The sequence below is a fragment of the Cryptomeria japonica genome, chromosome 3 (genome assembly GCF_030272615.1).
Source record: "Cryptomeria japonica chromosome 3, Sugi_1.0, whole genome shotgun sequence".
NCBI classification, from domain to species: Eukaryota; Viridiplantae; Streptophyta; class Pinopsida; order Cupressales; family Cupressaceae; genus Cryptomeria; species Cryptomeria japonica.
The window spans coordinates 457,048,858-457,120,946 of record NC_081407.1 but is presented as its reverse complement, the minus strand read 5'-3'; positions in this window follow the sequence as shown (position 1 = coordinate 457,120,946).

Below are 72,089 nucleotides of genomic sequence, written 5' to 3'. Positions count from 1 at the left end.
GTATATCCTCTTTACAACAGTGAAATGACTCTATTTTGGATCAACTTGATATCTAGAAACCATGCATACAACATGCATAATGTTTGGTCTAGTCTAAGTAAGATATATAAGTCCACCAACCATAGATCTATACAAACTCTGATTAGCTTTCAAAGATTCATCATTCTTAGAAAATTTGTAGCTAGTCACCATAGGAGTTCCAACCGGTTTGGACTCATCTAACCCAAACTTCTTTAGCAATTCCTTCAGATATTTAGTTTCAAACATAAAAATACAAAGCTCTAGGAGCTTATTTCAATCCATAAAGAGCTTTCTTCAATTTACATACCATATCTCCATCATCTGATAAAGAAAACCCATGGGGTTGCTCAATGTAGACTTCTTCCTCAAGATCACCATTTAGAAAAGTTGACTTGACATCCATTTGATACACCTTGAAATATTTATAAGCAATATATAAAAGCAACAATCTAATAGTTTCAAGTCTAGCTATCGAAGAAAAAGTCTCCTCATAATCAATCCCTTCTTTATGTGAATATCCTTTGCATACCAGTCTTGCTTTATTTCTGACAACTTAATCGACTTCATTCAATTTATTCCTGAATACCCATTTAGTACCTATCACATTCTTATCTTTAGGTCTAGGCACAAGCTCCCATGCATTATTCTTTTCAATATGATCTAATTCTTCTTTCATAGCCTTTATCCAGTTTTCATCTTTGCAAGCCTCAATAACATCTTTAGGTTCAACTTTAGAAATCAAACATACCTCTTCAGCAACTAGCCTTCTTCTAGTCATCACACGTTTATTCTTATCTCCAATAATCTAATTTTTAGAATGATTCAATCTTACATACCTCAAATTCTTCTGATTATTTTGATTTTCAAGTTCCTGCACCTCTCTAGTGACAGCGACAACATCTGAATTAATAGTCTCTAAAGGATCATTCTACTTTGATTCTTTAGTCTGAATAGGATTTAGAACAATGTGTTGACCATCATCATATCCACAAGCTCTGATTTATTTTCCAAGGTTCTCATCCACCTTCACATTTACATTTCCCACTATCTTTCTCAGTCTCTTATTCTAGCACCAACAGACTTTTCTCTTTGTTGAATATCCCAAGAAAATTCATTCATCACTTCTTGCATCAAACTTTTGTATTTCATCATCTCTCTTGATATAGCATTTGCTACCAAATATTCTGAAATATCTCACAGTAGGAACATGACCAAACCATAGCTCATAAGGATTCTTATTGGTATCACCTTTAATATGAACTCAATTGAATGTGTAAATGGTGTAGGGAACCTCTTGGTTTTGGATTTTGTTTGTTGTTTATGTGTTGGTAGATGGTCCTACACCCTAGAATGGTGTTTTGAATCAGTGTGGATCTTTGGAACCTATGAATGTAATAAAGAACCTCTTGTAAAGTCAGTTGGCTCTAGGTCATTTATAAACATAGTGACCAACTCTGACCATGGGTTCATCTAGGGTAGGAGGTATGTTGTTAAGTTTTCCCCTAAGTTGTTTAGGCTTAGGATTGGTCTACAAGTCCATTAGGGACTTTGGAATGTCAAATTTGAAAAGTTGGCAAAAGATGTAAAAAGTTGCTAAGCAACATTTACCCTCTGATTGGCAAAGAAGTTCCAACAGTCATAACTAGTTGGAAATAAGTTGTAGCCATTGGGGGAAGGCCTATTTGTGCCTCTGAGATAATCTATGAGGTGTCGGATGATGAATGTATGAAGTTGGTGGTAACAAAAAAAATTAGATTTTGCCCATTCTTCATTATTTTCCGTAGTGTACGATCTGACAGGGCATTGCTTGGCATAAAATTTTGAATTGGTTGGACTGTGGTGTGAGTGCAGGTTCAAATTCAAGTGATCTGACTCAAATTGGTGGAGTCTAGAGTAAGTTGTAGGCAGTTTATTAGAAACTGTCACTCAAGGACCCAATACATAGGGTTTCACCAAAAACATGACCCTAACCTGCAAATCCTATTGAGGAAATCATCAGACCTTTGGGAAATGTAGGTTGAGGGTGTTTATATTGTGATTCCAAAGGGGTGGAATCTAGGAGTAAGTTTTGGTGTGGTTTCCACTGTTAGATACTTGACCAGTCCCAAAGGAACTAAGAGGGGGGGCTGAATCAGTGTCTAACCGGTAGATGAAAGATTTAAACTTGTTTGCAACTTTATAACCCAAATTAATATACTGGTAAGAAAATAATAATGCTGTAAAGAGAAACAAAAGTATAACCATCAATACACACCATAACACAAATATTTTTGGCGAGGAAACTCGTTAAGGGAAAAACCTCGGTGGGATTTGTGACCCACCATATTTACTCACTCGCCAATATGAATAAATATTACTTGTACAATAGGGGCCTGCACATGCAGGAAGGCCAATAGCCTAGAGCTCACTGCTCAACAAAAAAATGGAGTCCCACTGACTACAAATGGATGGTTAGATCCAATAATAATGTACTACTTCAAAATAGCATCTGCAATGCTGGATTCAGTACTGCTTTAGGCTCTGTCTGATACCTCTACCATAAACCTTGCTTCGCTCTACTATGCTCTTATTCGCTCTTAGGATAATTACATCAAAATGCATATATAGTTCATTCGCTATCATAAACTATCACATCTCATATATCGCTTCCTTACATTACTTAATTACATTTCATAATGACCTACAAGATCTCATACATATATGATTCTTTACAATACATCATGTTGGCTATACAAATATAATTACAATACAAAATAATATTATTTAGAGTTGGCTTAGAGTGTCGGTATGAATTGCTATCGGTGTAGACTGGATGCCGATGAGAATAAACTTGTAGTGTCTGTCAGTGCTGGTAGATGATGTCCATTGCCGGTGTAGCCTATGAACCATGTTATCAGTTGGTTGCCATCAATGACAACATAAACTATTCTCATATGAGTGTATAATGCCAACAATCTCCCGCTTTGACATTGATGACAACACTCATGAGAAAAATCCTAAAACTGATAGTGCTCGCCTTGAGAAAATGATCTCCTTCTGTACATTTTTCTCATACACTACTCCCCCTTTGACATCAATGACAAAGGATGTCAAAAGAATAAAAAAAAAATCAAATATTTACCTAGAAACCTGTAACTGGTTATGTACAATCTGGAAAATGTCTACCAAAACTAAGTTAAGACCTTGCAAAAACTTAGTACTATCAGAAATTATAGTCTTTGTCTGTCGGATCATACCAGTGAGATAATGCATTTGTTACTCCGGTGATCTTTCTCCTTGAATAGATTCCTTAGACAACTCATTCCGATATAAAAATAAGTTGTCCAATCTAGGACCAAGCTTGTTCTTCAACTCCCGGGTTTTCATTCTTAGCCTTTCTTTTTCCCTTTCCAATTTCTCAATCTTCTCTTCATAGATTTCCATTTCTTGATCCAAAACTAAAGTAAGTTCCAAAGAACCAATCATATTATCAGCTATATCTTCAATTTCCTTTTGTTTTTTCCTTATTTCCTCATCAATATCCTTGGTTAGATGGCGAGGCTTACATACTTCCTTGTACAACTCTTTGTATTCCAAAATGGTGGAATTTAGTGCTGGTAACAAAGAATCAATTTGTTTTGTACAATCTTTAATTGTCCTATAAAAGAATTCATCTTTCTCCTTATTCACTCTTTCCTTAACGGTCTCTTCATTTATTTTATCCACAGTTTGAATGTTAGAAGCAATGAATTTGGAAAATCTGTCCAATTTACCTAAAGATCCATCAATATGATCAAATTTACATGTCGGTGCAATCATTTGCAAAATTGGTAAAGAATCATCAATGGCCTTAAATGCTAAGGCATTACATTCTGTAATCCTTTTTATTGAATCTAAAAGTACATCTGTAACATGTTTTGGTCTATAATCCATAGTAGAAGTGCTAGGCAGAGTGCTTGGTTCTGTAATTGTTTTCTTTTCTTCTCTGGATGTCTGCACAGTTACGTTAACCACTTCTGCTTCCTTGCTTCCATCCTTAACCTCTTCTTTATCCACTTTTTCTTCCTTATTCTCATTCTTGTTTTCATTCTTATTTTCAACCTTACTTTCTATCTTACTATCTTTCGGTTTAGATATATTTTGTTCATGCCCTATTTTTGTTCCAGTTTCTGCTTCTACTTCTGTCAGTATTTCAGTGTTAAGCTGAGTATCATCAGGGATGAATTTAGATTTCTTAACTTTAGCTGTTTCCTTGTCCATTACAATATTAAAATCATGAGTGTCAACATTCATTGTGAATAGAATGTCTGACTCAGGATCAACATTATCTTCTTTTACTTCCTCTGACTTATCTTCTCTAGTCTGACTATTCGTTTGTGTCGGTGCCTCTGAAATTATTGGTGGGGTTTCCTATGTCGATGGCGGTAGATTATCCTTAACAATGATATTAGGTATACTGCCAATTTTGCCTTTACCTTTATCTACCTTCTAATATACCTTAGTAAATGACTTGTCCACCTTTTGTCTATCTTTCTCTTCTTTCTTCTCTTTCTCAACAAAAAATATGTCCCACTTATCAGCCGTTTCATCTGCAATTTCTTCAACTCTGTCGGCCATAAGACTAACTTGTCGGTGACCACTCACAAAAACATTTCTATTGGCTTCAGATATAAGGTCATCAATTTCCTTCTTGGAATTAATAGGATGCACAACTAATAGAGGTTCTACCTTTAATTTCTTATCGAGTTCCATAACATGCATTCTCTTTGCTTCAAGTCTTAAGTATAAATCATTTGGTAGAACATCTATTACCTCAATAAGGACCTTCTTGTAGATATATAGATATAAAATAATACTTTCCTTTATAGTTTCTTTATCCGAATCTTTAAAAGAATGATAAAATTTATTTACATTGCTGAGGTTACCGTCTTGGGTGATTTCATTGACTAACTCTTCCGGTGAAAGAGTATTTGGTTCCTTTGGTTCAGATTTCTTCTTTGGAGTAACTTTCTTCTTAGTGTTGGCATGCTACACTCTTATGAGAATAGTTGATGTTGTCATTGATGACAACCAATTGGCAATCATCTGTCAACCCACCGATAGTTACCGGTACCGACAATAGAGTTGTACATACTCTGACAAGTACTTCACTGGCAACGACAATAATGCATACCAACACTCAAGCCGACATGGAATAAAATTTTGCTTATTGTTTTATAATGTAATTATCTCTTGTAAAGACCAACATGGTATATTGTAAAAGACTCATATATGTATGAGATCTTATAGGCCATTTTGATATGTATGAGAGAGAGGTTAGATGATATTTTTGTATAAGGTGATATAATTGACAATGAAGGTTTTGGTTATAGACTAAGATTAAAATGGTACTGAACCTGACATAGCTGATACTGATTTGAAGCAGTACATTGTGTTGGATTTTGTTAATCCATTTTGTAAGTTAGTGAGACTTCCATTTTGTAGTTGAGCAGTGAGCTCTAGGTTGCTAGCCTTCCCGGATGTGCAGGCCCCTCATTGTAAGTAATATTTATTCATTGGACAGTGACTGAATATTGTGGGTCACAAATCACACCGAGGTTTTTCCTACACCGGGTTTCCTCGTTAATATATTATGTTATGGTGTGTTCTCTATGCTATCTCTATTATTCTTATTTGCTGCATTAATTCCTATTTACCAGTACACTGTTTTGGGATACAAAGTGCTTAACAAGTTTAAATATTCTCCTAACCGATTAGACACTGATTCAACCCCCCCTCTCAGTGTCTTTGGAACTGTCATTGATTCTAACAATTGGTATCAGAGCTTGGTCCTCTATTTTCAAAAGCCTAACAGCTTGAGGAAGATTCTGACACCAATACAGATGGAGAACTTAAGAAAATAATTGGAAGGAGCTCTTGTAGATTATGATGCACAAAAATTGAAGAATATCAAACTAGAAGATGATGTAAGGACTGCATAGGAATTCATTAAAGGACTTTAGGAGAACTTTGCTATAGCACAAAATAAAAGAAAAGAACTTCATGAGAAGATGTAGAAAGATGATGATGAAAAATAAACTCTTAGAGAACTTGAAAACAAGTTGAGACAAGAAAATAGTAATATGAAGAATGAAATGCAAGATATGACTATGAGGTTATGTAAAGACATTGAAGACACGAAGAAGAATGAAGAAGACTTGACTAGGAGACTCAATAATACTGGAAATGAAAATCTAAGACTTAGTCATGAAAATGATATGTTGAAGACAGATCTGATTCACATGCAACATGATAAAACTAAGCTTATGAGATAAAAAGAAATTCTAGAAAATGAGTTGGCTACTGCAAATAAACACAAAGAAAAATTCAAGAAAACTTCAGAGGAGCTTGATGACATGCTGAAAAGTCAGAAACCTAATGGAGATACTACAGGACTTGGATTTGAAGTTGGAGAAAGTTCCGGTACTACAAACAATCTAGATCAAAACACATCAGTAAGACAACCTAATGCTTATAAGTTTAATGAAAAATGTTTCAATTGCAACAAACATGGTCATAGAGAAAATCAGTGTAGATTTAGAAATAATCAGAATATCAATGCACCCACCGCTCAATGTTTCAAATGCAACAAAGTTGGTCATAATTCAGAAAATTGTAGAATGAATGCGAAATACTATGTTTGTGGAAGATATGGACATTTATCTAATCAATGCAGAACACAAATTGGCATAGGATATGGAAAGGCTATTTAGAAGAATAATGTGAGTTGTTATGCTTGTAACAAAATTGGACATATTGCAAAATTTTATAGAAGAAAGACTTCACCGACAAACAATAAAGGATCCAGTTTGAAAGGCAAAGAAAAGGCAGATGAGGTAAAGAAAGAATTCTCAAAACAATGGATTAAAAGGAGAGATCAACAAGTTGATGAAACTGTCTCTATACTGGTGGAACAGAGTAATCCTCCACCGACAGGAGATTCTTCATCCAACTAAGAAGTAACCTTTTGGGGGTATTGCAGTGAGTTGAAAATCATGCAGATTACCCTCGGTTGATGGTGAGAAGATAGATTTCTTCCTTATCGGAAGATGTGTTAAGTTTTCACTTAACCGACGAGCATTTAATGCAGTTGTTGGAAGAAATGTCATTATAAATCAGCTAATTTCCCTCATTTTCGACTCACTGAACATTCAAGTTATCAGAGAGGGCGAAAATTGAGTGAAGGCATTCAAGGCGAAGGTGCATGGTGATTTCTTCAGGAATTCAGAATATTTTCAAGTAGTAAAAGGTATTTTTCAATGGCTTCTTCTTCTACTCCCGAGTTTATTCCGAACCCTACCATTGTGGAAAATGTGAAATGCCCTAGGCCCATGTTTAAGATAATTCCCAAAATTGCTAAGCAAGATGACTCTGTAAGGGCATTTTCAAAAATTCCTAAAGGTGTAGTATTTGCACAAGACCCTAGGATTTATATACATTGCAATATAGAAGAACTAGGTTCTGAAGAATTGATGAAAATGTTTACTAAGGTAATTTGTGATGAACATGGTGTTGTGAAACGTGAACACAAGATTGTAGAAACTCTACGTTTTATGGAGATACTGAATATCCCTCAATTTCTAGAGGAAGTAGTAAGGATTTTATTGAGTAGAGCACATGGAGAATTCTTATGGTTGGATTCTGTCTACAAAATAACCCGACAAGCAATTAGGGCAGTAACTGGTTTACCCTCAATTGGAAGAAGACTTGATAAAACAAAGAAGATTCCCAACAACAAAGTGATAAGCCTAACTGGAGCAACATCTGACAATAGATCATTGAGAGTGAATGATATTAAGGACATCAATGTGAGATTTGTAAGTATGGTGCTAGGTTACAAGGCCACACATACCAACAGACTCAACTCTATTCCTAGTCTCTATATACACAGTGCTTATAAGAATGCAGTGATAGATGTGCGTGAATGGCTAAAAGATGAACTCATTGACAATTTGAAAAAGATCAAAGGAGATAAGAAACGAACATTCCTCTCTGGAAATCTTTTGGTATGCTTGATGTTGTATTTCACTAAGGAGATCCTTGGTACTGGACCTAAAGACTTTGGTTATGATATACCGATAGGAAAACAATTATAGGAAGCTTTTACCAGCATGGGAACTGTTAACATTATTTCGGGATTGGTCTGCGGGCGGCATTTTGCTATTTTTGGTGGCCCCACCTCTTTTTGTTCCTCCCACTCGCATGCATCAGGTGAGACAGTTGTTAGCTCAGCGGGGGTTCTGTGTGCTTGCTTTTCCCTTTTTGTTTTTGCAGTAGCGTTGAGCTGCCACGTGGCATGGGTTTTTCACATAGCGGCATCTTTTTTGGTCCCTCTACCTACTATTTTTTGATCGCGACTCTTTTGTCGTGCGCCTGCAGAGGAGCATCGTGGGACTAACAACTTTAGGGGAGGTTTGTTTGGTAAATCAGATAGGCGGATCATGACGTGTGAAAAGAAAGGGCGGTGGAGTCTGAGTTTGTTAGGAGCCGAGGCTCTATTTAGTTTAGTTTTTTCCTTGTTGAGGGGGTTCAGAACTTTGCAAGGACAATTAAGTTTCTTAGTAGTATTTTCAGCCTTAAAAACTATTTTATTATTTTCTGGAGAAGTTCAATCAAACTGTGCCTATGGCCTTTGTGAGAATTTACTCTCAATATGCATTAATGGTCTTTTATGTGCTTTTCTATTAGAATTTTAAAGACTTAAGGAATATATATATCTAAGATTTTGCAGATTGAACTATGTGTTGCACTTGTTATCTGGTAAATGCATGATAGATATTTCTTTATGTTATAGAGAGATTTGATTGAACCTTGGTTGTGTTTCTGATCCGGACTTGTAGATTGTTGAATGGGCTCAGAAAAATCATATGTAGTTGGTTTTTATGTACTCATATCTTCTTAAAATATGCTCTGGCGCATCGCCTCAGTAGCTTGGTTTTTACTATTTTAAAGTGTTTCTTTCTTCCCCTTTCCTCGAAACACCAAGGAAGAGCCAACTTCTCAATCCTGGAGGTTATTCAGTGAACCTTGCCCAATCGGTCCCCATCACTGAATTTTCCATAAGGTTGTTTGTTTCCAAAGTAAAATTTAGAGTCAACAGTTCTTTTTCTGGCATGCCCAGTGGGACTTTACTTCTCAAGATTCAGGCCATTATATGAGTTGCAAACCTGTTACTAGGAGCCAAACAGCTTTGAATCCCAGTTTTCTCCTTCCACCCATGGTTAGTGTTTATCAATCTGCTGCCTCTTCATCCCAGAGCCTCCCTAGCACTTCTGCAGTTACTCCTATTGCAGTAATGGCTCAAATCCCACCTAGAAATTTTGTAACATGGGATAATAGAAGTCCTCTTATTCCTCCAGTTTTACCCACCACATGGGCCCACGTACCCTCTGCTACGTTGAAAGCGGTTCCTAAGTTTACCGGGGAATGTTCTAAGACTCCTGGAGAACACTTGCAAGACATAGCCAACGTCTGCATAGTCCATAGTATAATCAAGCATAACACAGCTTTGAGACTGCTAGTGGTGTTGTTCAAAGGAAGAGCTTTGGATTGGTTTAGATCCCTCGCTCTGAATTCTATTGGCAGCTAGGACCAGCTAGGCGACCATTTTTTTCTAAAGATTCTCCGACAAAGCAGATAGGTTGCCATTGATGCATCAGTTGATTATAATAAAGAGAGCCCCACAAGAAGCTTTAATAGAGTTCAATCTGCACTTTCAGAGGACTTGGGAGTGAATACCTTTAACCACTCGTCCTCCCGCTGATATGACGTTTGTTTTCTATCTAAAGGCTTTCAACTCCGATATATCGGTGATGATTCAATCTTTAGGCAGTAACACTCTCCCTCAAGTTTTTGACTTAGCCATCTCCGCAAAAAATAACCTAATTGATGCAGGGAAACTATCATTGCGACCGCTTTCCAGATCTATCCAATCAGCCAAATGGCCTAAATATCCCAGAAATGGATGTTGCCAGTTCATCCTCTACCCAATCTATGTACGCTTACCTCGGACCCCAACAAGCAAATCCTCCCTCGTCTTTAGTTGCAGAGGTTAGTGACATGAAAAATTAACTAAGGTCTTTTTCTAATGAAATAGTCAATCTAAAGAGATCTCAAATACCACAAACCAGACCCCCTTTCTAGCAAAACTACCAATCTAATAGGCCTTCTTATCAACAAAACCAGTACTCGAATAATTGGGTTTCTCTGAATCAATCAGCTGGTCAGATACTTCTTGTGCCCAATCCGTTGCAAACGGTCTACCCTAGCACTGGTAAAGAGTTGATAGCGGGACAAAATAATTTGGCAAATGATACCAACTCTTGGTGTTTTCCATGTAACAACACACACACTCCGATAAATTGTTCGAGAGGCAATCTAAAACAAAAGCTTGTAGAGTAGCATTGCCAAGGCATGGTGACTAATGACTCGACCTACATGTGAGGCCCTACCCTGACCCATCCTAGCTTCTCAGTAATTTTCATGTTGGAACTATTATGGATGCTTTATTTTTATGCATTATGGATATGGAACCATATATGATCCCATGAATTTGATAACATTGATATATTGAGGCTTCATTTCTATGCTTTGTGGATAAAGAATTTTATATGATCCTAGAATAGGGTAACATTGAGATGATGTATGTCATTATTTGATTTGCAGGACTTTATTATGATGCTAGAAATATGTTGCATATCTTATGAATGGATTAAATTATGAGGGTTGTGATGAATTGCTTTGATATGTGGCAAATTGTATTGTATAATGTCAATTCTATGCAGAGTGACTGAATTGTATTCTTAATTATGTGTTTTATATTATATGAGGCTATTGGAAAGTACTAATGTTTAAGTTGAGATGCACAAGAAATTATCCATGTGACCATGGAAATATTATGGAGAATCAAGCCTAGGCCTATGTACGTTCGTAAAACCAGGGGTTGTCTATTTGGAGAGACAACACCCCGAATGTATTGTTTTTTATTCGTAAACGTAAAATGTTTGCATGAGTGTAAATTGTATTTTTTAAATTGTTTAAATCATTCAAGGGACAATTGCCATGTGTGTATTTGTGATGTGGAATTATTTTGTAGTGTCACTTGACACCTATGTTGTATGTGGTGTTGGCAATTGTCATGTCACTTTTTTGGAGAGATTTATTTTTGTTTAATTGTTATATTACCTTATTATCCTTGAAGGAACCAAGAAATCTAGGATAGTGAGCCACAAGGAGGGTCAACTCAGAGTTGACACGTAGGCTAACTTTAGGTGGACTTTCTAAGGGTTAAATCAACTCCTAGAGTCAGTTTTAGAGCATTTTTATTAGGCCTCATGGGGTACCTATGGGTGAAGGCCAAATTTAGCCATGTGTCCTTCCCCTAGGGCTTGTTTAACCACCCAAAAAAGTGGTTTTCCCAAGATGGATGAATTCCATCTATAGGAGTTCCATCCTTGGTTAGATAACCTTTTTGATAGGTGTAATTCCTTTTCCCCATTTCATTCCTCTTCTTGAGGTGCCTTGGTTAGGGAGTGTGTAAGACCTAGGGAAGACCAACCAATGGGGGTCCCTCACTCTATCCAAGAGGTTGGAAGGAGTGAGAGAAGCCTTCTTAGGCTAGAGATTGAAGCTTAGTGAGCTAATCACCCACTCTCCATCTTTGGAGATTCTGGACAATTTTTGAAGGAAAACCAGTTTGAGAATAGGAAGATTTAGCTAAGTGTTACAGAAAAGTCTTGTGGATTGGGCTGCTCTTCTCCAAGCTTTCCCGCTTTCCCTAGAATACCCTTGACAGATTCAAGGTTGGTGTTTTCTTACTTGTTTATTTGAAAATCTGTATGTAGGATGCTTGAATGTATATGTTGTATCCTTCCTTGCATTGTATTTGTGAAAGCTTTATGTGATTCTTTTCCTATTTCTGTTTATACATTTTGTTGTGTTTGGGAGTATCCAAGACTATCTTACCCTTGGGAGGGCAAAATGGTCTTGGGGGTGGAAGGAGTTTGACAGCCTTAGAGTGAGAGGCTCTCATCATGAGAGTGATCTCAAGGGTTTGTCCATGTGACCCTTGCTGCATAGTTCTGTTTATGCATTTGGGGGTCATAAGGGGAGCAAATATGGCATGTTTGCCTTTGGGGGTCATAAGGATATGGGGGTTACGATGAGTTTTGTTGTATTTCTTGGATGCCATGAGTTGGATGTGAGTTACTCTCTAGCAGATCTCCTCTAGGGTACTTGGTCCACTTCCACCCTAGTAAAACATCACATTATGTGATGAAGTTTCAACTTGGGAAGGGAATGTGTTTGTTGTGTTTTGTTTTCCCCTTACTTGTTTGAGTTTGCTTGAGTGTAACCCATCTAGGACTTGGTTCTCCAAGCTCGGGGGTGGCTTCTAGTAAGCCTAGGCTGGGAGGTGAGCACCCCATGGTCACAACCTTATGATTGTATGCAGGTTGCTTGGAAAGAGGAAAGAGAGCTAGGAGTTGCAGATTCTGCTTAGTTGCAGATTCTATTTAGTTGCAGAAAAGGAATAGGAAATGTAATATTATGTTTTAGTTGCAGAAATGTAAATAAGGAGCTCTATGTTGTTTTTATTTATGTATAAAGAAATGTATTATTTTATTTAAGTCCTCATCTATTAGGGATGAGAGACTAATTGGGTATTTTTCCCCATTTGTAAAAGTTGACAACTTTAGTCACACATTTTTATCAGAAAAGCATCTTATTTAAATTCTGTAATATAAAATGTTGTTGTTAATCTTATTTAATTATGTCTTAAAATGGAATCTGTTGTTATTTATCTTTGTAATTTTTGTAAAGAAATGAAAGATGCAGAAAAAGAAATGCAGTGTGTATTTATGTATTTTCTTGCAATATTTACATGCTAATTTGCTTACTGTCATTTTATTTTACTTAGAACAAAAAAAAAGAGGGGAAAACATAAAGATTTTAGAACCATGTAAATCTACTCTTCCTATAAAATATCTAACTGAGGTTAAAAATGCCCTTATAGTCCTATTTTATTTCTGACATTTTTACTTTTGTTATACATAGCAGAAAATTAACCTATAAACAAAAGAAATAAAAATAAAGCCTATTTATAATCTTTAGCTTGTTGTTAGTATAACTATCAATATATATATATATATATATATATTGTTGTTTAAAAAAAAAAAAGAAGAACTGCATGCTAATGTATAAATTTATTAAAAAATTAATAATAAAGATTTCTAACCCTATGAGTTTGGATATGCATCCATATATATATATATATATATATATACTTAAAAAAAATGCACATAGATGTAACAAAGATTTATGCTTGAATCTGTTTATATATATATATATATATATATATATATATATATATATATATATTTGTTCACATTTTAAACCTTAAAAAAAAAAGAAATAAACAAAAGTTGGGGGGAGGTGGGGGGGGTATCAGGGCGAACCACTATGTGTTAACACAGTGAACGGCTCACGAGCCGAGCCACTGTGTTTACACATAGTGGTCAGTGCGGGAGGTGCCGCCAGTGTGTGTAAACACAGTGGACGGCCCGCGGCTGCCACTATGCTTACACACAATGGACGACACTGACCGCCACTGTGGGTGTGCATAGTGGACGACACTGCCCGCCACTGTGTTTAAGTGCGACCGGGGGGATCCCGCACTCTGAAGGCTAACCTTCCTTCGGCCTCTGCCTTTCCATGGTCATCGCTTGCCCTAGTTCGGCCCTGCATAACACACAACCTACACACACACACACACACAAAGATAAACCCTAACCCAGTTTCGGGTTAGGGTAAAGGCAACACAAAAAAAAGGGGTTAAGGTTTTTAGTTGGATTAAATATGCAACCCTAATCCAAATCCGGATTAGGGTTCGCATTCAAATAAAGGGACAAAATAATTGGGGTTAACTTATAATATAAAAAATAAAAGAGAGGAATTATTAAGTTGATTTTAAATAGAATATGGGAGAAGAAAATTACTCAACCCTAGTTAGGGTTTGAGATTTAAATAAATTAAAATAAGAAGAGGGGGAAATACTTTCCAAATTTTGAAAATAATTCCCCCCACATAATCTTGGCCATATGTGTTAATAATTTAAAACTCCTTATCCGATTTGGGAGAAGATAAATTTTAATATAGTTATTTTTATATAATTTAAAATGGAGAATGATACATTAATCGCATAGTTGATTTAATTTATTCAACTAGGGAAACTATATAGTTATTTGATATATTCGATTAAATATGGACGTTAAGTTATATTTTAAATTGGGAAAAAAATTTATAATTGGAAAATTATTAATTATTTTTACGAATTTTAGCCTATGAGGCCAGTGTTGGCCAGATTAATTATATCGTCAAATTTGAAGGTTTAGGGGAAAATTAAAATTGACTATAGCATAAAATTGGATTTATTTGACAAATGACATTATGGAATTTGAACCCTTATCGGTTAGATTTAAATAATGAATTTGTGTGCGCTTGATTAATTAAAATTAAAATTTAAGATATCCTCATCATCATTCAATTATCCTGGCATAATTTTAAATGCATTTGAGATATCTGAATATCCCTCGACTTTAATTAGCAGCAACTTAATTAAGATAATTAAATTAACTAGCTAAATTGCGACAACCCTCTTGGGATTAATTAATCTCCAATAATTAATGTCGCTTATTTGAGTTGGTTAATTAATCCAACTTTAGAAAATAGTTCTATTTACATCCTAGTTAAGACAAGACTTATTTGATTCCACTTTAAAAGTAGTTTGTTTTGAGAGTTTAGGTGTTTAAAAAAAAAATGTTCCGTTTTTAGCCCAAAAGTTTGGGCACGACACTACGCGGCCCCCGGTATGGATAATGCTTCCTTCATTGCACAAATGCAGGGCATGTCAATGGAGTAGGAAGCAAAAATAGCCCCAGATCATGCACTTTTCTCTTTGATGGAAGGAGAAGATATTGTGATGACTAATGATGCAACATCGTCGAGCTCAGGGGCTCCTCAAGTGTAGTCAGATTACAATCTTAGATCGAAGAGGCATTTAATGGGAGAAAATGTAAACGTGTCAGGGATGTCCTCCGTCAACAACACTCCCGAACAACCCACAACTGCTGTTACTTATCCAAGGAAAGATTTCATTCCTTATAAGCCCAAAGAGACAAAGGCGTTGCTGCCATCAGTATTGGACTTAGTGGAGCAGTTAAGGAAAGCCCTGACTAACATATCTTTATGGGATCTTCTCGCCATCCCAGAGAAAAGGATTCGTTTGAAGGACGCCTTTTCAAAGGAGGTTACCCCCCAGTAGGAAGGTTGCTACTTCTCTGTCGACGAGCGGGCAAGCTTCTCAGCATCCCGCAGACAGATCATATTCAGTAGCGGCGTTGACAAATCAAGATGTCTCGCCGAAATCTCAATCAGAATGTAAGCCTAAGCCCGAACCTTTTTATTTGACCCTCATAGTAGGGGATAAGCTGCTACATAACTCTATGATAGACTCTGGTGCCAGCACTATCGTCATGCCTAAGAAAATCACTGAGGTTTTGAATATTAAGTATGAGCCATTAAATCATGGTGTCATGCAGTTAGATGAGAAGAAGGTACAAACTGTGGGCCTCATTAAAAGCATCCAGCTAATGTTGTTCGCATGTCCTAGCGTCACAGTGTCTCAAGAAGTAGTGGTTATTGATATTCCCCCTATTTTTGGTCTTTGCCTCTCTAGAGATTTTATTGCCAAGATAGGAGGTTACCTGTCCTTGGATTGGTCCCACCTTATCCTCCGTACCAAGCGAGGTGCCAAGCTCAAAATCCTCTCAGAACCCCTTCATACTGAGCATGTTGCAGATCAAGCTATGCTCAACTTCGAGCCAACCCACACCTGAATCTCCGATGAAGAAAGAAGGATGGTAGAATTCATCGAGGATGAAGAAATAACTGGTGATACTTCTCCAAATCGGGAGGTTTTTCTTGAGGAATTCATTGACTCTGACCCCTATTCAAATTATCATGCCATAGGTCTTGGTACTTACTGCATTTTTGATGAAGGTCTGGTTGTCCCAAAACTAGTTAAAGAACCCTTTACCCAAGGAGATTTATCTTCTTTACTCTGGACCCTACATTTTGATGGTGCAAGATGCAAAGTAGGTTCAGGGGTTGGGATTTATTTTACTTCACCTTCAAGTGAGTAGATTCTAAAGTTTTTTCACTTACAGTTTGCATGTTCCAACAATGAAGCGGAGTACGAGGGACTAATTCAGGGCCTGATGTTGGCGGAAAAGATGGGTATAAAGAAATTGAAAGTTTTAGGGGACTTCGAACTTGTTGTCAATTAGATTCAGGGAATCTCCAGTGCAAAACATGTCCGTATGAGGTCTTACCACCACAGAGCTTGGGATTTGATCGAAAGCTTCAATGCTTTCAACATCCAAAGAATCCCCCGCAAGGCAAATGCATCCACTGACCGGATGGCCACTATTGGGTCAAATTTTGACCCCACTGTGGATTTGCTAGTCAACCCCCAAGCAATTGGCGTCATCGTTCAACCAACTATCCCAGATAATCACACCCACTGGCAAGTTTTTGAGAATGACGAACAAATTGCTCTGTTCATTCAAAATTTGGGAGAGTTTGCAGATCAGTTACAACCCAAGGTTAAGGAGGCGTACGAGGATCAAATCATACAATTGAATTCAAATAAGCTCCCTAATGGGGTAATCACCTTAGAGAACCTTTTCGACCAGGATGACACCAAAAGTGATAAGCGGAAGCTCACAGCTGATAAAGGAGACTATACCGAAATGTCGGTAGGTTATGGTAAAATCCTCAAAGTCAGGAAGGAGATTTCACTCCAAGACCGAGAGAAATTGGATTGATATTGCGATCAATACGTTGGTGTGCTAGCATGGTCCTATGAGGATTTGAAAGGATACAACCCCAATATCATTCAACATACTATCAAACTTCCTGATGGAGCCAAACCAGACCGACAGAAGCAGAGACCTGTTAATCTGAAAGTTGAGTTACTCATGGCCCAGGAGCTAAGAAAGATGGTAGAGTCAAAAATCATCTATCCCATCAAACATAGCACATGGGTGTCCAATTTGGTGCTCGTGAGGAAAAATAATGGAGATATCCGGCTATGTGTGGATTTTAGGGACTTAAACCAAGCATCCCTAGAAGACCACTACCCTCTACCATCAATGGAATAGTTGTTAAGCACAGTGGCAGGATCATAAATGTTCTCAATGCTGGATGGTTTCTCAGGTTACAATCAGGTTCTGGTGAAAGGAGAAAACCAGCATAAGATGACCTTCACAACTAAATGGGGAACATTCGCCTATCAAAAAATGTCATTCGGGTTGTCAAATGCCAGCGCAACTTTCCAGAGGGCTATGGATCTAGCTTTCAAAGAGCTTATTAACAAAATCATTCTGATTTATCTGGATGATCTCACTTTGTTTTTGAAAAACAAGGAGGATCATTTTGATCATTTGGAGTTGGTTTTCCAAAAAAGTCTAGAATTTGGAATCTCTTTGAACCCGAAGAAGTGCATTTTCGGCATCCCACAAGGAAAATTGCTTGGGCATGTTGTATCTAAGGAAGGAGTCTCCATCGACCCTGATTGAGTCAAAGTGATAAGAAAGCTCCCCCTTCCTGTAAATAAGAAAGAAGTACAATCCTTCCTAGGCAAGGTTAACTTTGTTAGCCGCTTTATTGCAGATTTTGCAGGGATGGTGAGGCCCATCACCCTGATGCTTAAAAATGAAATGCATTTTAAATGGACTTCTGATGGGAAGGACGCTTTCAACAAAATCAAAGAAGCTATTTGTTCATCTCCTATGCTATCCAATCCCCATATGGCCAAAGATTTCATTATGTATGTTTTCTCCGGCCCTTATAGCATTGTCGTGGTCTTAACCCAGAAGGAGGCAGAAACAAATGGAGAGCACCCCATAGATTTCCACTCCAAGACTCTTAAGGAATATGAGGCAAAGTACAACTTCATCGAAAAACAAGCTTTGGCAGTAGTCAAGGGCCTCAAGAAGTTTAGGCATTTCATCGCCTGCAACAAGATCACAGTGCATGTCGCTCACCCTTTAGTCAGAGAATATATCATGGAGGGCGACATCACTGAGAAGAGAGCTAATTGGATCACCAAAATCTTGGAGTATGACGTTGATGTCAGACCCACCAAGACAGTCCATGATAGAGGTTTGTGTGAATAATTAGCACAGGATCTCGCACCTCAAGACCTTGAGGTAGCCGCAAATGAATCTGTCATGGCCATTTCAGAGCTAGCGGAGGCATGCTGGGTGGAAGAGCTCAAATGTTTTACGAAGACAAGAATTTTTCCTGAGGGTCTTCCCCCGAGAAAGAGGAGGTTCTATAGGTTATAGAATAGCGGTTTGCGATAGATAGCTGATGTCATTTTCAAAAGAAATTTTGACAGAGTCCTGCTCCGCTGTGTGGATTGAACCCAAGCTGACAAGATTCTTCATGAATTTCATCACGGTTCATCTAGAGGTCACTTCTTGGCACCAACCACTATTATCAAAATCACACGTGCTGAATATTTTTGGCCATCCATGTTTAAGGAGGCACACACCATGGTGAGAGCATGCAAGGAATGCTAGTATTATACTAGCAAGTGCAGGAAAGAAACAATGCCACTTCAACCCATAGTGGTGGAGGAACCTTTTGCACAATGGGGGCTCGAATTCATAGGGATGATCAATCCCTTGAGCTCGGCTGGGCACAAATGGATCTTGACTGCTACAAATTATTTCACCTGATGATCTGAGGCCATCCCTTTGAAAAATTCATCCGAGTCTAAAATCTTGGCTTTCTTGGAAGATCTAGTATGCCGTTATGGTCCCCCGAAGACCATAATTTCAGATAACGCGCGTGCATTTGTGGGCTCATGACTCACCTAGTTTTCCCTCAGCAAAGGTATTTACATAAAGACCTCAAACTACTATCCACAAGGAAACGGGCTCGCAGAGTCTACCAATAAGAATCTCATCAGGCTCATCAAGCGGATTGGCTCAGAGCACAAAAAGGATTGGCATCACCATCTGAGGAGCGCACTGTGGGCAGACCTGATAATGCCAAAGCAAGTTTTGAAGACCTCCCCATATAAAATAGTTTACAGGAAGGATGCATGGTTCCTCGTATCCCTAGAGAGCCCAGCTCTGCAATTGCTTAAGTCTTTTGGGATAGCGAAGAACGGCCCTATGGACGTGAGGTTGGCTGAAATTATGGAACTAGAGGAAGCAAGAGAAGTGGTGTTCGCCTCCCTCTAGACATGTTAACAAACCTTTAAAAGGTGGTTTGACAACAAGAAAAGTTCTCCCCCATAATTCCTGCAGGACAACCTAGTCCTAAAATTCAATGAAAGGGTTGCCAAACCCGACCAGCATGCAAAATTTGATGGGCTATGGGAGGGCCCTTTCCGTATAACAAGTTGCAAAGGTCACACTGCTTTCGATCTAAAAGATATGCAGGGAGATCTTCTTACGATCCCGGTTAACGGTTTCCACTTAAAACCTTTTCATTAACTTAGCGCCTCTAATTGTACATAATGTAATTAGTGCTTTTATGTGTGCCTTTATTTTATTTATTGCTTTCTCTTTGGGTAATGTTGCCAACTCAAAATGCCATTATAATTGAAGAAAGAGACACTCAAATATGCCATTACTAAAGAAAAATAAGATTATCATATTCCGAGTATGTATATGAAGATTTACAAATATTGAGAAAGGCCTTCGACCGCATTTGTCAAAAAGCAAAACAAAGAGAAGACAAGGCTATCTCTAAGCAAGAAGCAAAACAAGAAGAGTGGGGGCTATGTTGCAGTAGAATCATCTTCATCTTCCTGCTCCTCCATGAGGGAATTAGAGTCTTCAGTATCATCTTTTGTGTCCTCCTCTCCCGACTACTCCTGATCAGATGCAATTCCAGAAGCTTCAGCCGTGATGATGAGGACCAAGTCAAGGAGAACGTCTAGAGTCAGGACTCGCAGAAATATATGGTCCCTAAAGCTAGTATTCCAGTTGGTACTAGCTGGGATGGGGATGATCAGATAAATATGAAGAAGGAATTCAACAACAAGCTCTATCTGAAAGCGATGAGCAAATAGCATCATGGTCCGCAGTCCGCCGACGAGCGGATACCAAGGCACTTCTTCCCTAGATGTAATGAACCGTTGTAGGTATGTCACCAGAGGTAAACCTTGAAAAGGAATGTAGTAGGCTACAACCTCCTCCAAACCTCTAAGATAGTCTCTTGAGAAGAGAGCTCTCGTAATCTCTGAGGCCTCATACCCACCAGTCCCAACATCGAGCAGAGAAGCCACGAAGCGCGAGAAAATGTCCGAGTTGACTCGGTAGTGGTCAGCATTATCTATGAAATCCTCTCCGAGCACCCATTTGATGGCAGTGATGATCAAAGGATTCTTCCTCTTCCTCATCCTCCGTAGCCTCTAATTAGAAATGTTGCCAATGAAAGCAACATGTGCCTTACTGCTGACGAGCAGGACAAGAGTATCCATCTTTCAAAAAACCCCATCGTTAAAGCTAGTGATATAAGAAGGAATGTCCAAAAAGGCATATTTATAAGATTTCTCAGCTCCAGGTGACAAATGATGACAATGCCAGTACTCCCGATCTCCAATGCACCAACCTTTCTGCATAAATTGGCACAAGGGAAATGATACCTACTGACAGGTTTTCATAATTGGCAAGCTACTAGGCTAGTACCTCGATTGGAGTGGACATGTACTTGAGTGCCACACATTTTGTTAAAGGTACATCGCTTTTAAAGAAAAATCCCCATAGGACTCCTTCACCTCGTGCCACCACGGTGGGTGCAAAATTTTCTTAATTAAGGGGGAAAGTCCTTTGTAGAAGCAAATTGTCGCAAGTGGCTCGACTAATGGCGGGCAGGGCCAGCGCCCTCTTGGTAATTGCAAATGGTGGCGCCAATCCTCCTCATAGGTTTTCTCAACCCTAAAAAATGAGCTGGCATACATGCGGAATGGGTGCCCATTCCTAAGTACTTTTCTTTCATGGCGATCTAGGCATGCCATGCATTAAAGAGAAGGATCTGCCAGATTTTCTTTCATTCTATCAACTCATCCTTTAGTCAGAGCTGAGTAGAGAATTGAGAAACCAATTTTTCACAAGTAAGAGATGGAAGCTGAAGCTACCTCTTCGGCCCCTTCTCAGGGAGCATTGTGGGTCGATGTCCTTGCCCAACTCTCATACACCTCTCATGCTTTTCCACCCAAGTTGAAATATCCAAGGACCAAAGACAAATCAAAGATAATTACCTGAAATACTGCAGCAGTGATAGACCCATTCAAAGATGTCATGGAACCAGAGCTCTACAAGTAGCCGAAGAACCTAAGGGAGGTTGCATACAACAGGATGATTCATCATAGAGCGAACCCATTTTCCATAGCAACCCATTTCTGTCTCCTCAATTTATAGTCCCAATGGTCCTGCACTGTCTAGAGCTTATGGCGGTGATTGCTAACGTTTTTGACCCCAATTCTTGCTCTACCAATGGTCTTTCTTTAAGGGTGATTATATCACTAGATGCCATAAGAGACATGATGTGTTGCCCTTTCTTTGAAGAAACGGAGGTCTTCTCAGATGCTACCATGGAGGAATACTAGAAATCAAGAAGAGATGTGGTCCCTTTTTGTAAAAACATCCTGAACCGGAGCTAGTCAGCAGGCCCCCCAAAGCTACCCTTGTCTTATAGTGACCTAAAGCATGAGGACCTTAAAGATATTTCATACATTCTCGCCTAGTTGTGCAGTCATGAAAATGATCAGGAGCTTACAGCTGCAATGATGGGTTTCTGATAGGTAGGTAGGGCAAGGGGGTTGCCCAATTAGGCTTGTATTTTTACTAAGTGATAGGTCCTTTGCTAGTTTCAAGGTGTAGTCACCAAAATCAGAGTGCAAAAAGCTTATAGGCAACCTAGCAACTCTCCTTGGTCCACCTCCCTAAGTCAAACACTCCCAGGTTGCTCAAGGGCTTCAACTCCATCGTTTTAGGCTTTGTAGTCTAACACCTTACTCCCTCAATTGGAATTCACTTCCTCTATCCCTGACCTAGTCTCTGACTGCACAAGGTCTCCTCTTGATGAATTACAAGTTTGTGTCAAGTTCTACCCCCATGGGTGTCTTTGGTCTTCTATGGTTTGAAGTGTAGTAATCCTTCACAAGTGCTACAAACTGACTTATGGAGTCTATCCCACCAAATGTGTTAAATGCATGCAAGATTAACTTATTTCAACTTGATTTGATGGGTTTTATGCTTTACAACCTTCCTTTGTGTACCCGATTTGACAAAAAACCATATTTTAGGCCTAAAACGGGCTACAAGGAATTAGCCCTCCTTTTGGGATTTTGTGCTCATCCTGCTCCAATGATGGACTTCCAGACAAAAAGAACCTTATATTCTGATACCCTTTTGGAATTTCTTGGGGTTTTCTAAGTCTTAGGGTCCATTAGGCCTCCTCCATGACTGTCCCAAAAATAGGTGCAAAAAGAAGGGTTTGCTAGGGTATTGATGGCAAGAAACAACTTACAAGCTAGAAAACTTCAATGTGAATCATGCAAACTTAGTTCTACCATGCCACATACTAATTAGGCCAAAATAAAGTAGTTTTACACCTTCAAAGGTTAGAGAACAAGATTTTACAAAAGATGCTCATAAGGAGTGTGCAACATTTACAACTTTTCCCTTTCTTGCTTTCCACAAACACATCATTGCATGAGTACCAATTACTTTCAAAAAATGTAAACATGTCCAACATTAGTGACAAAGGAGAACCACATTAGCCCTGCACAAAAAGGCATTAGGCAATTACAATCCAATGAATCATTCACTGTCAAAACTTGTTATCACTCCACTTTGCCTCTTTCACTGCATTTTCACTTCAACCTGCATTTACCACTATCAAAACTCTTTTTCAAAGGTTTTTCTGATGCCTTTGATCAATTCTCTATCTTTGAATTTTTGTTGACCTTCATACCTGCTATTTAGAAGAGGAAGATTGCATAAACAACTCACTAAAATTTAAAAATCAGTCACAATTGACTGTTATAGCCAGTTGGGCGTTACAACTTTGCCTAAAAGACCATTAACTGATCTTGGCAAACTCAAAACCCATGGGCAGGGTCAAAGACCACTCCTTGTTCTTGTTTGCAAACAAATAAAAGGAGATACAAGGTTTTACAAGCACCAATATATGGTGGAGAGTAAACAAATAAGTGGAAACCAACACCAAAATAGTGACTCACTATTTTTTTACACAATTTTCACAAACTGAAAAGTGCAACCATCTTTATCATGGCTTATAAAGCCTCTTTGCTTTCACATATAACTTGAACATCAAGACAGGTCTGTCCACCTGATGAATGCATTTGCTATAGAAGAGCAAAGCATCAAACTTCTTCAAAGACTCTAGCCAAATGACACACTTGCCTAGGGCTCCATGGCCACAAAACTTCTTGCACCTGCATTTTTGAAATAAAAACATGTATTTACATATCTTACAAGTTGACCAACTGGTTCTTGGGAAGCCATGAACATTTAGGGCTTCAAGAAGCCAAGTTGGTCAAGCATCCTTGCCAAATTCCTAGACAAGGCAGTGAAACTGTCAAAACCAATTAATTTTGCCTAGAATTCAAAACTTAATGAAATTTGATTCCACCAAAGGGAAAAGTTTCAGGAAACATAAGAGAACTTGAAAATGTAAGAACAGTACGGCCAACTACAGTAGGTGTACGGACTGCTGCTCACATGGAGTTAAAACTTAAAGAAAAACAAGATAAAAACTAGTGCAAACTTTCAAAATGCTTCATATCTCCACAAAATCAACCCTTACAATGGCTAGAGCAGGAGAATAAATACCTCTACAAGTCAGTTATCCTCCTGTATGGAGAGGTACATGTCCAAGAACACTCAAATTTGACATTTTCATGACTAAAATGACAACTTTTAATGCCTAGATGATGCAAGGTTGACCTCAAAGACTATCAATCACCTAAGAACACTACTCACACCTAAAAACCAAACACAAAGCATGTCTAAAAACTTTTCAAAACAAAAACACATTGAAAACTCACTTTTCCCAACATTTTGCCAGGCAACTCCAAACTGGCAACTTTGAGCAAAAAGATGAAAATAGGAAACATGACCACACAATGAGTTCAAAACTCATCCAAACAACTTAGACCAACTCAAAAAAATCTTAGACAAACTTTCCAACTCAAGACTAATAAAAATCAAACCTGCTATCAAACCTTTGATGAAATGAAGCTAGGTGCTCCTGCACCATACTCCCCCGGTGACAAAGAAGTCATGTGACTCCTTTGGGCAGAATAGAGAGAGGAATACCAGCCTTGTGGAAGTCACTTTCAGGTATCCAAGTGGCTTCAAAGGCTGGTCGATCCTTCCACTTGATCAAATGTTCAAAGTAGTCATGCTGTCTAGTCTTCTTGATGATTTTGGAATCAAGTACCTGTTCAGGAATGGGAAAAGAAGAAGAGGGGAGAGATAGATCAGAAAGGGAATGTGAAATGTCTGAAGCTCTCTGAGTCTCTTTTGGAGGCTTCCCTTTGAAAGGTACCAAATCTACAACATTAAAGACAGGAGACAAGGAAACATCAACAGGTAAATCAATCTTATAAGCATTAGGACCATACTTAGCCAAAATCCTGCAAGGCCCTATTCTTCTCATCTGTAACTTGGTAGGAACTCCCTTTTGCAATCTGGACTTGTTGAGATGCACCATCACAAAATCTCCAACTGAGAATTGGACATCCCTCTTTGAAGCATCCACCCTTGCCTTGACTCTTGCTGTGGTGTCCTGCAAACACTGCTTAACCTGTTCATGGATCTCTTTCAGAGATTGTGCCATATCCTCTACTATCCCACTAACATGTTGCAAGTTAGTCACATCATGTAACTCAAAAACACCTTTTGGATGCATACCATAAACAATCTAAAATGGACTCTTACCAGTGGATCTATTTACACTATCATTATAGACAAATTCTGCTTGTGGAATGAGTTGATCCCAGCTTTGTCCATACTCCTTGGTGAGACATCTGAGTAGATTACCCAATGTTCTATTCACCACTTCTGTTTGGCCATCTATCTGTGGATGATAAGCTGAGCCAAAAGACAAGTTAGTACCCAATTTCTTCCACAATTCTTCCAAAAATGACCCAAAAACTTAACATCTCTATTGGACACAATGCTAGATGGAAAACCATGTATCCTGACAACTTCTTTAAAGAAAAGGAAAGCAATATGACTAGCATTATTAGTAGTTTTGCAAGGTATAAAGTGAGCCATTTTGCTAAATCTGTCAACAACCACAAAAATACTGTCATACCCTGCTTTTGTCTTTGGTAAACCTACAACAAAATCCATGCTGATGCACTCCCATGGCCTAGAAGGAATGGGAAGTGGCTGATATAAACCAGCATTAGTGCTATTACCTTTGGCCTTCTGACATACCATACATTGCTCAACATACCTTTTGACATCTCTCTATATCTTAGGCCAGTAATCGAAGCGTTGAACCAACTCTAAGGTCTTATTGAGACGAAAATGGCCACTCAAACAACCATTGTGTTTCTCTTGGATAAGGTTTTCTCTCATGGAACCTTTAGGAACACACAATTTTCCTCCCCTGAATAAAAAACCATTCTACAATGTATAGTCAGCATACTCACTATGGAAATGATTCTTAAAAGTGTGACAAACTTTATAAGTAGCAGCAATAACCACCTTACATACCTTGCCCAAGATTTTGCACTTGATCCTGAACAATGCCTTTCTCTGAGATGCTTCACACTTGTGAGATTCTTGCATCAATACTCTCCTCATCATTAGACTCTCACCATCTTCGGGTGTTAGGTTCATTTCTGGAGTTCTTGTACTACTTCCTTCCTCCTGAACATAGTTCACTCTCTTTTCACCTCCATGGGAAGAACTAGGCTTTTCTGGACACCTATAAGCAGGATGACCCAATTTCTGACAGTTATAACATTTCATGGTGGAGAAGTAAGACCCTCTACCTGGTCCACTAGATCTACCCCTTCCTGGGTTGCTTGATCCCCTACCCCTATAGTTGGGCTTTCTCTGAGAATCCCCACTTTGCTCTATAAGTTTAGATTCTCCTTGGGACCTTTGATCTATGTGTCTTCCCCCAAAACTGCCTCTATGGCCTCTACCATCTCTGCCTCTTCCTCTACCTCTGTTATGCTACTCTTGCTTCTTCCTACTCCTTTCCTCTACCTTAAATGCAAGTTGATAGCACTTCTGGACTGTTGTAGGACACAACAAACTTAACTCTTCCTAAATGTTCCATCTCAAGCCATTGAGATACCTAGCAACCTTGACATGTTCATCCTCTTGGATCTTTGACCTAAGGCATAGCTTCTGAAACTCCTCAGTGTAGCTACTAACATCTAACTCTTTTTTCCTAAGGTTTTGCCTTCTCCTATGAAGTTGTATTTCATAGTCCTCAGGAATATAAGTCTCTTTGATCTTGGACAGCATTCCCTTCCAAGTTGCTATGGGCTTTTTTCCCTCTTTCTCACGTTCATCCTGAATGAACTTCCACCATGTTTTGGAAGATCCTCTCAACCTGGACTTAGCCACCTTCACTTTTTGGGCCTCTATCACACCATCACATTCAAAATGGTTCTCAAGACCCTCAATCCACTCCATGACCACTTCTAGGTCCATTTTACCACTGAATAGTGGGACTCCTTCTAGTGTTCTCCTACTCATAGCCTTCAAGGCTTTCAAAAAGGGTTCATTCTCTATCATAGGGTCTGGTAGAGGGATTTCATCCTCTATAGCTAATAGCTTACCCTTGTCTTCTGTTCCATCTATCTTATTGCTGGCTTCATCTGCCTTCACTTCTAATTCTCCCAATTTCTGCTCTAGGAGGTCTAGCTTCATTCTGAGTAACCTATTTTCTTCTTCCCGATCTTCCATTTTCTTGGCTAACTCGACATTTGTCACCATGGTTGCCAAATTGCTACTTCTTCCCAAGTGTAACTGGGCTCTGATACCACTATGATAGGGAGGTAGGGAAAGGGGGTTGCCCAATTAGGCTTGTATTTTTATTAAGTGATAGGTCCTTTTCTAGTATCAAGGTGTAGTCACCAAAATCAGAGTGCAAAAATCTTATAGGAAACCTAGCAACTCTCCTTGGTCCACCTCCCTAAGTCGAACACTCCCAGGTTGCTCAAGGGCTTCAACTCCATCATTTTAGGCTTTGTAGTCTAACACCTTACTCTCTCAATTGGAATTCATTTCCTCTATCCTTGACCTATTCTGTGACTGCACAAGGTCTCCTCTTGATGAATTACAAGTTTGTGTGAAGTTCTACCCCCATGGGTGTCTTTGGTCTTCTATGGTTTGGAGTGTAGTAATCCTTCACAAGTGCTACAAACCGACTTATGGAGTCTATCTCACCAAATGTGTTAAATGCATGCAATATTAACTTATTTCAACTTGATTTGATGGGTTTTATGCTTTACAACCTTCCTTTGTGTACCCGATTTGACAAAAAACCATATTTTAGGCCTAAAACGGGCTACAAGGAATTAGCCCTCCTTTTGGGGTTTTGTGCTCATCCTGCTCCAATGATGGACTTACAGACAAAAAGAACCTTATATTCTAATACCCTTTTGGAAGTTATTGAGGATTTTCTAAGTCTTAGGGTCCATTAGGCCTCCTCCATGACTGTCCCAAAAATGGGTGCAAAAAGAAGGGTTTGCTAGGGTATTGATGGCTAGAAACAACTTACAAGCTAGAAACCTTCAATGTGAATCAAGCAACCTTAGTTCTACCATGCCACATACTAATTAGGCCAAAATAAAGCATTTTTACACCTTCAAAGGTTAGAGAACAAGATTTTACAAAAGATGCTCATAAGGAGTGTGCAACATTTACAACTTTTCCCTTTCTTGCTTTCCACAAACACATCATTGCATGAGTACCAATTAAGTACCAATTACTTTCAAAACATGTAAACATGTCCAACATTAGTGACAAAGGAGAACCACATTAGCCCTGCACAAAAAGGCATTAGGCAATTACAATCCAATGAATCATTCACTGTCAAAACTTGTTATCATTGCACTTTGCCTCTTTCACTGCATTTTCACTTCAACCTGCATTTACAATGTCAAAACTCTTTTTCAAAGGTCTGTTTGATGCCTTTGATCAATTCTCTATCTTTGAATTTTTTTTGACATTCATACCTACTATTTAGAAGAGGAAGATTGCATAAACAACTCATTAAAATGCAAAAATCAGTCACAATTGACTGTTATAGCCAATTGGGCATTACAACTTTGCCTAAAAGACCATTAACTGATCTTGGCAAACTCAAAACCCATGGGCAGGGTCAAAGACCACTCCTTGTTCTTGTTTGCAAACAAATAAAAGGAGATACAAGGTTTTACAAGCACCAATATATGGTGGAGAGTAAACAAATAAGTGGAAACCAACACCAAAACAGTGACTCACTATTTTTTTACACAATTTTCACAAACTGAAAAGTGCAACCATCTTTATCATGGCTTAGAAAGCCTCTTTGCTTTCACATACAACTTGAACATCAAGACAGGTTTGTCCACCTGATGAATGCATTTTCTATAGAAGAGCAAAGCATCAAACTTCTTCAAAGACTCTAGCCAAATGACACACTTGCCTAGGGCTCCATGGCCACAAAAATTCTTGCACCTGCATTTTTGAAATAAAAACATGTATTTACATATCTTACAAGTTGACCAACTGGTTCTTGGGAAGCCATGAACATTTAGGGCTTCAAGAAGCCAAGTTGGTCAAGCATCCTTGCCAAATTCCTAGACAAGGCAGTGAAACTGTTAAAACCAATTAATTTTGCCTAGAATTCAAAACTTAATGAAATTTGATGCCACCAAAGGGAAAAGTTTTAGGAAACATAAGAGAACTTGAAAATGTAAGAACAGTACGGCCAAGTACAACAGGTGTATGGACTGCTGCTCACATGGAGTTAAAACTTAGAGAAAAACAAGATAAAAACTAGTGCAAACTTTCAAAATGCTTCATATCTCCACAAAATCAACCCTTATAATGGCTAGAGCAGGAGAATAAATACCTCTACAAGTCAGTTATCCTCCTATACGGATAGGTACATGTCCAAGAGCACTCAAATTTGACATTTTCATGTCTAAAATGACAACTTTTAATGCCTAGATGATGCAAGGTTGACCTCAAAGACTATGAATCACCTAAGAACACTACTCACACCTAAAAACGAAACACAAAGCATGTCTAAAATTTTTTTAAAACAAAAACACATTGAAAACTCACTTTTCCCAACATTTTGCCAGGCAACTCCAAACTGGCAACTTTGAGCAAAAATATGAAAATAGGAAACATGACCACGCAATGAGTTCAAAACTCATCCAAACAACTTAGAACAACTCAAAAACATCTTAGACAAACTTTCCAACTCAAGAATAATAAAAATCAAAAATGCTATCAAGCCTGTGATGAAATGAAGCTAGGTGCTCCTGCACTAGTTTCCTTTTTAAATGTCGAAAACAGAAAGAAGCTTTCCATTTCGATTTCTCTGACCTGATAGCCAACGAAATGGTAAAATAATTATCTGAGTTCCACTAGTTTCGGCGTTTTAGGTTCTCCTTAGTCTTGGTTCACCTGCTCTTACATCAGAATGAAGCCTTCTTCAGCCGGTTTATCAAACTGGCCAGCAACAAAGAAGCAGGAAATAGAATGCCAGTTTCAGTCTGGACGCCTGTTATTTTGTCCTCCTATGATGCTTATCAATTTTCTGATTGTTTCCTGACTCCCGCCTTGAAGGATTTTGGTGTCATTCCTATTGAGCCACTCTCCCTCTTTTCACAAATCCAAATGAACTAGATGTGCAATGAATGACCCCCCTATGACTGGTTCATAGGCAGTGATTTCTCTTTTGTCCAAGTCCTTGGTTTCTCTGAGGAACCTTTCCATCTACCTACATACGTCATAGAGAGGAATCTTGCTCTTGAGATCACTTGCCAACTGGTATGGATGGAGAAAGCTATAGGGTTCGGGAAACATGACACTTGAATCACCGAGGATAATATGGCTATCGGTCCCATCACCCTAGTTCGGTGGGGTATCGCGGAGAACGTCTTGACATCAAAGCTGGTGCAACTTGGGTTGTTTGTGATTGATGACTTCTAGGGCTATGACCTGGATGGATGCCTATCTCATAGGAAGAATGTGGTTAAACATGAGCCGCAGAGTGTAATGGAATAGCATGCTTCCACAGGCGGATGACCCAAGCTTGTATGTGGGTCTCAACTATTTTCCCGTGCTCAAGCGCCCCCCTTGGTTGAGTTTTTACTCTATTACACAAAGGTACAACCCCACAAAGCCCATTCCTTGGGCTATGTGCGAGACCATGGCGACAAATGCTTGGCCGTGGAGAAAGTGGGAGGATTTTTAGATCTACCAGCAAGAAATAAATCAGCCCAGAGAAAACATTGGGAATGTTCCTTCGGATGAGCGTTTTGATCTTGAATGGCGCTAGGAAAATGGATCTAACAAAGGAATAGGCGATATCTCACCACATGGGTATTCATCTCCCGAGGTCGCCCAGCAGCGAGAGGTTGAAATTATAGATATTGAAGAGAGGGATAGCGAGCCTAATACTCTCCCCCTCTCGACGTTTCTGCTCGTAGGCCCTGCTCCCAAACTAGTAAAAGGCAAGCTAAGAAGAAGTTTCAGGAGGACCCTCCCAGCAAAAGGTAGTATTTGGGCTTTGAAATGAAGGGTTCATCCTCTCAAGTCCTAGACAAGCCCTCAGATCCTTCGAGGTTGACAACTCACGCAGTCTAGGTACGCTCTTCCTCACCGTTTTCCTCTTCTCAAGCTAATATTTCTTCTATTGCCCATGTCGCAGATCTGCATGCTCAGATTCGCACTACCCTTACCCTAACACCGACCGGAACACCAATTGGCCTGTTTGATACTTTTCCACAAGTTTCAGTCCCGCTTCAAGCCCCAGCCTTTGTATCCGCAGTTTTTTTCAGCCAAATGTCAAAAGCAGTCACTATCTCACACAGGCTTGGTTTTGGAGATTCCACTCCTCCCCCAATTGTTGGAACAACGTTTGCTGATCCATTTCTCCTAGGAGCCTCTCCTTTCATCCCATTATTTTCTCCCATGACATTGTCATGTCCTATCCAGACTACTTTTGACAGCCTCATTTCCCAGTTTCCCTTTGCAATTCCCCCTGGTGCTATATTTGCAAGTCAAGCTATTGCCAACTCAGATGCCTACCAGCAACAAGTTACTTATTCCAAGACCGCTTGTGTTGGCAAAACATTTAAAAGAAAAGAAAAAGAAGGCACTAGGCTAGCCCGCCCACACCTGCAAACTCATTTCAGTGAAGAGAAGCATAGTCTATTCTTTGCAACTAGTTTCCCCAAAGTCAACAAATCGGAGTCAGAAATGGGGCCCAGTGATTATGACTTGCATGCTATCGGTGTTAAACTTTTGAATGCTACGACATCTGACAAGGTTGAAATGATGGAGGAAACATCGAAGGCTGTCTCTTCGGACTTCATCAAAAAGAGTCATCGCTTGGAAAAAATGCAAGTGGAGAATGCTAAACTCCGAGAATCTCTGACCCAGCAAAGAAGAGAAGATTAATCTCTCTGTGTCGAGATCAATCGTCTGCAGGGATTGCTGACTTAGGCTAACACTGAAAAGGGAAATTTATAGTCTTCCCTTAATGATCTGGGTACATAGTTCAAAGGTCAGGAGGTAACCAAAAATGTGGCCTTAAAATAATTGAAAGAAAGAGATCAAGAAATTCAGCAACTGAAAGCAACTTCTAGGGATGCCATGCAAATTCAGGCACAACTGCGTGAGGAAGTCCACCTAAAGGAGGAGTATGCCCGACAACTGAGCAATGCTCAAGTGATTCTCTCAAAAATTAAATCAAGGTTTGAAGCAGACTGGTGCGAAAAGGAAACTAGCTTAGAGCTAGCCAAGAAGAAATTGCAAGATGTGGAGGTTCTTTTGCACCAAGAAAAGGATGGTGTTGTGCAACTCCGATGAGCGATGCAGGATGGAAATGTAACAACCCATGTGCTAGAAAGCCAAGTGGTCACTAGGAAAAATAGGTGCAGAGAGCTATAGGGTGAAGTAATAGCAAAAGGCGAGGAGATCTCGCGGTTGCTAAACATTCCTCCCCCCATGGAGATTTCTCAAGAATTTTCCCTTATTTTAACAAATTTTTATGTTTCTCATTGGTAAAAGGTGAAGCAGTACTGCCCTTCACTGCAACCTGTGCTAAGATTCCTTAATGATGCACAATCTCTTTGTGTCGAGGCCAACGCCCTCATAAGCAATTCTATGCTTGTCATCGGTCCTAAGCTCTCGGTGGTCCGGGATCTTGTCCATTTGCTGCACTCTGATCAAGATGAATAATTAAAGGAAAAGGGGATTGTGGACCATCAGCAATTGATATGAAGGATGAATGTTTTCATCAACTGACATAGGGAAATCATGTAGGCTTCAGAAGCTCTTGCACCTCTACAGTTTTCGGTTCTGGATATCAAGCAATGCATAGAGAGGTTTGTTTGATTGGGCCTACCTTCTCCTTTTCCCACAAATTTTACTGTGCTAGGGATTGAGAAAATACTAAGCCAGATTGAGCATTTGCAACAAGATAGAACCTTCTTGCAAGTTCTAGGCAATCCTATTTCAGCGGATGAGGTCGAGCGTCTTTTACACCCTCTAGCCCAACTCTCTGCTCTCCTAAAGCTAGTCCAGGATGAGCTGACATCCTTTCCTTTTGACGAAGTGATTTGTCTAGAGCAACATTTCTAGAATTTAGAAGCGTAGGTGTTGCCCCTTGAAGATGAGTGGTTGCAAATACAATAGGCTTTCGACTCACTCCACCCTATTTTACCATAAGGCCTGGTCTGCGAACCAAATTTTTTGGGTTCTAAACTTTCTATAGGCAGAATTCCCCTTTTAGTCGCCAAGAAATGTTATAATTATTTCAAGATTGGTCTGTGGGTGGCATTTTTCTATTTTTGGTGGCTCCACCTCTTTTTATTCCTCTCGCTCGCATGCATCAGGCAAGATAATTGTCAGCTCGGCGGGGGTTCTGTGCGCTTGCTTTTCCCTATTTGTTTTTGCAGTAGCATCGAGTTGCCACGTGGCGTGGGTTGTTCACATAGCGAAATCTTTTTTGGTCCCTCCACCTGCCATTTTTTGACCGAGACTCTTTTGTCGTGCACCTACAGAGCAGAGCGTTGTGGGACTAACAACTTCAAGGGCTAACAACTTTAGGGGCAGTTTCTTTGGTAAATCAAACAGGCGGACCATGATGTGCGAGAAGAAAAGGAGGTGGAGTCCGAGTTTGTTAGGAGTCAAGGCTCTATTTAGTTTAGTTTTTTCCCTATTGAGGGGGTTCAGAACTTTGCAAGGACAATTAAGTTTCTTAGTAGTATTTTCAGCCTTAAAAACTATTTTATTATTTTTTGGAGAAGTTCAATCAAACTGTGCCTATGGCCTTTGTGAGACTTTACTCTCAATATGCATTAATGGTCTTTTATGTGATTTTCTATTAGAATTTTAAAGACTTCGGGAATATATATATCTAAGATTTTTCCGATTGAATTATGTGTTGCACTTGTTATCTGGTAAATGCATGATAGGTATTTCTTTATGTTACAGAGAGATTTGATTGAACAACCTTGGTTGTGTTTCTGATCTGGACTTGTAGATTGTTGAATGGGCTCAGAAAAATCATATGTAGTTGGTTTTTATGTACTCATATCTTCTTAAAATATTCTCTGGCGCATCGCCTCAGTAGCCTAGTTTTTACTGTTTTAAAGTGTTTCTTTCTTCCCCTTTCCTTGAAACACCAAGGAAGAGTCGTCTTCTCAATACTGGAGGTCATTCAGTGAACCCTGTGTAATCAGTCCCCCATCACTGAATTTCCCATAAGGCTGTTTGTTTCTAAAGTAAAATTCAAAGTCAACAGGAACTGCTAGGGACAACAACATAATAGACTACTTCAAAACCTTCCAAGCTAAAGTGAGAACTAGAGAAAGTCTACCACAGAGTGTAGTAGACAAATATAACAAAAAAAATTGTTTTGTTATGAAAAGAGATGAGACATGGATGGAGGCAGTAATCCTTAGGACTATTTGGGTGATTGAAATGGGATATGAAGTAGATCTTACCATTTTGGAGATATATGCTAAAGCTTTACTAGAAGCACCAAGAGAACCATTAGAAAAAGTCTTTGGTAGTTCTGAGACTATTGAAGGAAATGTAAATTTGTTGAAGAAAAGGAAGAAAAGAGAAAAAGTCATTAGAGTTTCTTCTAAGAAAGTGAAGGAAATTAAAGAAAATGTAATGAACATTAGTGGCATATTGGCTAGTGAACTTGAAGTACTTCAATCAGAGTCACATATTTCACCAGTTGACACATCTTCTGGAACTGATGGTGAAAAACCAGCAGAGTTTAAAAGAGTTGAAAGGAGGAAGATAAAACCTTCATCAGAACCCTCTCCTTCACCTAAGAGAGCAAGGACTCCGAGAAAGAAACAATAAGAAGTAAGGGGACTGCCCAAGAAACTCACACCAAAGAAGAAACAATAACCAGTTACCCCTTCTTTGAATGATTTATTGAATGAGATAATTGATGATGTAAATTTGGCTAATGTACACAAACTGTATAACACATTTAATGATTCTGACAGGGAAAGCATTGAGAATAGTATAATTCTACACTTGGACATATATAAAAAGGCTTTAATTGAAGTTGTGGATGATTTACCAAATGAACTCTATAGAAGATTGGAAGCAAAAAGGATAGCAGTGATGGAATTAGACAAGAAACTGAAAGTTGAAAAACTTCTAGCTGTACATCCTGTTAATTCGAAAGAAGAAATTGATGAACTGATTTTTGAGGCTAACCAATCTGTTTTTACTAGTGGACACCGACAAGTAATTTTAATGGTAGGAAGAGAAAAAGAGATTGTAGATGAGACTGCAGCTAATTGGGATATATTTTTTGTGGAGAAGGAAAAACAAGAGGAAATGAACCGACTGAAGAAGACATTTAAAGTGTATCAGAAGGACAAGGACAAGGGCAAGGGAAAGATTGGTGGAATTCCAAACATCAAGATTACTGACAATCTACCACCACCACCTTTGGATAATGCACCGGTACACATAGATGATCCATCGGTTATTGACACTAAAGGTGTTACACATGATGATATAAATCTTGAATCTGAGATACTCTTTACCATGAATGTGGATACTTAGGAAGTAAATATTGTTGTGGACAAGGATAATTCAAAGGTTAAGGATGACAATGTTGACAGTGACAACATGACAGAGAATCTGGTAGAAACTGTTAAAGTTGAGATCCCAATGCAAACAGAGCAACCGTTAGAAACTAAAAAACCTACTGAAGGTAAAGATGCTGGCATAGGGCCACCATAGACTGAGATACCAACAGTAAAACTTTCAGGAAAACAATTTGAGGCAGAGGTACATAATGGAACAAAGGAACCGACAATCACCAAGACATCAAAATAGTCTACGAAACCTTTGTAGGTTGAGATGCAAACCCAGACTAATCCACTGGAGGAAAATACAAGTAAAATGGTTACAACTAATGGAAATATAGAGGTAATAAAGGTAATTGGTAAAACATCCAACACATCAGCAAGTGAATTCAGACCTACCAATGTTAGAGAGGTACTTTTGGATTCACTCAAAAAGATAACAGATTGCAATGCATTGGCCTACAAGGCAATTAATAACACTGTACCTATTCTTAAATTGATTGCACCAAATTGTAACATAGATCATATTAAGGATTCTTTAGGTAAATTGGACACATTGTCCAAATTTATTGTTGATAATGTAATAACCATTGATAAAGTGAATGAGGACACAATAAAGGAGAGAGTTGAAAAAGAGAAGGACAAATTCTTTGATGACACCATAAAGATGTGTACATAACACCTGAATACATTATTACCAACACTAAACTCTACAATTTTGGAGTACAAAGAGCTATACAGGGAAACATGCAAACCTCACCTTCTGACATAAGACATAGATAAGGAGACCAGTAAAACACATAAATAAATTGATGACATAGCTGATAACATTATTGGTTCATCTGGTCACATATCAGTTTTTGAGCAAGAAATGGCAGGTTTTAAAGAAAAATTAGAGAAACTTGAGAAACAAAAGGCAAGGATAAGGTGTAAAGCATGAGAACTTAAAAATAAACTTGGTCCCAAGTTGGACAATCTTATTTCTCACAGAATGGAAATATCTAAGGCATTACTTCAGGGAGAGCGGTCACCGGAAGATCACATGCATTATCTCACCGACACGATCCTATAGACTGAGGCAACCTTGAATGACATCAAAAGGTTTATGCAGAGTCTAAATCTAGTTTTGGCAGATATCTTTTAGATTGTAACCAACCGGTTACAAAATTAACGTAAAATTTTTGCACTCGTTTGAATATTTTTGACAACCTTTGTCATTGATGTCAAAGGGGGAGTAGTGGAGAGAAAAATTGCTTATTCAGAGGAGATCATTTTCTCAGGGGGAGCACATCTTTTTGGAAACTTTTTGGACTTTAGTTTTTGGATTTTTCTCATGAGTGTTGCCATCAATGCCAAAGGGGGAGATTGTTGGCATTCTACACTCTTATGAGAATAGTTGATGTTGTCATTGATGGCAACCAACTGGAAATCCTCTATCAACCCACTGACAGTTACCGGGACCAACAATAGACTTCTACATACACCGGCATGGACTTCATTGGCAACGGAAATAATGCATACTAGCACTCAAACTGACATGGAATAAACTTTTTTTTATTGTTTTATAATATAATTATCTCTTGTAAAGACCAAAATGGTATATTGTAAAAGACTCATATATGTATGAGATCTTATAGGTAATTTGATGAATAATGATGAACAGTTAGTACCAAACCGGTACTGAGAGGGGGGGGGGTGAATCAGTACAGGCAAAAACTTTCCCTGAACTAGTTTAACTGCAAAGACTACACTTAGTTGGTAAACAGTAACACTGGTCTGAATCGGGGCACAATCGGTTAAACACAGTGAGAGTATGAAAGACATAAACCAGTAAACACTTAGATCTCCACACAATCTAATATCTCATTTCTACTTCACCCGTATGCATAAACAAGTAGTATATCATCAGAAATATAATGACTGTCGGTTCAACATGCTTTACCACTTGACAGAGAATATTAAAGAATCACATGAAAAGCATCACACATGACACATTGATTTTTCACATGGAAACCAAACTGGGAAAAACCACGGTGGGGATGAATACCCACAAGCTGTTCTTTGAACTCTTTTGAAGTCCGCTCTGTTAGGAGCCTAGTCCAGTTAAAGACTTTTACAATAGGTTCTGCTAGGAACCGATCCTGCTAGGGATCACCCAGTTAAGGGATGGCTAAATACCCAGTTAAAGGTTAGAACCCTATTAAAGGTTACCTTGCAAGAGGATTTGAATAACTCATTGAATTGAGTCACCCTGTTAAAGGATTTACACAAAAGCCTGTTAAAGCTACCCAGTTAAGGGATTTTCCAACTGTTGAAATGGTTAGAAGTCAACAGGTAATACACTGACCTGATAACAACACTCAGTGCTAAGGCATATCCACTTTAGCTCCTTTGCTTCTGCAATCACACTATGCAGGTATCAACACACTTCTCCGGTCTGGCAAGAATCAAGTATCTCTTCACTTGGATACACACATAACATTTGCCAATAACTTCAAAATGAAAAACATCATCGACCTTATAGGAAACAAATAGGTCAGTAGCATAAACCCTAAACCCTAAACATTTAGGTTTACCAATTCAATTGGTTCAATCATGGTTGTTAATCATGGTGTATTGAATACAACAATCTCGAACAGATCTCAAGATGTTCTCCAACGTTCATTCTTTTCCGCTTCAGGAAGCTGATAACCCATCATGCGCTCTCCACTGTTTACAGAGACTTTGCACATTCCCAAGGTTGATAGGATCAATCTCCATGCAAGATCCTCAAGGGAATCCTTCACGCGCACAAGGCTGACATGGCAACATGATCTGATCTTCATTACAATGCTAACTCATCACAAGATGTCATCGGTTGAATCACACAAGCTTGGAATGCATCAACCGAAAACCCTAAAGTTGAGACTACCAACCGGTAGTCATGCCAAATGAAACCCCAATACAAAACTTCCCATATACCAGTTGTCATTCCAACATATTGCTTCACTTTTTCACATATACCAATTCACAATATCATACCGGTTCTCTTGCCAGTTTGCTTACTTCAATATACTGGTTCATACTTCAGCATATTGACATCAATGACAACATACAATATCATCATGTCATTACGCTCTGCACATATGCCAACAATCTCCCCCTTTGGCATTAATGGAAATATACAAAGATATCTCTTTGCTTCACATCTTCTCCCCAATACTACAGATATCTTCTCCACTTCACATCTTCTCCCCCTTTGACAACAATGCGAAAGTGGAGGCACAAACAACTATGTTCCACTATGTTGCTCCCCCTAAGGAGTAGCATCTTTCAACACACCAATCCTGAAAAGGATTTATCAATGCAATACCTGATTGATGTGGAGCACACATCTTTAGTTCACCTCTTGAAGGGGCATCACCCCTAATTCACCTCTTAAATAGGTAAATGTAGCCTTCTGTAGAGGCTTGGTGAATATTTCTGCTAACTGCTCCTTACTGGAAACATGTTCCAATACAACCTCTTTGTTCTGAACCTTCTCCCTCAGGAAATGATACTTGAGCTCGAAGTGCTTGGTTCTAGCATGTAAAACTAGATTCTTGGAAATATTAATTGCACTTGTGTTGTCACAAAATATACTTACCAGTTCAGATACAGGAACTTTGAAACCACTCAATACATGCTTCATCCATATTGTCTGGGTGCAGTTCATAAATGCTGCAACGTATTTCTCTTCTGCTTTAGACTGAGAGATACAACTCTACTTCTTACTCATCCATGAGACTAGTCGACCACCAAGAAAGAATGAACCACCGGTTGTGCTCTTTTGGTCGTCCACATTGCCAGCCCAATCAGCATCTGTAAACACTTTCAGGTTGAAATCATTACTATATGGATACCATAATCCATAGTCAATAGTTCCCTTCAGATATCTAAGAATCCACTTGACTGCTACCAAGTGGGATTCTCTTGGACTTTTCTGGAACTGTGCAGTAATGCTCACTGCATGTGCAATGTTCGGTCTACTATGTACTACATAGTGTAACTTACCAATCATTGATCGGTAATCTTTCTCATTCACTAATGCCGAGTCATCTTCTTTTGACAATTTGCAACTAGTCACCATCGGTGTACCAACTAGTTTGTTGTCTTCCATGCCAAAGGTCTTCAACACCTCTTTGACATACTTAGACTGATTGATAAAGATATCATCTTTCATTTGTTGAATCTGTAGTCCAATGAAGAACTTAATCTCCCCTATAAGTGACATCTCAAATTCCTTCTTCATCTCATCTGCAAAATCATGACTCATCTTGTCATCTCCACCAAAAATTATGTCATCAACAAATACTTCACAGCTCACAATCTGATCTCCTTCTGACTTCAAATAGATATTGCTATCTTCACTTGTTCTTTCAAATCCAATCTTCACAACATGGGAGTGCAAGCGTTCATACCATGCTCTAGGTGCCTACTTCAATCCATACAAGGCTTTATGTAGCCTACACACCATGTCAATGTCTTCTGATAGGGAAAACCCATCTAGTTGCTCTATATACACCTCCTCTTCAAGTACTCCATTCAGAAATGCAGATTTTACATCCATTTGATATACTTTGAATCCCTTGAAGGCTACATATGCAAGAAGCATATGAACTCCTTCCAATCTAGCTACTGGAGCAAAGGTTTCTCCATACTCTTCTCCTTCTTCTTGAGAATATCCCTTACACACCAGTCTAGCTTTGTTCCTTACCACTGTGCCATATTCATTCAGCTTATTTCGGAAAACCCATTTGGTGCCAATGACATTTTTATAATCAGGTCTGGGTAGCAAAGACCATGTACCATTCTTTTCTATCTGGTCAAGTTCCTCTTCCATTGCCTTGATCTAGTCTTCATCTTTATGTGCCTCTTTAAAAGTTTTAGGCTCAAATTCAGAAATCATGCAAGATTTTTCTCTGACCTTTCTTCTTGTAAGAATTCCTACATCCTTATCTCCTATGATCTGCTTTGGATCATGATTTGGCTTTACATACCTAGGAATGATCTTAGCCATTTCCTCTTGCTTTTCTTCTTCATCAGCAGCAACATCTACCAGTGTAGAAGCACTGTTACTGGTACTAGGCTATTTTGCAACTGGTTCCCATAAGGTTACAACCGGTTCATCTACCACTCACTCACTGCTGGTTTTCTCAGGTTTCTTAGAGGTTTCATCAATTCTGACATTAATACTTTCAACAATTCTCTGAGTCCTATTGTTGAAACACTTGAGAGCTTTACTCTTGGTGGAATATCCTAAGAATATTCCCTCATCACATTTTGTAGATCAAACTTGCTCTGATGTTCACTCCTCTTCATATAACATTTGCTACCAAACACTCTAAAGTAGCTTACTATAGGAGTCTTACCAGTCCAATACTCATAAGATTTTTTATCCTTACATTTCTTGATGAGTACCCGGTTCATTGTGTAGACTGCAGTGCTCACCGCTTCTCTCCAGAAGGTGTGAGCTACCTTCCCTTGAATCAACATTGTTCTGGCTGCTTCAACTACAGTCCGATTGTTCCTCTCTGCTAGGCCATTCTTCTATGGAGTCTGGGGGATAGATAATTGCCTCTTGATGTCGTTCTCTTCATAGTACTTGTTGAATTCACCGGAAGTGAATTCTCCTCCTTGATCAGTTCTTAGGCACTTAATCCTCTTACCAGTTTCCTTTTCGACTAGTGCTTTGAAAGCTTTGAACTTTCTAAAAGCTTCAGACTTATCTTTCCAGAATGTGACCCACGTTATTCTTGAGTAGTCATTAGTGAGAATCATAAAGTATGTATCTCCCTGTACACTCCTAGTTTTCATAGGACCACACAAATCAGTGTGCACAAGATCAAGTAAATTGTCTCCAGTGAAAGATTTACCTTTGAAGGTTGAGGAAGATATTTTCCCCAGTTGACACTCTTTGCACAAAGGATTCTCCGGTTTTCTTAGCATAGGTAATCCTCTAATTGCCTTGATCTTACTGGCCTTCACAATATTATCAAAGTTTACATGGCAGAGTCTCCTATGCCATATCTAGCTATCATCAAACTTAGCCATTAGACATGTACTAATATTTGCATTCAGCTGAAATAAGTTACCTCTGGTCTGCATATAGGTGGCCATTAGTTCACAACTCTTTCCTTTTATTTTGCACACTCCATCTTTGAATTCTAGAGTGAGTCCATTATCATTCAACGGGGCAACACTCAAAAGGTTGTGCCTGAGACCTTCTACCCAATACACATTATCAGCACTTCTTTTTCCATTTAGAGAGATGGACCCTATGCCTATTACCATACATGGTGCATCATTACCAAATCTGACCACACCACCATTATACTCTTCTAGAGACAGAAACTTACTCCGGTCACTAGTCATGTGGTGAGAACAACCACTATCAATAATCCACTCATTGGAATTATCAAAGCGGGAGACAAGAGCCTTCTTGTCTGACACATCTTCCTTAACTGCTACAAACACAATGTCTTCACTTCATCTTCTGATTCCTCATCAGTGACACCTTCATCAACTACTATAAAATTGTTTCTCATGTTTCCTCCTTTGAACTTCTTGAACTTCTCTAGTTTTTCCTTATTATCGCCATTAGGACGGTTTAAAACAATGTGTCCTATCCTATTGTAGGAAAAGCATTTCAAAGGGAGCTTACCTCTATATTTACTAGTTCCCTTAGGAAGTCTCTTGGCAAGAAGATCTTCAAATTCCATCAAGATCTCCTCACCATCCATTTCTCTGCTTTGTCTTGGTTCACAACTAGTACTAGCTTCTTTTCCCTTTCTAGATGGTGCAATAGATGCTCTAAAGGCTGATTCAGTCTTCTGAATACTGCCATCATAATTATTTAGCTCATATGTAGTCAACTTAGCAATGATGGAGTCTAGGGATACCTTTGTCTTGTCTATAGACCTCAACTCCTAAATAGCAGCAACCCTTATTGCATAGACCGGTAATAAGGATCTCAAGACTTTGCTAATAACAATAGAATCATCTGGTTTACCTCCTGCACTCTTGATGTCTCCAACAACAGTTTTGATTCTTATTCCATATTGTTGAATGGTCTCTCCTTCAACCATCCACATGTCTTCAAACTTTCCCCTAAGGCTCTCTTCCTTAGCTTATTTCACATGCTCATCACCGCCATAGATATTCTCCAGAGCATCCCATACTTCTTTAGGATTACCTTTATCCTGAACATCAATAAACTCAATGTCAGATAGATTGCTGATTAGGGCTTCCATGACTTGCCCATTCTCCCGAATCTCTCTCTTTTGATCATCGGTGAGAGTACTAGTAGGAATAAAATAAGCATTCTCAACATAGCTCCAATGTTGAGCACCCATGCTTCTGATGTAGATCTTCATTATGTCCTTCCATTTCTTAAAGTTATCTTTGTTGAACTTTGGACCTTCCCTCTTCATCATTAGAGTAGGATCTTCTCCTCAAGCGGTTAAGCTTACAACACAGGGGACCTGGAAGATGCTCTGATACCAATTGATGAATAATGATGAACAGTTAGCACCAAACTGGTACTAAGAGGGGGGGTGAATCAATACAAGCAAAAACTTTCCTTGAACCAGTTTAACTACAAAGGTTGCACTTAGCTGGTAAATAGTAACACTGATCTGAATGAGGGCACTACCGGTGAAACACAATGAGAGTATGAAAGACATAAACTGGTAAACACTTAGATCTCCACAAAATCTAATATCTCATTTCCACTTCACCTGTATGCATAAACAAGTAGTATATCATTGGAAATATAATGACTGTCGGTTCAACATGCTTTACCACTTGACAGAGAATATTAAAGCATCACATGAAAAGAATCACACATGACACACTAATTTTTTCACGTAGAAACCCAACTAGGAAAAACCACGATGGGGATGAATACCCACAAGCTTTTCTTTGAACTCTTTTGAAGTCCTCTTTGTTAGGAGCCTAGTCCGGTTAAAGACTTTTACAATAGGTTCTGCTAGGAACCGATCCTACTAGGGATCACCCGGTTAAGGGATGGCTAAATAACCAGTTAAAGGTTAGAACCCTATTAAAGGTTACCTCGCAAGAGGATTTGAAGAACTCATTGAATTGAGTCACCCTGTTAAAGGATTTACACAAAATCCTGTTAAAGCTACTCGGTTAAGGGATTTTCCAACTGCTGAAATGGTTAGAAGTCAATAGGTAATACACTGATCTGATAACAACACTCAATGCCAAGGCAGATCTACTTTAGCTCCTTTGCTTCTGCAATCACACTCTGCAGGTATCAACACACTTCTTTGGTCTGGCAAGAATCAAGTATCTCTTCACTTGGATACACACATAACATTTGCCAACAACTTCAAAATGAAAAACATCATCGACCTTATAGGAAATAGATAGGTTGGTAGCATAAACCCTAAACCCTAAACATTTAGGTTTACCAATTCAATCGGTTCAATCCTAACCATTAATCATACTATATTGAATACAACAGTCTCAAACAGATCTCAAGACATTCTCCAATGTTCATTCTTTGCCGCTTCAGGAAGCTGATAACCCATCACGCGCTCTCCACCATTTACAGAGACTTTGTACATTCCCGAGGTAGATAGGATCAATCTCCATGCAAGATCCTCAAGGGAATCCTTCATGTGCACAAGGCTGGCATGGCAACACAATCTAATCTTCATTACAATGCTAACTCATCACAAGATGTCATCGGTTGAATCACACAGGCTTGGAATGCATCAACCGGAAACCCTGAAGTTGAGACTACCAACCAGTAGTCATGCCAAATGAAACCCCGATACAAAACTTCCCATATACCGGTTCTCATTCCAACATACTACTTCACTTTTTCACATATACCGGTTCACAATATCATACCGGTTCTCTTGCCAATTTGCTTACTTCAATATACCGGTTCATACTTTAGCATATTGACATCAATGACAACATACAATATCATCATGTCATTACGCTCTGCACATATGCCAACATCATTTTGATATGTATGAGAGAGAGGCTAGGTGATATTTTTGTATATGGTGATATAATTGACAATGAAGGTTTTGGTTATAGACTAAGCTTAAACCAGTATTGAACCTGGCATAGCCGATGCTGATTTGAAGCAACACATTGTATTGGATTTTGTTAATCTATTTTGTAAGTCAACGAGACTTCCATTTTGTAGTTGAGCAGTGTGCTCTAGGCTGCTAGCCTTCCTGCATGTGCAGGTCCCTCATTGTAAGTAATATTTATTCATTGGCCAGTGAGTGAATATTGTGGGTCACAAATCCCACCGAGGTTTTTCCCATACCGGGTTTCCTCGTTAATATCTTGTATTATGGTGTGTTCTCTATGCTATCTCTGTTATTCTTATTTGGTACATTAATTCCTATTTACTGGTACACTGTTTTGGGATACAAACTGCTTAATAAGTTTAAATATTCTCCTAACCTGTTAGACATTGATTCACCCCCCCTCTTAGTGTCTTTGGGACTATCATTGATTCTAAAACTTAGGACCACTAGGCTCTCTTACAACCTGTTGCTTCTTTATGAGTGTCCTTGATTTCTTAGGAGTTGGAGCAGGTGGCAATGAGGTTTTTTTTTCTTCTTGTCCACTCTCTTGAATTCAGTTGCCTTGTCATTGTCAGAATTAGATGAGGTAGCCATAGGAGAGATATGTGCTACCAGTTTCTGTTCTAATTTACTTTCTTTTACACTTGTAGAAATACCACCAAGATTCATTAACCCCTTCGTAACATCTTTTACAAATTTAGAAGCATCTTTTATTAATTTTTCTCTTTTCTTTCTCTTCTTTTGCATAGCAACACCACTCTCTCTAGTTTCAGCATTACCAAATATCTCCTCTGTCAATTCTGGTGGAGCATCTAGGAGTATTCTAGCATATGAATCTAAGATGTGTGAATCCACCTCATATCCCATCTCTGTAATCTAGACAGTTCTAGGTCTAACTGCCTCCATCCAAATTTCATCTCTTTTGATAACAAAACATATTTGTTTATCATACTTATCAACAATGCTTTGGGGAATCCTTTCCCTTTGTCTCATTTTATCTTGAAAATTCTTGAAATACTCTTTTACCAGTTTGTCACTATCAAATCCTATGTCGGCAATTGCCCCCTTTATCTATTTTCCAACAAAAATATCATACAAAAAATCCTTGTGTCCAATACCGGGAATCTCCTTTGAGAAGTAAAGCATTAAACACACAATAAGGTTTCCAAATTTAAAGGTTCCCTTCTTATCTCCTTTTATTTTATCCAAATTCTCTAGCAATTCATCCTTTAACCATTCATAGATGTTAATTTTAGCATTATTCAAGATCATCTCATGAGCACTATGAATGCATAAACTTAGAACTTGATACAGAATTTAGTCTATTAGTATGAGCAACTTTATAACGAATGACCATACTTGCAAATTTAACATTATTATCTTTTGTATCATTGACCCTAAGTGATCGGTTGTCAGATGTTACGCTGGTTAAGCTCATAACCTCTTTGTTTAGAATTTTCTTTTTCTTGTCAGGCCTAGTGTCGGTGGAGGGTAAACCAGTAACAACACTTATAGCTTCCTTAGTGATCTTAAATACTGAGTCTAACCACATAAATTCATTGTGAACCCTGCTAATAACATAGCGGATGATTTCATCTGAGAATTTCGGCATATGGAGGATGTCAATGAACCCTAAATCCTCAACAACATTGTATTCTAGTTTAAGTACCCCATGTTTGTCAGTGATAACATTTATGAACATATTCTTCAAATCTTCGGACCCTAAACTTTCAATGTTACAGTGTATGTATATACTAGGGTCTTCAGCAAACACAACTCCCTTCGAGATTCTAGAAAATGCACCAATGGAGTCATCCAGTTTTGCTATCTTAGGGATTATTTTGAAAATGGGTCTAGGTCGTTTTATGTTCTCTACAATGGTAGGGTTTGCAACGAATTCAGAAACGGAGGATGAAGAAGCCATTGCGTAAGATAAATACCTTTTAGCTGAGAAATCCTTGAATGCTCTAAAAAACCTTTGCTTAATTTTGCTCTCTTTGAATGCTTGAATTCTTGGTGAGATGAAATGAGAAGTTACAGTGCCTTTATAACCAAAAAGTTAACTTACAGCCGCAATAAATGCTTTGTTGGTGAAGTGAAAGCTCCACAAATCTGTCGGTAAATAAGAATTATAACTTCTTATCACCAACTAAGGGTAAATGCATGATTTTCAATTAGTTGCCTTACCCCTAAGGATTATTCCTTAATTAGATGAAGAATCTCTTGCCTGTGCAGGATTGCCCTGTTCTACCGATGCAGAGACAGATTCATCAATTCTCTGATCTCTCTTTTTGATCCATTGTTTAGAAAATTCTTGCTTGATTTCATTCACCTTTTCTTTACCTTTGTCATTAGATCCTTTTTTGTTCACCAATACACTCTTGCTTCTACAAAATTTTGCAATATGCCTAGTCTTGTTATATGCATGACAAGTTACATTGTTTCTTTGAATAGCTTTTCCATAACCTTGACTGGTTTGAGTTCTGCATTGATTAGATAAATGTCCAAATCTACCACAAACATAGCATTTCACATTCATTCTGCAATTGTCCGAGTTATGACCATTTTTATTGCATTTGGAACATTGACCGGTGGATGAGTTTGTATTCTGATTATTCCTAAATCTACACTGATTTTCTCTATGACCAAATTTGTTGCAATTAAAACATTTTCCATTGAATTTATAAGCATTAGGTTGCCTTACCGGTTTGTTGTGATCATGTTTGTTTGCAGTTCTAAAGCTTTCTCCATGTTCAAATCTAAGTCCAACTGTTTCTCCATCAGGTTTCTGACTTTTCAGCATATCATCAAGCTTATCTGAACTCTTCTTGAATTTTTCTTTGTATTCATTTACAGTGACCAACTCACTTTCCAGAGTGCTAACTTGTCTCATAAGTTCCTCTTTGTCATGTTGCATGTGAATCAAATCTATTTTGAGCATATCATTTTCATAACTAATCCTTAGAGATTCATCTGATCTTTCATTGAGTCTTTTAGCCAAATCTTCTTCATTCCTCTTTCTATCTTCAACATCCTTGCATAGTATCATGGTTAAATCTTGCATCTCATTCTTCATGTTATTGTTCTCTTGTCTCAATTTTTCTGCAATATCTCTAAGAGTTTCCTTTTCTTCATCATCTTGGTTTTGCAATTGCACATGTAGTTATTTTCTCTTATTCTTTACTATCACCAGGTTTTCTTGAAGTGCTTTGATGAATTCCTGAGCAGTTTTGAGTTGATCTTCTAGTTTGATATTCTTTAATTTTTCTGCATCAAAATCTTCAAGAGCTCCTTCCAACTGTTGTCTCAAACTTTCCATCGGTACCGGTTTCAGAATATTCCTCAAGCTATTAGGCTTCTGCAAATAGAGGACTAGGCTTCGATACCAATTGCTAGATACTTGATCAGTCCTAAAGACACTGAGGGGGGGGTGAATCAGTGTCTTACTAGTAGATGAAAGATTTAAACTTGTTTTCAACTTTATAACCCAAATTAATATACCGATAAGCAAATAATTATGCAATAAAGAGAAACAAAAGTATAACCATCAATACACACCACAACACAGATATTTTTGGCGAGGAAACCCGGTAAGGGAAAAACCTCGGTGGGATTTGTGACCCACAATATTTACTCACTAACCAATATGAATAAATATTACTTGTACAATAGGGGCATGCACATGCAGGAAGGCCAACAACCTAGAGCTCACTGCTCAACAACAAAATGGAGTCCCCCTGACTACAAATGGATGGTTAGATCCAATAATAATGTACTACTTCAAAATAGCATCTACAATGTTGGATTCAGTACTAGTTTAGGCTCTGTCTGATACCTCTACCATAAACCTTGCTTCGCTCTACTCTGCTCTTATTCACTCATAGGATAATTACATCAAAATGCATATACAACTCATTCACTATCATAACCTATCACATCTCATATATCACTTCCTTACATTACCTAATTACATTTCATAATGACCTACAAGATCTCATACATATCTGAGTCTTTACAATACATCATTTCGGATATACAAATATAATTACAATACAAAACAATATTATTTCGAGTCGGCTTAGAGTGCTGGTATGAACTGTTGTCGGTGTAGACTACATGCCGGTGAGAATAAACTTGTAGTGTCTTCCGATGCCGATAGATGATGTTTGTTGCTGATGTAAGCTATGAAGCATGTTACCAGTTGGTTTCCATCAATGACAACATCAACTATTCTTATCTGAGTGTATAATGCCAACATCCACCATACCCTAGGTTAAACAAAACCATGTGTTTAGCCTAGCCTTGAGTAGGATTGAAAGAACAGTCACCTAAGGAGAGTTTGGGAATTGGTCTAAGGGTTGTTTTGGTTCATTATATACTCAAGGAACATGCCCAAGGTGTGAGATAGATTCTGCAACCCCTTTCTTAAGTAGTTGCTTTGGAAAATGAACGTAATTAGGCCTATTAGGTCTGCCAACCCAATAGGTTCTTAGGGGTGTTGGAGCAAGGTAATAACTCTATCTCTTGGAATTGTAAGTAAGCCCCAAAAGGGTACTTTGAAATGTAATTTGTTCCTAGGATTCTTTGAGGAAAATTTGAACTATTTGGGAAATATCGGTCAAGTAGGGCTACAAGGAATAGACCTAATTGGGGTTCCTTGACTTGGGTGCAGTAGGAAGTATTCAAACTTAGGTGAAAGGCATAGGATAAGTGTTCTTGGTTGTTAAATATCCCTAACCCTCCTTAGAAAGTGTTGTGGTTGATTGAGTACATTAGTGTGTGTGTAGAACCGTATTTGTGGGTTGAGATAAGACTTGTTTAGGATTAGAAGGGTGAATTGGGCCTTCTTACCTTCTTGTTGCCCACTTTGCATTAGGTGGTATTAGATCCTTAAAGGTTGTTGAGGGTGGAAGAAGGAGGTTGGTAAGATGTTAAAAGGAGAAGACACTAGTGATGGAAGAAGGATGATCAATGTTGAACTGGCCAAGCTGGTAAGAGAGCTAGCATCGACCAACAAAGAGGAGAAAATAATTGGATACATTGAAGGGTAAGATGGATAAGAAGCAAGGAGACTCTAAAGAATAAGAGGAATAAGAGAATGAGGATGATGTCCATTTGCAGGCAAGAGAAAGGATACCTGCATATCAAAGAAGTTTCCTTGAATCCCTTGAGAGAGTAGGTAGCAGAGATGACAAAGCAAGTCTACCTGTGTTTACTCGGAAGATGATCCCAGAGGAGGTGATGGATTGGTTGGAGGCCTTAGAGAATCACTTTGAGTGTGAAGATGTTCTTGAGAACCAAAAGATGAAGATTGCTAATTCTAAGATGATGGGATTTACTCTTAGTTGGTGGAACTTCTTGCAAAATGAGAGAGTAGAAGAGGGAAAGAACCCCATCTCATCATGGCAGAGGATGGTTGTAGAGGTGAAAAGACAATTTGTACCTAAGGATTTTGAACTAACAATGCATAAGAAGTTGCATAGCCTAAGACAAACGGATTTGGATGTCAGTGGATACACAGAGGAGTTCCACAAACTGTCCTTGAGAGCAAAGCTGCCAGAGAATGAGAAACAAAAGTTGGCAAGATACATGAATGGCCTCAAGTATACCATTCAAGATGAATCAAGTCTTTTCAATCCTGAGACAGTTCACAAATTCTATCAGATGGCACTAAGGATTGAAGAAAATTTTAGAAGCAAGGGAGACCAACAAGGTAGAGGAAGACACTGTTTAAAACTACTTGCAAGGTAAGTGGAAAGGTATGTAGATTCATTATGGATTCAGGGTCAATGGATAATCTTGGTTCAACTGAAATGGTCAACAAGCTTGGATTGAAGAAAATTCCTCATCCCTACCCCTACAAAGTCTCCTGGTTAAGCAAAGAGAAGCAAGCCTTGGTAAGTGAACAAGTTTGGGTTGATTTTCAAATAGGTGAATATAGAGACAAGATCTTGTGTGATTTTGCAGAGATGGATGCTTTCCATTTACTCCTTGGAAGACCATGGAAATATGTAGACTCAAGACATGATGGGAGGAAAAATGTCTACAAGTTAACTAAAGATGGTGTGCAATACACTATGACTCCACTACTAGATGATGGTAAGGACAATCATGTTGTGACTAGTGTCATGTTAGTAGGTAAAGAGGAGTTTATGCAGACAATCAGAGAAAAGGGTACCCCATGCTTTGCCATAGTGGTGAAGATAAGAGAAGAAGTGAGAACGAAAAATGAAAGACAAGGTGCAAGAAAGGATTGCGGGTCCTAGGGAAGTGAAGGAGTTGTTAGAAAGATACAAGGGTATAGTTGCAGGAAGAAAACCAGAGACCCTACCACCTTTCAAAGATGTGAGTCATTGTATTGACCTTATAATAGGCTCAACATTTCCCAAAAAAGAAGCATATAAATTGACCCCTGATCAAAATAAAAAACTTGCAAGGCAAGTACATGAGTTGCTAGAAAAGCGATTCATAAGGAAGAGAATTAGCCCTTGTGTTGTCCCTGCAGTATTGGACCCTAAGAAAGAAGGTACATGGAGATTATGTACAGACTTTAGAGCCATAAATAAGATCACAATCAGGTATACATTCCCTATGCCTTGGATAGAGGACTTGATGGATTGTCTAGTAGGAGCCAAGTACTACTCTAAGGTGGATTTGAAGAGCGGTTACCATCAAATTAGGATAAGAGAGGGAGATGAGTGGAAGACAACCTTCAAAACAAATGAAGGACTTTATGAATGGCTAGCTATGTCATTTGGCCTCTCAAATGCCCCTAGTACATTCATGAGACTCATGAATGAAGTCTTGAAACCTTTTATCAATCATTTTGTTGTTGTGTACTTAGATGATATTCTGATTTTTAGCAAGGATAGGGATGAGCCTCTAAGACACTTGGATTTGGTATTGAAAAGGTTGAATGAAGAACAATTGAAGATGAATTTGGACAAGTGTGTCTTCTTGTAGGAAGAGTTGGTGTTTCTTGGTTTTGTAATCTCCAAGAGAAATCTCAAGATGGACCCATCCAATGTGGAAGCAATCCTTAATTGACCTACACCTATAAATGCAAGTGAGGTAAAGAGTTTTCATGGTCTTGAAAGCTTCTATAGGAAGTTTATTAAGAATTTTAGTGGTGTATGTGCACCTATGATTGATACTATCAAGGGGTGTCTAAAATGTCAGTTTGTATGGACTAGTGAAGCAGACAAGTCCTTTGAGTATTTGAAAAGAAGGGTAGCAAAACAACCTATATTGGTTTTACCTGATTTTCATAAGGTTTTCACCATAGAATGCGATGCAAGTAACAATGTAGTAGGGGGAGTCTTGAGCCAAGAAGGTAGAACAATAGCCTATTTTAGTGAAAAATTGAATGAGGCTAAAAAAAAGTACTCAACCTATGACTTACAGATGTATGCAATGGTCCAATCCTTGAGGAAATGGAGGCATTATTTGTTGCCAAAGGAATTTGTAGTCTATACTGATAACCATGCTCTGAGTTTCTTGAATAGGCAGGACAAGTTGAATCACCGACATATGAAGTGGATGGAATACCTTCAAGCATTCACTTTTACCATCAAGCACAAGAAAGGAGTAGCAAATAAGGTAGCCGACACCCTTAGCAGGAAGAACTTGACAATGAAAGAGATTCAACTGGAGAGCATAGGCATTAATTCCATGAAGGATATGTACCAAGGAGATGAGGATTTCTAAGAAGCATACCAAGTGTGTTAGGAAAAGGGTGACAAGTACCACAAGGAGTTCTCAAATTTTGTTCTGCAGGAAGGTCTACTTTTCAAGGGAAGTCAACTTTGCATTCCTAAAGGTTCCATGAGGGAAAACATTCTGAAAGAGAAGAATTGTGGGGGATTGGCAGGTCATTTTGGAATTGACAAGACCCTTGAGTTGGTTAGGAGATTCTATTTCTAGCCTAAGATGCAGATTGAGATCAGAAAGTATGTGGAAGGTTGTGTGATCTGTCAGAGGGCCAAGGGTAGCAGTTCAAATGCAGGTTTGTATACTCATTTTCCCATACCAAGCAAGCCATGGGATTTAGTTAGCATGGACTTTGTATTAAGACTTCCAAAGACTAAACATGGTCATGATAGCATCTATGTGGTTGTTGACAAATTTTCCAAAATGGCTAACTTTTTACCTTGTAAAACCACACATGATGCATCCCATAGAGCAGGTATATTCTTCAAGGAGGTTATAAGATTACATAGTTTGCCACTATCAATTATCTTAGACAGGGATTCTAAGTTTCTTGGACATTTTTGGCGAACTCTTTGGAGAAAGTTGGGTACCAGTTTGTCATTCACATCAACCTATCATCCCCAATCTGATGGACAAACTGAGGTCATCAATAGGTCACTTGGAAACCTATTAAGGTGTCTGACTAAGGATCAAGGAACTACATGGGATTCAATACTTCCTCAAGTATAATTTTCTTATAATGACTCAATGAATAGAAGCATTGGTCACAGTCCCTTTGAGATAGTGTATGGATCACACCCTAGATGTGTATTGGAGTTGAGAGATGTAAAAGATTTGGACAAAAGTAGTGCACAACTAGAGGACTTTGCAGAAGTAATGAGGGATATCCATCAACAAGTCAAGGATATGTTAGAAAAAACCTCAGATAAGTACAAGCATGCAACAGATAAGAAAAGGAGAGATTTTCAATTTAAGGTTGGAGATATGGTGATGATTCATCTCAACAAGGAGATACTCCCTAAGGATAAATACACCAAGTTGATGATGAAGAAGATAGGCCCTTTCAAGATCATTCGAAAGTGTGGCAGCAATGCCTATAATATTGATCTCCCACCAGACATTGGTCTCTCTAACACTATCAACATTTCAGATATCTATGCATATAAAGGTCCTATTACTGATGTGTGTGATGCAGGACTAGATGATTCCAACAGGGAAGAGATGTTACAAGACCTACCTAAGCAGCCTAAGCTTGTAGTTGAGCATGTACTTGACAGGAGGGTGAGTAAGAAAACAAGGAGACATACTTATTATGATTACCTAGTCCAATGGAAGGACAAACCCTTAAAAGATGCAACCTGGATGACAGAGTAGGCTTTGGAGAAGATTGTATGCAAGGTTCCAGCTTTGCCAACTCAAGAGACTTGAGGTTTTTTTCCTAACCCCGGGAGTATGGTGCAGGGAACCTCTTGGTTTTGGATTTTTTTTTTTGTTTATGTGTTGGTAGATGGTCCTACACCCTAGAATGGTGTTTTGAATCAGTGTGGATCTTTGGAACCTATGAATGTAATAAAGAACCTTTTGTAAGGCCAGTTGGCTCTAGGTCATTTATAAACCTAGTGACCAACTCTAACCATGGGTTCATCTGGGGTAGGAAGTATGTTGTTAAGTTGTCCCTAAGTTTTTTTAGGCTTAGGATTGGTCTACAAGTATATTAGGGACTTTGGAATGTCAAATTTGAGAAGTTGTCAAAAGATGTAAAAAGTTGCAAAAGTTGCTAAGCAACATTTACCCACCGATTGGCAAAGAAGTTCCAATGGTCATAACTAGTTGGAAATAAGTTGTAGCCATTGGGGGAAGGCCTATTTGTACCTTTTAGATCATCTATGAGGTGTTGGATGATGAATGTACGAAGTTGGTGGTTTGAATAAACAAAAAAACTCAAATTTTGCCCACTCTTCATTATTTTTTGTACTGTACGATTTGACAGGGAATTGGTTGGCCTCAAATTTTGAATTGGTTGGATTGTGGTGTGAGTGAAGGTTTGAATGCAAATGATCTGACTTGAATTGGTGGAGTCTGGAGCAAGTTGTAGGTAGTTTATCAAAAACTGTTACTCAAGGACCCGATACATAGGGTTTCACCAAAAACATGACCCTAACCTACAAATCCTATTGAGGAACTCATTGGCCCTTTGGGAAATGTCAGTTGAGGGTGTGTATATTGTGATTCCAAAGGGGTGGAATCTGGGAGTGAGCTTTGGTGTGGTTTCCACCATACCCTAGGTTAAACAAAACCATGTGTTTAGCCTAGCCTTGAGGAGGAATGAGAGAACAATCACCTAAGGAGAGTTTGGGAACTAGTCTAAGGGTGGTTTTGGTTCATTAGATACCTAAGGAACATGCCCAAAGTGTGAGTTAGATTCTGCAGCCCCATTCTTAAGTAGTTAATTTGGAAAATGAACCTAATTAGGCCTATTAGGTCTGCCAACCCAGTAGATGCTTAGGGGTGTTGGAGAAAGGTCTTAACTCTATCTCTTGAAATTGGAAGTAAGCCCCAAAAGGATACTCTAAAATGTAATTTTTTCCTAGGATGCTTTGAGGAAAATTTGAACTATTTGGGAAATATCGGTCATATAGGGCTACAAGGAATAGGCCTAATTGGGGGTTCCTTGACCCGGGTGCAGTAGGAAGTCTTCAAACTTAGGTGAAAGGCATAGGATGAGTGTACTTGGTTGTCAAATATCCCTAACCCTCCTTAGAAAGTGTTGTGGTTGATTGAGTACATTAGTGTGTGTGTAGAACCCTAGTTGTGGGTTGAGATAAGCCTTGTTTAGGCTTAGAAGGGTGAATTGGGCCTTCTTACCTTCTTGTTGCCCACTCTACATCAGTAAACAACAATGATAATAGATTCTCTCTAATAGATCTTCAAAACATTCCCTTCAATCAACATAGTCCCTGCAACATCCAAGATAGTCTTGTTCTTCCTTTCAACAACTTCATTTATCTTTGGGATTCTAGGAGAAGATAATTGTCTTCTAATCCCATGCTTCTCACAGAATGAATCAAACTCACCAGAGTAAAATTATCCTCCCCTATCAGATCTCATATTTTTCTCTGAATATCTTGAATTTATCTAATGATTCTGATTTCTCCTTCAAAAAGACAACCCACATCATTTTGGAACAATCATCAATTAGCAACATAAAATATATGTCTCCCTGCACACTTCCGACATTTGTAGGTCCACATAGGTCAATATGAATAAGATCTAGCAATCCATCAGATGTATACTGCTTTCTCTTGAAATAAATTCTTGTTTGCTTACCCAATTGACATTCCTTACATACTAGATTAGCATGTTTAACAATCTTAGGCAAATCTCTAACAACTTGAGTAGAACTGATCTTAATCATTAAATCAAAATTAACATGACACATTCTCCTATGCCACAACCAACTTTTATCAATCTGAGCAATTAAACAACTTTTCTCACCAGCATTCAAATGAAAAATATTACCTTCAATCTTAGTTCCAGATGCAATCTCTATACCGGAGGCATTTAGGATCTTGCATTTACCATTGTTGAATTGTAAATCATAACCTTTTTCCACCATCTATCCAACACTTAAAAGATTATGCTTCAAACCTTCAACATATAGAACATCATCAGTGTTATGCTTACCATAAAAGGAAATAGAACCTCTACCACAGATCACACAGACTTTGTCATCTCCAAATCTCACTATTCCACCATCATATCTTTCCATACTCACAAATTTTATTTTATCACCAGTCATATGATGTGAACAACCACTATCAATTACCCATTCATCTTTTTCTTCAACTTTAGTAGCTAAATCTTTCTCCTCAATAGTGTAGCTTGTGGAATTAACAGGCACTGGTCCATCTTCTTTGATAGAAAGAAACACAACTTCATCTCCTTCTAATTATTCATTTGTAACACCTTCATCAACAACATAATAGCAGTTCTTCTGATGCTTATACTTATGGCTAGACTTTTAAGGCTTATCATACTTGTCATGCTTCTCATATCTATCATGCTTATCAAATTTATCATGCCTATCATACTTAGCCATTCTCTCCACGCTCCTAGAAGCAAAATGTCCTACCTTATTGCAAGAGAAACATTTCAAGGCCAATTTTCCATCATACTTACCATCTCCTTTAGGAAGTCTTTGGGCGATCAATGCTTCAAGATCATCTAGTTCTCTTTCTTTCTCTTCCATCTCTCTTCTTTCTCTTTCAAATCTGGATATTCTACATTCTTCAGGGTCATACTTCTGCTTTTTGGATACAGATGCTCTAAATGTTGTCTCAGACTTTCCATTTGATTCACCAAATTTTCTCAGCTCAAATGCATCAATCTTCCCAACCAAAATATTTCTTGTTACTATAGTTACACTCTGGATATCATCAATAGCAACTACCTTATGTTTATAAGCAGGAGGCAATGATATCAACACCATAGCAACAATTTCATCTTATTCAAGAGTTCCATCGACATATCTGATACCTAAGACAAGGTCATTCACCTTAGCCATAAAGGTATTGATGTTCTCATCTCCTCCCATCTTCAACATCTCATATCTACCGTTCAAACTTTGCAACTTAGCAACTTTCACTTGCTTATCTCCTTCATATAGAGTTTCAAGGTTCTTCCAGATCTCATGTGTGGCCTAAAGTCCCATTACATTTTTCATCTCTGAATCAGTAAGGGCACTCAACAATGCTTCCTTCACTCTAATCTTGTGTTCAACTTCCTTGATCTCATCAACAGTAATCAGTCATTCAGAGGAGTAGGATAGGCATTCTTTGTAATCTTCTAGTAATTTTCTTCAAGACATCTCAGGTGCACTTCCATCCAGTTCTTCCATATAGCATAGTTACTTCTGTCAAATCTCATACTCTCCTTCTTAAAGATAACACCTCCAATTCCAATTTCCATCCTAGATCTCCTCAAGTGGTTAAGCTTCTTTTGGAGGATCTAGCTCTGATACCAATTGTTGGCAACAACAATGAAGGAAAACTAAGAGGGGGGGGGTGGGGGATGAATCAATTTTCACCAGATCTACAAACTTAATCACAATTACAGATCTGATAAACTGTAGCAATAACGAAGACTAGAAAATTTATAACGCAACACTAATATTTTGACGTGGAAAACCCAGTTAAGGAAAAAACCAAGGTGGGAACCTACCTACAGTAAGATGATACATTGTAGTAGTATATGTAAATATTACAATGGGGAACACACATGCATTCAGGCATACTTCCTAGAGCTCATTGCTCAAAAGATAATGACCCAAAAGGCTACAACCTTCAGGTAAGTCTCACTGACATACAATAAGATTCAGACTACAATCCGAAAGGAATGAACTGCAATAATAGCATCTGCAAATGCCTGATGACAATTTTGGTTAAGCACAAATGTCTACTCTGCAACACTAATCTCTTCTCAATACACCACATTGGAAGATAAATCCTTGTTCGCACATACACCACTCTCTAATAATGTAGACACAACCTTGATACCTAAATTATATGACAATATCACCTATTTATACAATTTATCAACCTTGACAACAAGGTCGGCTAAACCCTCAACCCATAATTACAAAATTACATCACATGATACAAAGATTGACCATTGGACCAATATAATGATATACATGACATAAAATGGACCTAATTCAAATCTCCGAACACGCAACACTACCAAAAATCACGCCAAGACCAACCGCAACATGCTACACGACCAGGAAATTCTACATTACATGAAGAACACCACCAGTTCAACAAAATCACTAAGAGCTCACACAAAAATCAATGCAGATCGTAAAAAAAATAGGACATAATTAGGAAACACCAACAAGCACATTAGAAACATCAGTAATAGCTGCACCATCACCACTTATCAAATCTTCATCTGTCAATGTTTGAAACTCAAGAACACTCAAAGAACAACAACTGTCATGAAAAAAGATAACTTGCAGAGCACTAAATCATGAACGATCTAAAATCAAGATACACAAGACCATCCCAAACAATCTCCCAAAGACTCAGCTCAAGATCTTATCACACTGAAATATACCGAAGGAAATACTAAACTTTGCAAATCACTGATCAAAAAAATAAACTGCAAACCGGATCATATGATATGATCAATTAAGCTTCCCCGATCACCAAAATAAATATAGAATAATATAATGATACTATGAATACTCTATACACCAAACCATAATCCCAATAAACCAATCTGCAAGCATCGAAGCAATAAATCACAGGAATATGTTGACATCAATAACAACAACATATCCTAGTAGCAACAATGTCCAACAATTTCATCTTCTTCAAGAGTTCCACTAGCACATTTGATACCTAGGACAATTGTAGATTCCTTATCTAGTGGAATGACAAGAACACCATACAAGTAAAATTCATTCATGATTTTGATCCTTCTTTACCTTAAAATCTAATATGAAGTGAAAACAAATAGGTCTAAATACACCTTTGATTTATATTTTAATACTCCTATTCTAGAAACCTCACTAATATTTACTGGGAAGATAAGGAATCTATAAAATTCTAACTAATCCATCTATTTCACTACATGTTATGATCCTAAATGGTAAATGAATCTAACCAATGACTAGGAAACCACTTTATTCAACTTAAAAATCATAAACCTTGTTATTGATTAGCTACAATCCTAAGGAAATTTCTACACTTCCTAGATCCTCATACTATAAACTAACTAAATTATGATTGGCTACATAGGTAGGTAAAAGAAAAAAACAACTTGTGGTAGTGTTAGTCTTAGTAACTCGATCTTATATAGTGCCTTCAAATGATTTTTACTTGGATTTGAATAACACGGTCCTCTAGTGCTAATTTGAATAACATCTGAAAAAATTGGCCCATTTGAATAAAAATAGCTACTATTGTTCATTTTATGCATTCATTTCCTCCAATTATGCTATCATCTCAACCTTGAGTACCTTGGATTTTGAGTGGTGGATTACTTCTCACCTATGTCATTCTATGATTTTTTTTATCTTCCTTGATATCGATTTATTCTTCTCCTTTTTTTTTACACCAAGGTATGTGCAAGATAATGGTGGGCCAAACTAGGCCCTTAAGTGGCAATGAAAATTCAGAAAAACAGAGTTAGGTAACTTTACGTATAAATTTGAGTAAGTTATCAACATTTTTTGAAAAAAAGTAAGAATAGAATCTATAGAAAATTGAATGTAGTTTCTAAGCTACTAGTTGTTTTCTAAAAAAAAATATTTGGTGAAAATTTGAAATTTCAATGTAGTAGTACTAAAATTTCCAGAAATAGATAAGAAGCAGGTTTTTGTCTAACCACCCTAGCTTACATAGTTAGAGCATAATATGTTTTTATAAGGTTTTAGATATAAGTATAAGACTCATTTTCAGATGTGACGCATATTTTTTTGTAATTTTTTTCAAAGTTGTAATTTTTAAATGTATGTCTGACCACCATAACTTGGTCAAAACTTTATGAAATTTAATTTTTTTTTAATCCTATAGTATATGAAGAATAAAATGTAATGCATGTTTCTGATTCAAAAAAATGTGATACCGTTTGAAAGTAAAAGATTTTTTTCAATCAGCCTATCAATCGAGACTTTATTCGTAATTCAAATAGAAATTGAATAATAATAATTTATTAAATTTAAAATAAGGCATAATTTATATTGGTAGAAATATAAGAATCTCCTTAAAAAACCCTTTTTAGTTCATCAATTTCGGGTAAAAAAAAGTCGTCAACCACATGGGCGAAGTTTGGAAAAGCAAGGAAAACTCCTAAACACATTTTTCGTGTCAAATTTCTAGGTTTGGCATGTCCTAGCCAAATCCCAAAGCAATCTCGAGACAAATCCCAAGGCTACATATTTTTGTCAGACGTAACAGATATCAGATAATTCTGTAGGTAATGGATATTGGATATTATCAGATATCATATTTTTGTTAGTTTATTTCTATAAATATAATATAAAATATAAAAATATAATATATTAATTACTATTATGTATAATATTTAAAATATTATTTTATATATTTTATTTAACATATAAATATTTATATATATTACTAATACATATAATATAATATAATTAATGATATTAATATATATATATATATAAAAAAAATTATATATATCTCGATATAATGTTGTATGTTACATAAATTATGTTTCCCTAGATCCCTCGTATAATCTCACATTTGGACACTCTTTGTCTCTAGCTACAGGTCTATCTCTCCTACTATCCCTAACACCTTGTACACTTATTTGTATCCAACTCTCTTCTCCTTTGTATCATACTTCTCTCTCTCTCTCTCTCTCTCTCTCTCTCTCACACACACACACACACACACCCCCTCTCCCTATTCACTTCTCTCACTCTTTTTTCTCTTTCCCTTTACCCTTCTCTCCCTTTCTCCCCCCTCTCCCCTACCCCCACCCTCTCCCTTTACCCTTCTCTCCATATCCCTTTTTTGATACTTCAATCTCTCCCCTCACCCCCTCATTATAATTACTCTCTCTCTAGATCCCTTTCTCCTTCTCTCCCTATATCTCCCTCTCAATTTCCCCTTGTCTACCTACCTATCCCTCTCCCTTGCCTCTTCTCTCCCTCTCTCCCCCCTCTCCCTTGCCTTCCATCTCTCCCATCTCCACCTCCCCCTAATTACCTCTCTCTCTCTCTCTCTCTCTCTCTCTCTCTCTCTCTCTCTCTCTCTCTCTCTCTCTCTCTCTCTCTCTCTCTCTCTCTCTCTCTCTCTTTCTCCCTTTTCCCTTCTAGAATCCTCTCTCCCTCTCCCATTCTCTCTCCCTCTCGCTCTCCCCCTCTCCCTTTTCCCTTCTCTCCCTCTCTCTTTTTTGATACTTCCATCTCCTCCCCTCTCCCCCTCCCCCTAATTACTCTATCTCTAGGTCCATTTCCCCTCCTCTCCCTATCTCTCCCTCTCCCTTTTCACTTCTCTCCCTATCTAGATTTCTCTCCCCTTATCCCTTTCAAACCCACCCCCTCTCTCTCTATAGATTCCTTTCTCCTTCTCTCCCTATCTCTCCCTCTATCCCTTACCAACCCTCTCTCTCTCTCTCTCTCTAGATCCATTTCCTCTTCTCTCCCTATCTATCACTCTCCCCCTATCCCTTACCAACCCTCTGTGTGTGTGTGTGTGTCTCTGTCTCTATCTCTGTCTCTCTCTCTCTCTCTCTTCCCCTAGATCTCTTTTCCCTTATCTCCCTATCTCTCCCTTTTCCCTTCTAGATTCCTCTCTCTCTCTCTCTCTCTCTCTCTCTCTCTCTCTCTCTCCCTTGCCCACCCCCTCAAGCCCTTACCCCTTCTCTACCTATCTCTTCCTCTTCCTTTCCCCTTCTCTCCCCCTATCCCTTGCCAACCCCCTCTCTCTATGTCTCTCTGTCTCTATCTCTGTCTTGATAACTTCATCTCCTCCTCCTCTCTCTCTCTCTATATATATATCATCTCCTTCCCTCTCCCCCTCCCCCTAATTATTCTCTCTCTCGATCCCTTTCCCAGCTTATCTCCCTATCTATCGCTCTCCCCCTATCCTTTGCCAACCTCCTCTCTCTCTCTCTCTCTCTCTCTCTCTCTCTCTCTCTCTCTCTCTCTCTCTCTCTCTCTCTCTCTCTCTCTCTCTCTCTCTCTCTCCCTATCCTAAACAAGGTATCATATATTATCCAATATCTAATACCTCTAAGAAAGGGCACCAACGAAAGTGTTGGCACCCTTATGAAAATATATTAGATATCAGATATTATCTGATATCTGATACCTGGGCCACACAAAAGATCACATTGGGCCCTTTTGAGTATTACAATGGTCCCTAAATTCTTTTTGTAGGTGAGGAACATGGGTTTTCAGATAGTAAGACAAAATTCCACTTTTTTGAGAATCTTTGACACAAATTTGTCATTAGCAGTCATTTCTAGCATATTTGTGGAGGTATAATGGGGAGCAACAGTCATTGAAAGAAAAACATAAAATAAAACTTTCAAAAGATCAAATTGAATCATATAGACAAAGAGATAGAGAAAGTCATAGGAAGAGAAGACAAGGCATGTCAAATATTGGTGAAGGTGAGGCCTTTGCTCCACTGGTAATTGTTATTTTAAGTGAAGAAGAAATTGAATATGCAAATGTTGAGCATGATATTGAAAATGAAAATGAAAATGTAAAGATTGATATTGAAAATGTTGAGCATGATATTGAGACTGTTCAACATGGTATTGAATATGAAAATGCAAATGTGGGAATTGATACAAAAAATGTTCATCAAATTGAATATGAAAATGTTGACATTGATAGTGAAAATGTTGGAATTGACATTGAAGGTGAAAATTTTGGAATTGACATTGAAGGTGAAAATGTTGAGCCAAGTGAACATTATGTATCACCAAATTACATGAGAAATGAAGACCCTTATGTGGAAGAAAGACAAATTCCAAATTCAAAACTTTCAAGAACTCCAATATGGTTATTTGAAATTGATGAGAACATTATAGACAATCTTGAAGGCAAGAGGTCAACACGAACAATTCAATTGTAGGCTATGTAACTTTTCAACCAATATTTTAACAATAAGACATTGACTGAGCAATGCCAACTTTTTGTACAATTGCTAAAGAAGCAAAAGATGAGATCTTTGCTAGCCAAATCGAAGATTCGTGTGAACAAGAAGATGGAGAAAAATTATATTATTGTCAAAAATATTTTTAATGCTCTCAATTCTATTGGAAATAATAGCAAGGAAAAAGATAAGAGACTTGCTTGGAGAGTGATTACAACCTCCTTAGTAAGCCATCATTTGAGAATGGCTCTCTTTATTAGACAAAATTGTGTTGATTTCAACATAAATCATAAAACTTTGGATAGAGAACTTACAAGAAAAAGACTTGACAATCCTCTTCAAAGTTATATATGGGATTTTGGTGGGAGGCTTCCACTTGTTGATAAGAAGTTGACCAATAATGTAAAGGAGGAAATTCGGCAATTTTGGCACTCTATATCTATCACCTAATGTAAAGGATGTTTTAAAGTTAAGAATTGGTAATTGAGACTGCACACCACATCCTAAACATTTCTTGGAATCAATCCAAACAATGTTGTTCAAATTTTTTTGTGAAAAACATCCAACTTTGCAAATCTCACAAAGGGATTTTGAATCTCTAAAGCCATTTTATTGTGTACCTCTTAAGATTTGTAATACTTGTTGTTGCAAATACCATGTGTAGTTTTTAATGTACCATGAAATATTATGCTATATTCGTTCTACTTTGCATAATAATGAAATGTTGCAGGAGTGTGGTGCAATGCAACTTTTGAAATCATCGAGGGAATTGCTAGATCTATTTTTATATCCTAGAGATGATGACTTCTTTTTTCTATAGAAATGATTGTTTAAATGAGAAATAATTACAATGCGGTGGCTTGTCAAAGTTTGTTTCATGTTTTCATGAGGGTAGTGAACACGAATTTGGAAATAATATTGTTAAGAAAAAGAGATATGAGACAGTCAAATATACTTTGAAGAGTGGAGGTGAAGGTTCCATATGCAAGTTTGTGTCTAGAGAAGTCAGTGTTGCTGATTTTATTTTAGATTTTAAGGAAACTCTTTTCTACAAGTATGCAAGGCATACCCATAGGTCTCAGTGGTTGGATAAGAAATTCAGGATTGTAAGAACTCTATCTTGATTGGCACTATTTATCAATGGTCAATTTTGTAGAAAAGTAGACATTGCAACCAAAAAATGAGGTACAAGCTCATTATTACAATTCTATTCAGATTGCTATTTTTGTCCACATAACATATAGACATGCCCCTGATAGTATAGACGAGGATTTATATAATTAGGGATTATCATTTTTATATGAGTGTTGATAGATATCACTCCTTGAGTATGTGCAATAGTGTTTTGAGAATTATTTTAAGTTCTTGCAGGAAAAAGGTATTGCAATGGACCAACATCTCATTTGGTCAGATAAATGCATAGGTCAATTCAAAAATATTTGTATGCTTTATTGGTTGAGTAGAATGCATGTAGAGAGGGGTGTACCTCATATTTGGATTTTTTCTAAAGTTGGGCATGGGAAAAGGGATCATGATGGAGCAAATGCATGTTTGAAGAGATCTCTAGTGAAGAAGCATTTGAGGATTTCAGGTGCGATATTTTTTGATGCGCATTCTATTGTTGATTGTTGTAATTCAAAAATGTCATAGGGAGGGACACTTAATTTAGTAGCCCACAAATTCTTTTGATTGGTTTACTGTCATAAAATTGTGACCCTAGCAATTTTAACCACATTTGAGGTCCTCACCTTGGCGACGACATCCTCCATCATAGCCAAGACCCCTTTCTTGCATTTTCACCCTTGAAACCCTTCTTGTCTAGGCTTTGTTTCTTCCTTAAACCTAGTTCAAGCCCCAAAATAGGGTAGGACAAGGGCATGGTGCCCCTATCCCCCCTAGGACAGGGGTGTGGAACTCCTGTCCCCACTCCTTAGGGTGGCCCTAAGATGGGTCTGCCTTGCCCCCTATGCATAATCTGACTTCGGGGTTTATAATTCTTCTTTATCGGCCTTAAGTGGTTGAGAATTAATCCTTGAGGTGTGTATAAAAGGATATTCAATTCCCTAATTTGGGGACATGAACGCATGATAAGGTTGAGAGGCATAAGGATACAACACAAGATTTCCAGGTCTTCATCAAGCATTCAAGTATTCAAGTCTTCTTCATTCATCCATTGGAGCAACATTACAACAGTCATTTGCAAGTATGTGTGTGTATTAGGGTTTTGTCATGTTACATGCCATTTCATGCAACACTTGTGATTACCTTTAAGAAGCAAATAAATCATCATCAACAAATTACAGATCTACAAGGTATACATTTCCATTGTTTACATTCAAGCATTTGTAATTACTTTCTTTCAAGGTTGATTCCTCAATTGGGGATTGACTGAGGCAAAACCCTATCCACAACCCTACTTCCCTTATTTTCTATGTGTAGGTTGCAGGTGCGCAACCATATTTTCAGATTTGGACTCCACTTATAGAGGTGGAAAACCCCTTTTTGTTTCGCGGATTTTGAAGGACCATGTACACTTTTGCCATAGTCCCGATGACTTTTCTCTGAATTTATAGGGTAGATTCTTATCAATCTAATTAGCTCAGATCCAAAGTTACATCAGGATCCCAAACCGGTAGCTCCTCATTTCACTCATTTTCTGTCTTTTCCACATAGTCAACAAGTCAACTTTCTTATTTACAAAAGAGGGAAAAACACACTTCAACACTTGCAATCCACCTATAATTCACACCCTTTCCTCCCTTGGATTTGGATCTAGTGGATTCAAGTTCCTCTTTTGAATGTAAAGTTTCCCCCAAGTGAAAATCATCCTAGTGACTTCCTTTCTCTCTCCTAGGTGGGGAGTCACTAGGGTTCAATTTTCCACTTTACATTTTGGTGAACTCAATGTCTTACACATTAATTCTGATTTCTCATTATTAGATCTAACTAATTACAATTTGAATTTTAAATTTTCATTTCCAAGTTTGATCTATTTACAAATTTTAGAGGTAAATGGCATAAAAACCCTAATTTTTAAGATTCTTCTATTTTTGACATTTGACTACAAGTTTGACCAATCTAGACATCTCCAAATCGATTATTTTTTTGTATTCCACATTAAAATCATAATTTATATCATCCCTAAAAATTTCAAAAAAAATTGGTTAGACTGAGTGCACTTTCGCCACAATCCTCAACTTTTTTCTCAAAATTTTGGGAGACAAAATTGACTGTATTTTCCTGCTCAAATCCAAAAAATCGACATACTTTATCAATTTTAACACCCTCTAAGGTCAAACACAAATTCAAAATTCATCACATTCAAATATTACATTGATTTTCATAAAAAGCTCCTAATTTTAGATCTTCTTTTCCAACAAATTAAGATTTTAAATAAGAGACTTTCAATGACAATTAATAAATTGGATTTACTTGCTCTTTCGGATATGATTACATTGCTTTTTGTATATATTTACTACAATAATGTGTCGGATAAGAGTTTCTTTCATTTCTTGTTGCTTCTCTTTATTCATAGCACTTGGTCATATTGTGTTGTTAGGATTTCCAAATTCTTTTCTTTTCAAATTAATCCCAAAGCTTTGATGTATCATTTAGGTTGTATTATGGTGATGTTGTTAACAAAATGCATTTCCTATGTTAACCACCTTAAGGATTTTGTAGATCCTTAACCTAATGATCCTAACCCTTGCAACTCTCCTAGGGTATCTTATGTGGATAAGATGAGACCTAATGCTTTAACCAATGTTCTCTTTAAACAAGTGCAAGCATTGGAAAGTGACATGGACCCATCTTCTTCTACACATACCCTTGAGAAAGGGGGGAAAAATCAAAACATCAACATTCTTACATCTTTAGATCCTCCTTATTTTCCTAAGACCTATCTTCAACATCAAAGTATATGTAGCGAGGATGATGTCATGCATTTTATTCATGACCTTTTCCCTCGCATAGAAATAACTAAAAATGAGCTTTTAGATGATGAATATGTTCCTCCTCAATCTCCTAAAGAGGATAAGCTTGATAAAGGAAAGGAGATTGTCATTTCACACGATAGTCCTTCTTCATATACAAATCCTTTTCTTCCTCCTTACACATCAAATTTCAAAGAAATTCATGATCTTGTTCCTCCATCTATTCAATTGCAACATTCTTATAGTCATGGCTTTCATATAATTACAAAACAAGGTTTTAAAGGACAAGGAATTGGGAAATTTGAACATGAAATTTGTGTCCCTATTAATCCTCCCACACAAACTACTACATGAGGTCTAAGAAATGATATCCCTCTTTCTATGGATGAATTCCTTAGGCTCCAAAACTTTAAAAACCATCTTCAAAAATAACAAATCAAAAGAGCACGTAGGAATGCTTCTGCTTCCAAACATCCTTTTTGTTCATTTCATCAAACCCATGACCATAATACTGATGATTGCCTTGATTTTCAAAAATCTATTCAATATGGCATAGATAGTGGAAAAATTAGAATTGTGGATAATAAACCTTCCTCTCCTAACAAACCCTCTCCTTTATAACAAGACGATATTTACCATCTTGAAAGATTAGCTGCAAGAATCTATTGTAGATTGAAATATGACAAGAACATTTCCTTTCCTCCTCAAAATAAAAACAAAAATCTTAAGCAAGTGAAAGGTATTGAATATTTCATTTTTCATTATTCATATTCACATTCTCTTGAAAAATACTATGCATTTAAGAAATTTGTTCAACTGCAATATGATCTTGCACAAATTTGTCTCACAACAGATCTAGCTGTATTTCTTGGTAAAAATATAGTGGCTTAGCACTTCTTTCCCTTCATGTTGTTCTTCACCCTATAACATAACTAGCCCATTTAACGGGAGCTCTTTATCATTTATGGTGGTATTGTTTCAATTTTGCATAATTTGGGGCAGCAACATGAAGTCTATTTTCCTTCTTCTGTCTATACACTTGTCTTTGTCTTTGTGCATTATTCATTATTCGATCTCCTTTCTTGCATTGGGTTATTATTATGTGAGAAGGTAATTGTTCTTTGGTTTTCCATTTTTCTTAGAGAGGAGTTTCTTTAATAAGTAATGCACCTCTTCTCTTTCTTTCATTCTCTCGGAAAACACATCTTTTCTATGGTTGCGATTATTCTCAAGCACGATATGCCTCCTTGTATGGAATGATCTCTTGAGAAGTGCATATTCCTTCCTTTAGAGATTTTTTTCCATTAGGAAGGCATATCACTTGAAAATAAACACCATTGGAAAATGTGTACCCCTTTTCCCCTTGTCCTTCTTACTTGGGGGGCAAGGATTTTTACTCCTATCCCTTTCTTTCTATCTCGTGTATCACTATTTCCTTTAGGGGCTGCATTTTTCATATATGATTATCATTTATATATGCTTTATCCCCCTTGGGGAATATCTAATACTTTTTTTTCTTTCTTTCGAAGATTACCACTTCTTGAGACATGTATTTTACATATACTAGTGTCTTTTCTTGCATGCATTCATGAAAGTATATTATGAATTCGATTATGTTAATCCATCTCTAGAAGATTATGTAAGTTCTTCTCATTGTCCCTACACTTGGGGGGAAATGATCTCTCTCTCTCTCTCTAGGGATCCATTTTGCCCTATTTTGTGGATGGTGTGAGTTATATTACTTGATGTCATTCCTTGTGCGAAATTGTTGGTAGTTTGCTCAAAGGTTCTCCCTTATACAAGAGGTGTAGATCATTGATTACAACCTCTTTCACACTTGGTAATGTAAATATATGATAAATTCACCCATCCCTTTGGGGGATAAAAGTGAGTCATCCCTCATCAAGAATCCCTTTCACCTAGGAGTAGGAGGAAGGATTGCATTCTTGTTCTCTCCTTTTCCTTGTTCTATAAGATGTTATATTTGTCTAAGACAACTCCTCTTGGAGGAAGATGTCTATTGAACAAATATTTCTTCTCCTCTAAGGATCTCCTTTACACTTACAACAAGATATGTCTTTTCAACTATCTTATCTTGGCTTGAAGAGTATTCCCTCTCTTGCTTGGATTTATGACACTATTAAATTGCGGATATCTTCTTTGTGATAAAGGTAGGTATCCTTGTTCTAATTTCCTTAAGATATCAACATCAACCTATGTTGACATCTTAAGGGGGGGGGCAACCACACTACTCCTTTTTACTATACTTCTCTCATGCATTGTACAGTAGGTCATCCTTGGAACCAGAGCACAGACTCTTAGAGTGAGGTAATGCTTCTTTTTCTCTTGTATAGTAGGTCATCCTCATAACCAGAGCATAGACTCTTAGAGAGAGATGATGCTACTTTTTACTGGTATAGTGGGTCATTCTCGGAACCAGAGCACAGACTCTTAGAGAGATATGTCTTCACTTCTTCTTTTCTTGTATAGTGGGTCATTCTCAAAACTAGAGCACATAATCTTAAGGCGTGATGACACAAATTTTCTCCTATGCAAGGTGATTATTATTGGAACCAGTGCACAAGATCTTAGAGCCAAATATCATGCATTTCTTGACAGTTGTACTGTACATTCTATACAGGTTGTAGCGTACTCAGGCATAGAATCCTATGAGGCACTTTAAACCTCACTTGCACACACACACACTTGAGGTTGGGTGGAACTAACAATGTCATCACTCTCCTCCCTTACATGGATCACCCAGACAGACTTTGGGGGCTAGATTTCCATGTCCTTCTCTCCATCGATCAGCTAGTTTTAGGGGCAAGATGTCCATGGTTTCTCTCTTGTTCTCCTTTCTTATCATGGATCACCAAAGTGTGTATTCATGTCCGCTCTCTCCTTCCTCTCATGAACCCATAGTTTTGCTATTGATGGTTCATGGATGATGTCAACTTTTCTCTTTTATGTGATCGATTGTTTTTCTATGATGGCATTGGTCTTTGTGTCCTGATTAGTTGTTGAGACATCTGAGTATGAGGTCTCTTCGACTAGTTGGTTTGTCGTCTTGTGTCTTGTTTTTGTCGTGTGTCTTTTGCGCTTTGTTTTTATTTTATGCATCTTGTTCCTTTTTGTTTTGTGTGCTCTTGCATATGTTTGAGTGAGTTAAGATCCTAGGATTGGGGGATTTTGTTCCTCAAGATTAGTGGCGTCTTATACTCCTTATGGTATTTCTCCGTATCTCTCATCTTCATCTCTCCATTTCTTCTACTTTACCAACAGTATTGGCGTAAGTTGTCCTCCCGCTAAAGCGAGGGCTAAATGTAGTGTCATAAAATTGTGACCCTAGAAATTTTAACCACATTTGAGGTCCTCACCTTGGCGACAACATCCTCCTTCCTAACCAAGGCCCCTTTCCTGCATTTTCACCCTTAAAACCCTCCTTGTCTAGGCTCTATTTTTTCCTTAGACCCTATTTGGGCCCCAAAATACACCAGGATAGGGGTGTGGCACCCCTATCCCCACTCCTTAGGGTGGCCATAAGATTGGTTTCCCAGTCCCCTATGCATAATCTGACTTCAAGGTTTGAAATTCTTCTTTGTTGGCCTTCAATGGTTGAGAATTAATTCTTGAGGCATGTATAAAAGGAGATTCAATTCTATCATTTGGGGATAGGAACACATGATAAGATTGAGAGGCATAAGGATACAACACAGGATTTCAAGTCTTCATCAAGCATTCAAGTCTCCTTCATTTTATCCATTGGATCAACATTACAACATTCATTTGCAAGTATGTGTGTGTGTTAGGGGTTTTTCATGTTACATGCCATTTCATGCAACACTTGTGATTACCTTCAAGAAGCAAAGCAATCATCATCAACAAATTGCAGATCTACAAGGTATATATTTCCAATGTTTCATTCAAGCATTTGCAATTACTTTCTTTCAAGGTTGATTCCTCAAGCGGGGTTTGATTGAGGAAAACCCCTATCCACAACCCTTCTTCCCTTCTTTTCTGTGTGTAGGTTGCAGGTGTGCAACTATATTTTCAGATTTGGACTCCACTTATAGAGGTGAAAACCCCTTTTTGTTTCGTGCATTTTTCGGAGGACCATGTATACTTTCACCATAGTCCCAACAACTTTTCTCCAAATTTGCATGGCATATTATTATCAATCTAATTAGCTCAGATCTGAAGTTACAATATGATCCCGAACCGGTAGCTCCTCATTTCACTCATTTTCTGTCTTTTCCACATAGTCAACAAGTCAACTTTCTTATTTACAAAAGAGGGCAAAACACATTTCAACCCTTGCAATCCACCCAAAATTCACATCCTTTCCTCCCTTGGATTTGGATCTAGTTGATTCAAGTTCCTCTTTTGAATGTAAAGTTTCCCCCAAGTGAAAATAATCCTAGTGACTTCCTTTCTCTCTCCTAGGTGGGGAGTCACTAGGGTTCAATTTTCCCCTTTACAGTTGGTTGAGGAGGGAACAATAGGACAAAAATTGGATTGATAAACAATCAAAGATTCTTCAAAGATGCATTTATTTTGAAGATTAGATGTAAGTGCATGGACCATTTGGACACGAGGGTTGGCTTATTTTTGTCAGAGTTGTATTCAGTATCACTAGGACCATTGCAAGTCAAGTGAGTGGGTGGATACATGGGTTCCACAATATCTAACTCCTTTATCTCAAACAATACCTATGCCAAATGATGACATGGAAAGTTCAATTGAGTACGACCATTTTTCAGATCTTCTATAACGAGGACATGTTTTTGCAATTGTTTATGTAGGAGAATGGAGAGAGATTAGACTATTGGTGATGAATAATGATGAACAACAGATACCCCAACCGGTACTGAGAGGGGGGGTGAATCAGTACAGCTAAAAACTTTCTCAACAACTTATCTAGTTAAAGCAATACCAACTGGTTATCTCCATTACTAAACTTAACCACAATAATACTGGTTAAATACAGTAAGACACCAGACACCATAAACTGATAAGTCTAAACACTTCAAATACGATCAATAGTTGACATCAACTTCAACCATAAACATATGCATGTGGTATAATAGAAATACCATAACCTATTAACTATGCATGCATAATCTTTCAACCAAATACTTCATAAACATCACATGAAAAATGCATAACACATAACACACAGATTTTTCACATGGAAACCCAAATGGGAAAAACCACGGTGGGGATGAATACCCAC